Consider the following 72089-nt stretch of genomic DNA (forward strand, 5'->3'; position numbering starts at 1 on the left):
CATGGCACGTTGTACACACAACTAATCAATTTCAGCATGCTCCTACCTCTGTTCATATGGGAGTCGTTTTACATATTATTATATATATAAAATCCTCGCTTTCACGAGGCCGCTTGTCTGCTTCATCTTCATTAGATTTAATTGTTTATACTGATGCTGATTGGAAAGGTAATCCCAATAATCGACACTCAATCACTGGTTTTTGTGTTTTCTTAGGTAAATCATTAATTCTGTAGCAGTGCAAAAAGCAACAAAAGGTCTCTCTCTCATCCACTGAAACTGTATACTGAGTCATGACAACCACGACCATTAAAGTAGTTTGGCTCAGACGTCTACTTGCTGACATGGAAGCTGAAGCAACATAAGCTTCACAAATGTGTTGTGACAACAAGAGTACAATTTATTTCATGAAAGCACCAAACATATTTAGATGGACTCTCACTATGTAAGAGAGAAATATTTACATGGGACCACTGATCTGACATATGTTACATCAAAGTATCAATTAGCAGACTTCTTCACCAAACCTCTCGATGCTCCCAGATTTTACTTCCTCTTAAACAAACTTTCACTCATTATACCCTAAGGTTGAGGGAGAGTATTAAAATGTAACATGTAATACATATATAATATATATATATTAATAAAATGATAATATAATATATAAATATATTTTTTATTTCTTTTATTTTATTCTTTCTTTTAATTTTCTAGTTCATTTTGAACTAGTTGGTCAAGATCTAGTTAGATCTTGACCATTTTTATAGTTGTTGGACCTAATCCAACGGCTACAAATAGAGTCGTTGGACTAGGTCCATCGACTCTTAGAAAGAGCTCTTCCCACCTCACTCTCCTCTTGTATATATATGGGTGACCCCCTCCTTTGTATCTCAATGTTTTTTAAGCATCTCTTGTGAAGAAATAAATATTTATTATTTTAATGTGTTCTTCCATTTTTACCCTTTTATAGGTTGCGCTTGAGATGTCTCCAATAGACACTCTTTTGAAGGTTTCTCGTGCTTTTGTGGAAGACCACCATTTCATTACACTTTTGACTACTAAAGCTTCAAAGGAGATTGGAGTGTTGAAGATAATGTTAGTGCCCCTCAAGATAAAAAAAAAAAGGTTTAAGATTCTCTAGCAGCAAAAGAACAAAGGCACGGCCACTATCATCGGTAGTAAAAGCCGATATGCTCCATTAATATAGTATAATAATAATAATACAAATATATTGAATAGATGAGTGCAAGAGGTGCCTAATGCAAATGAATAATAATGCTAAGTTGAGGCAAAGGAAAGCTAATTTAGAAGCTAAGCTTGAGGAAGAGTGGAACAACTATGGAGGACTTGAGATGAAGAGGAAGGAAGAGAATATTTGCAATCCGTCATTCCAATATCATTCTCACCATTATTAGTGAAATTAGTTTAGGAGTGTTCAAAGATAAAAGGATATGCATATGCACAAACTCCCTTAAAAAAATCATGTTGTGTGTATGATGGCAGGATCTCCCTAGAAAGGAAACATTCAACAATTCTTTCTTTTGAAAAAAAGATTTCTTTTAAGAGCAAGTCATCTTTTGAAACATACCTTTCTAAAATGGAAATCAATATTACATTTTTTCCAAATTCACCTTTTCTCATCCTAAAAATGAAATACTTTTATCTAAATAAAAAAAGATAGGTGTCAATCAAATTTAGTCAACATAAGGTTTGACGAGTAGGGCGTAGCTTCTGAATCAATAGCTGTTTAACCGCAACTTAATCGTGCTGACCGTCCATCAAGTGCATTGATGGACGGTCAGCACGCAAAAAAACAGGAAAAAACATTAAAACACCCCAAAACACACAAAATGGGGTTTTAGCAGAGCTAAAAAGTGCCACTAAAGGATCAAGGGGCATTAGAAATTTCTAATGCCGTGTGTGTCCTTTGGGAATTTAGCAGAGCTAAAGGTCCCAGTTCCGCTGGGACCTTTAGTGGTGCTTTGAAAACACAGCTAATGGCCTTTTTGTGTGTGTTTTCCATTTTTGGGTAAAAAGAAACGTTGAGCGTCCATCGTGTGCACGATGGACACTCAGCAACATCAAGTAGGTGTTCAAGCACCTATTGATTCAGCAGCTACGCTCTATTCAGGTTTGACATATGCAAGACATGATTTACAAATTTTAAGAGAAATTCCCAGAATAAACAAAAAAGAATTACCATTGTGGTAAATTTCTACTCAGCTACACTTAATCTCCTATTATGTAAATGCTTAGGCTCTCAAAAAAAAAACACTAGGCTCACATCTTCTGTGCCGTTCTAAATCCCAAACTATATCATATACAATTATATTGGATTTTCTCCACATTTCGGACACTGGCAATATCTTTCATTTGAATGGAAACTTATTGTTCAGTGCCACATCTTTCAAACCAACCATGTCCACTGGCCTCCAAACGCATAGAGGAGAAATTATGAATCAACATCTTGCTCATTGCAAGAAGAAAAAAAGTGCACTGCGATGGTTTACCCAATAGCAAGATCTAGATGGCTCAATGCACAGTTAAAAGTTTGTGCACCAACACTAGGATACAGATGCATTAAATATACTAACTTCTGATTTCAGAAGTAATTTGCGTTATTAACCAAAAGCCAATGTGTTTGGAAAATCATTACAAGAGACAAAAGCTTGAAACATTTAAGAGACAGTTCCACTCTTTGCCAGCAAAAGTTAATTGTAGAAAGAAATGTCGACAACTTTATCAACTTGAACAAAATCTAGAAGATAATGGCCAAAGTTACATCTCGAACATGATTTAGTACAATTTTAGAATAACTCATCACCAGAAAATGGACAATCTTAAAAGAAATATTATAGGTTATCTTCCTCACGTTTACATGACACAATGAAATATTCTGCATTATATTTCCTAAATTGTGTGTCATGCTAAGGTGAAGTCTATGTGTTAGATTTCTTTGCAAACCAAAAAGAACAAGAGCTACCATCGTCATATTGATTGCATTTATACAACAAACAAAATGCACAACACACAATCACATGAATGGCATGAAAATAGCAGAAAACTACACTTGCAGGCACCCACCAAAATACAAAGATTGATATTGCAAAACTTATGGACAATATGACAAGGCATGAATATATGTGGATAGTTCTACAAGCTCACTCGTGTATCACAGTAGTAAAAGGACTCTACTTCATGACAATAAAAACCCTCCTTTGACAACCCCAACATACCTAATGCAACCTAGCACATTTAATGTAACATTAGCATGTCATTTAACAAATTAAATAAATTATTGATATCCAGTAGCTCTCATAGTTTTCAACATGCCACTTAATATTGTTTCTAGTGCAAATTAAGGCTGTAAAGCATTTCAATAATCTCAACTAAACATGGATCTCAAATAAATAGATGTTAATTATTCATGTAATAAATTCTATACACTATCACCAGCATTAGTCTTAGTTATTTTTCAGCAAGGGTTCTTCTCAGAGGGATTTAGAAATACAGGTTTTTCTCTGCAAAATCTCCGCATTCTAAAAAATAAAAATGTTTAAAGAATAATAAAAGGTATAAGAAATAATAGATTTGAGTAGTAATTTTCTTAAAAAAAATATATAATAATTAGTTAGAAAGGTTTTTAAACCATAAAAGAGAAAGAACAAGAAAAAATATGTGCTTGTGGAAAAACCACTTCACCCACTGAGGCCATTGGCATAAAATCCCAGGTCCCTCTTGCCCACCAGGGAGTACACCTAGCTTCGGCCTGACAGCAAAAGATGCACACCCACGGGTTTTGAACTCATGATGTCCCATCAACTTGGTAACATTCATGAGGCAACTCTACCAGATGAGCACAGCCCTGGTGGGCAAAAAAATGTATGCTTAAAATATATAGAAACAAGAAATTTTTTTTTTAAATGTCATAATATTAATACAATATCTATCTTATGGCAATATTTTCACCATATCATGCTATTTATATGGTTTTATCTGCTATTAGAAAAGAACCTTTAATTCAAGATACTTTCAGAACAATGATTATATTGGTGACTATGATTATATATTTATTTAAATTAGGGTAAGGTTTTTTATATTTTTTAACTATCAATATAAGGAGATTTTCCTTATGGTTTCCCAAAAAAAATGTTTGACCATGAGATTTTCTCATTCTGAGAAATTGCCAAGAATGAGATTTGTGACTATGGTTTCTGTAACATTCTCATGAAATAGTCTCTTTGTATAGCAATGTCAACATATTTATACCCTCTTAAATAAGAAAAAATAAATAAATACCACATCAAATCTGAGTAAATAACCTTAGCCTTTCACTAAACTCCTTTAAAGAAAACCCTGAAAGAATATCAGAAAAAGAAAAAAGCTTAGAGTTGATTAAAGCAACACCAATTTGATTTCTCTCTTAATTAAGTTCTTCATTCTCGAAACTCAACAAATACTGAAAGGTTCATACATTAGCTGTCATCCAAAATCCTTTTTGAATATTGAAGAATAAAAAAGCTGGGTTTTGATCTCTGAAGCTCCCTTTTGAAAGCCATGCACTCTAACAACCTGTACCATGTTGTTTTTATGGCAGGTTACACTTAAAGCCACTATATTACCTACACAAGCTCACCCATGCCGAACCAACATGACCACCACTTGTTAGTATTTGGATCAGCTATTTGTGCCAAGCCAATTTATGATTGGCTTGCCAGCTACATTAACTGAACACATATGAGTTTATGGTGAGCGGAATGAGCTGAGCCATGAACTGCTCAGTCAGTTTCCCAGGACTATTAATATTCTTAACTACTATAAAAGAAAGTTCATAACCCACTTACCATAATATTCAGGTCACTTGCTCCATTTAAAACAGGGGGTAGATCTCCAATTGTGTCTTTTACAGTTACAGACCTGAAAGGTGCACCACCCGCTGTGCTTTTTACAGCAGCATAATGCAAGCCTTCAGAAAGCGTGATTTTCAGTTGAGCACTTGAAAACACATGCATAGGTTCAGGCCATTCTGGTAATGTTTCTCGTGGAGAAGCTGCCCAAATGAATGCACGCTTCCGTGACTGAGCAACACCAAATGTACCAGCCTCCAGAACACCAAATCTTACCTGAGCAAACAAAAGATTTGTCTAAATAAAGTCATAGCCTGATCAAAGAGAGATTATCCATGGTGAATTTTAAATCTTGGGACCAGCACTAAGGTTATTCTTGGCCAAGCAATGCCAAAATAAGAAGACTGATTACTGAACAAATTGGCTGCTCTGCATATTATGTCTTCAAAATATGTCCTGATATAACCAGGAATCTAGTTCTGACATCAGTACTGCATATTAGGGAAACAACTGGACCAACACCCGGCCCATCTAAGTTGAACTACCCTGGTTCATGCAACCCCGGTTCAGACCATCTTGGTCTGTCACAGGAGACCCAACCTACTTATTACAAGTTGTAGCCTTGCTCAATTGACCGGGAACTGCTAACAATTCTCTCATAGTATTCAATGCATATGTTGAGGTTCGGCCTAAACTATAGCTTATCTGACTGGGACACTGACAACAATTCTAACTCAGTATTCAGTGCACATGTTGAGAGTAGGCCAAAACTATAGCTTATCTAACAGCCTAGTAAAATCCTTCCTTGAAAGCCATGTTCAGTTTCTTGCAAGTTTATGATGATACCTGATAGCCCATCTCCAAAAGTGAGGCCAGTGTTAATCTGAATGTCTGCCCCTTGTTGAAGGAAACAAAATTTCTCACATTCTCTAGCAAGAAGAACCTTGGCCGGAAGTAGTCGGCAAACGAAAGAAATGCCAAGATCATCTCGCATTGGACCTTGCTCCAAATGCCCTGATTAAACCGGTTCATTCCAGAGAATCCCTGAGAGACAATGGTGTAAAATTATTTTTCTTGAAAATAAATTCAATAAAAAAAGTAAAAAAAATGGGTGAGAAAAATAGAAACCTGACAAGGGGGACCACCATTAATGAAGTCGACTTGACCAGGAAGGGGAAGGTTTCTCTTCTGGTCCTCACTCAGTTTTGCAGCAAGATCAGCTGCCTCAGAAGTAGATATGCACTCATCTTTATCGCCACATTTTTCCATTATAGCCCTGCGAAAAGAATTACAATCATTGTGAAAACTAAGATTCCCCAGTGCACTCACTAATTTGATTCTCCTCATAGGGGCGATCTAATCCATACATAGCAATTTTGGCACCTCAGGAACACACACACACACACACACACACACACACACACACACACACACACACACACACACACACACACACACACACACAAGGTTGGAAATTTACAGGAAAACTTGAATTATCTGTTTCTCTAGATTGAACAAATTACTGAAAAGGTAGGACAGTCCAAATTTTGGGAAATGGAAAAAAAGTTAGGAAACATGAAATTGAATATTGTTGCTACAGAATGTAGCGCACATTCCTTTTGATAAGACCTACTTAAAGTTCATAGGATTTTAATGATCAGGAGATAATGGAACGACGGGCAGAAGCACCGCTGCCCCAGCCCAATTATTAATCAGATTAATGTTCTAACCAGAAAGGGATTCTTGACATGGAAACTGACAACCAATCTGAATCCATGTCTAACTATATTGTGTGGCAAAATATACACAATACAACCAAATATTATGCAAATCGGAATACACCTTAGCTCATAGCTAGGTTCCAAATGCGTCTTCCAGGCATTGTTTAATAATATGGTACCACTATTTTCTATCCAACAGAGGCCAAAAACTAATGGAGATGGACACAACGAAACTGCAGTTCAGCAGGGGGAAAATCACCTGAGTATCACGTTGCAGTTTTCGTTGAACACGTGTGCCTCTCTATGGTTAAGTTTAAATGCCTCAGCGGCAGCATCGTCATATTCAATTGCCCACTTGGTCGCAGAAACCCCTGATGGAAACAAAAATAATTATCTGTTGCCACATCGAAAGAACACCAAAACAAAATGGTGTATTTCTTTTCTTAGAATATACCTGACTGCTGCAAACCCTCAGACAAACCACCGCAACCAGCAAAAATGTCAAGGGTGGCCAGCCTTTCTGATGTTCGTTTATATCCCTCTACGCCTATGCCTTTACCATTTGTCTGTCTGTCCTCATCTCCCTCAATGCCTTTCCCCTTGTCTTTTGCGTTGGCCTTGGAGGAAAAACTCACAGAGGCAGGCAACTGCAAAAGACCACGCAACAATGACTTCAATTATTGAACAAAACCACCTAGTTTGGACAAAAACAAAGCCCAGGACTTGGATTAATTTTTGTCTCTGGTAGATGGGCACGTGCACCAAGGACTAGGATTCAATTTCAGTAGATTGCACGTGCTCTCTCTCTCTCTCTCTCATGAAGAATACAATTTACGCACCTGCTTGAGAGAACCCTTAGCGGGGTCATAGATGCAGTGGCAAAAAAAAACGTGGTCGAAGATGACAGGGACGTTAGAATCAGGCAGGCTGTGCTGCTTTCTAACTTCACATTTCCCTTCAGCACTCTCTGCAGAGATGGTTCGTACCTCATCGCTGTAATAAACCTTACACACCAATAAAAGTCCAAACTTCAGCTTTTGCTCTAACCGAAGCACTCGAATAACATTTGAAAGACGATTAAATTCTAACTCAAGAGTCAAGAAGCCAAGTTGCTTTAGTGGCTCCTCAGCTTTGAAGCGGCTATGGTACACCAAAATCACAATGACAAGGAGTATACATCGGGTTATCCATCTAATAGCTACAAGATTAAGAAAGTGTCCTGGTTTTTATGATAGTGTGCATATGAAAAGTAATGCAACTCCACCCATCTTCACCCCATGTCAAAATCTAGCACTGAATTTCCAAGTTAGAGTTGCATGGTTCTAAGCAAATTAAAATACAAACACGTCACGCTTTTAAAGGAGATTATTCATCCCAAAAGTGAATGCATGAATATGATTCACCAGAACAATCAAATAAATAGAAGTTTGCTTACTTCTCTGATATCGGCAACGTACGCCTTCTCAGGTCCAAGATCTTCTGGCCTGTAGAATCTTCTAACTTTGATTTTAGTGGACTTTGCTTCGGCTTGTTTGGACCCATTACACGCCTCTATTCCCAAGAATTGGCACACAACAAATGCCCTCAGACCCACGTTCCTTCCGGCTTTAAACCTCTCCTGGTCTACCACACTATCTGCTGAAAACAGCTGTGGATTGACATACAGAAAGTCATTCACAGAATACTTGACGCCCTTGTGAATAAAACCTGACTTCCCAGAAAGGATACTGAATTTTTCAGTATTTTCCTCTCTCGTGTTGCAAGAATAGCAAGACCCGTTTCCTAGTCCCATTGTATCATACGGAACACGGAAGAAAGAACCTCTGTCAGGTGCATATAGGCTCTTGCAGTAGTAGTCTATGGCTAAAGCCGTCTTTTCTCGTTCTTCTGCTCTCAACCGGTCCAGTCTGTCTGCATCAGCATTCTCCTTCCTGTATTGATGCCCCCATGGCCGTTGTCTAAGATCCACCACCACTGTCTCTTTCACATCCTCGAGCTCTATGTTCATGCATTCATTAGTCAAAAACAGCTCTCTTGAATTCGCAGTGTTACCCAGAACAGTCTCGGATCCTTTCTGTAAAACTCTACCATGTGCCATCTTCAAGCCATTGGATTTCTCAAACATGTACTCAATAAACAGTATGGCAGCTGACCCATTATCGGTTTCTGCCATTAAAGCACCACCAACAGTGATAACAGTCCCACGAATGGTTGCCTCACGATATAACGGTTCGCCTGATTGTAATTTTCCAACTGAACCTCTGTTCCACTTAATCTCATCAGATCTGGACTTAATCCGTTGTGAAGATCTTGAATGGGGAGAAGGTTTCTCACACTCTTGATTCGGTGTTGGATCAGCCATCTCCTCTTCATCGTCATCCTCCTCATTATCTTCCTCTTCCTCTGGTTTCTCTTCATCATTCTGCACACATTTCTGTGCATCCTCCTCAGGCACGTAATTCGAATAATATTCACCCCAAATCCGATTGATCAACTTGGTAGTAGTCGCTTGCATCGTCCTCCTCTTAATTCGATCTAGCTTTAAACCAGCAACAGGATTCTCATTGGTTCCTTTATTCAGTGTCACTTTCTTCTTCATCGCCAACTTAGTGTGGCGCATCTGCTCCATCTTTGTCGAGAGGCCATTGATGAATGCACTCTTTCTAATCATCTCATCAGGAAACTCAGCAAACTGCTGCAGAATTATCTGCCCATGCACCACAATGTACCTCTCGACTGCCGCTGGATTATTCGATACAAAAGCAGGATCAGACTTGTTGAATTCAGCGACCCTCTTGACAACATCGGAAAATGAAAAGCGGGAGACCCTGCTTTCATTCTTTAGCATCTTGATAATGGAGATTGCAACCTTGGCAATCTTTACAACTGGCTGGAACCAAGGATTATACTGCTTTGACGGCTTGCCTAGTCGATACCATGCACCATCAGTCCTGATGGATAGGAACAGCATTGAATCACCAAATTCAATCATCCATTCTTTGACGGCACTGAGATAAACAGGAATACCCTTTGCACCCCCTGCATCTGACCCTCCAGCACCACTTCTTTCATAGTCATAGAATCCACTACCATCATCATCCAGCATATACCCCGAACCAAAAACCAGCACATCAGTTTCAGTCCCATGCTGCATAGGCACTACCTCTAACGGAACCAATCTCGAGTCCGAATTATAGAGAATCCAATCATGTAAAGTCCGGCGAGGGAGCATGTCAGGAGTAACCATGTACCCATCATCCTCAAAGAACAAATACTCATCAGTCTCATCAACCGATGCTTTGTAAAATGCAGGCAACGGATAGTCGGCAGCGATCTCGGCTTCATTGATCTTTATGTAGTACCGACCTTTCCCAGAGCCACCACGAGGTTTCAGACTCTTCTGTTTCATCACCTTCCACAATTCCTCTTCATGCAGCAAACGAGCCATCTTTTCACTCTCATCCATGTCCCCATCAACTGAACCACCACCAGAGTTCTCGCTGATCTTTATGCTCCCAGCAGGTCTAAATGATGCAATCCCATGCTGTCTGCACTCGTCTCTCAGAGCGACCAATGCTGGCATCTCCGAGAAATGACCATTTTGGCTAACCATCCCCATCATAGACTCATCCTCGTCAAGACTTACCAATTGATTAAACACAAGTTCACCCTGGGAGACGATGAACTCCCGTGTTGGGTTCCCACTGGAGAAGTTCTTGTTCACAGCCAACGACCGGATGGTCCCAGCAATCAACTCCTCGAACCCAGCTGCAGGGTCTCCCCCAAATGACTTGGAGAGCTTCTTGAACACGTCCACACAGAGTAGGGTCTTGTCGAAGAACAAGTTGAAGTGCCTCTTGTAAGAGGCTGCTGGCTTGATGCATGCATAATCAGCAAGCTCACTGCTGATCCAGACGGTCGGACATCCAGTCTCGTAGCCTGAGATCGACCACATCTCGATCCGTCCGAAACCCTCACACATTACACCCAAAGAGCGATCAGGGGCCCCCTTGCCTCGCGGGAGGACGAGCCCAGAAATGAATAGATCCTGCACCTCAAGCATCTCCAGAGGCTGAGCAGCCCCGTTCTCGTCATGGATGATAAAATCAAAGAGGCCTCTCTGTGGGAGAGTGGAGTCCTCCTCGGGGCCGTCGACCGTCAAGCTGACGGCAGCGATCTCCTCCTCGACCACCCGGTCCGGCTGGGCCACAATCAGGTCGGGCTTATCCCGTAGACGGACGGACTTCTCCTTGAGGTTCGGCAGGGAAGCGATTGCGGCAGCGCGGCACGGGGTCTTTCGGGGGAGGACCGCTTCTGCTCCAGCAACCTCTGACGGCCGTTTAGTGCCGAAAATTTGCAATGGCTTGGCGGCCTTCTTCTTTCCCGCTGTTTTTAGCCCCATCACAGAAAGTTCAGAGTGCGAAAACGCTAAAAAGGAAAATACACGAAGAAACAAAATGGGAAACCAGAGAGAACGAGAGAGCCAAAACAAACGGATTGCAGAGGGGCGCGGTGGTGGTGGACGAGTGATTAAGTTGGTCTTACCCGAGTTTGCGTAGGTCCTACGGCCGCGGACTCCGGATTTAGGGCCCTTCTCCGCCTCCGTATGGTTCAGATCGATCGCCGTGGAGGATCCCATCCTTCCTTCAATCTCCACCGCAGCCTCGACAGATTTGGGAAGAAATCAAAATTAGGGCTCCGTGGGAAACCCTAAAAGCTAGTGAACGGACGAGGGGGATAAAAAGAGGGAATTAGGGTTCTTCCTCTCTCTCTATATATATATATAGAGAGAGAGAGAGAGAGAGAGGGATTTCTGGTGTTCCGACGGAAACCTTAAGAGAGAGAGACGTTGGCTTCTCCCGCCAGCGGCAAAGGAAATTTTTGGATTTGAAATTCCTGCTTCAACCGGGAACCAACAGTCATAATTTTGAATTTGGGTTGACTTCAGAGGACCAGAATTGTCATCTTTTTTTTATATAGGTGGGACCGTGGGGGTATGGATCTCCCTTCCCCTGAGTAGGATAACACTATGGACTTTGGAAGGCTGAAACTGAAAGGTGATCCGCGTTCCTTGCCACTAGGCCAAAGTTAAGAGTAGTCTCTGGTAGGCAGGGAGATCTCAAGAGTTGTAGAATCTGGCTTGCTCATAGGGCTGATGTTGCTTTATCAGGTAAGGTTGGGTGGATGTGTCTTCAACCTTGAGTTTTGGGAAGCAGATCAGGTCATGCTGAACATGATAGTTTTTGCTCATGCCGACATCGCGGCCGTCCGTTTGCATTTTGGATGACTGCCACGTGGTTTTGTTGACTTTTGAGCTTTTTAAAATGCAAATCGGATGGCCACGATGTCGGCATGAACAAAAACGCTCATGTTCAGCATGACCTAATCTGCTTCGCCTTGCTTAGAGGCGGGATACTTGGTTCTCCGTGAGGGTTATTTATCATCAAAAAAGACTAAAAGCCTGCTAATTTATAATCAGTGATATGTTGGGGTAAGGGTTTTTCTTGACCTAGCCAACAGAAAAAAAAAATTCTAAATATATTGCATCTATCATTACACCTCATCCATTCAGTCATCTAATGGTGGTGGCCGAACCAGGGGAAACCCGCATGCAACTTTGCCTCCTGCTTCTTCAAAAACAAAGTTCACTGTTTTAACGTTCTATATATAAAGAGCTCGCATTAATTTCTCATGCACACATCCAAACTTGCAGCACAAAGACATGTCATACAAACTTCCTCTGTGGGATCCATACTGAATCTACCACTACCAAAGCAGTAATATGAAGTAGTAGTGTTTTGACACCTCCAAAGCATATCTAGTGATCGGGTTCGAGTACTTCAGAAAGTAGTGGAGCTACAAAAATTGCAGTGCATGTAATTATTAGCTGTGTTTTTGTGTTTTACACAGAAAATTGATTCAGCTATGTTGGGTACCACCCAACTTTTACTAAACAAAGTGAATGATGGTTGGAGAAGTCATCCTCTCTACTCATGTGTAGTGATGCAAAAGGGTTGGGTTTCAGATCCCAAAATACATGGGGAGTTGGGTCGGTTTGTATATGGACAGACAGTTTGCAAATTCCTCTTCTTGGATCAGACCCATTTGCAGTCCTACTAAGATGATGTTTGGAATGGTTGTAATGGGAAAGACTTTTTATATAACATGGTTCCAACAAAGAATTATTTCTCATAAGGTGCCTGAAACTCTCATTTTGATAGTGGAAGTATATCCAAATTGTCAGTTTTTCATTTTGATGCCCAGTTTCTAGTTTTGCTTGGTTATTTAACTTTCTAAGAGAAAATGAGACTAAGATAAACTTTTAGTCAAGCCCTTGAAAAGATAAGTAAGCTAAAGCTGATTCTCAAAGAAGAAACGATCCTCCAATCCTATTGGCTTTGAATGCAATCCAATACTTTTAGGAACCGCACAGGAAAGATGAAAATTAGAGAAATGTGAGGTTTTCATTCCTTTAGAAAAAAAAACTTTTTTATTGAAGCAAGTCACAAGCCATCCATGAAGAAGACTTATCACTACATCCCTAGTGAGCAACGTAGGAGAGGTGATCCTATCTTTCAGCTAATAGAAGAGGCCAGAGGTTCCATGTCTAATATTAAAGATCTATCCAAACATGATCATACCAGTTTTTTATACCATTGAAGTGGAGACACCCTTTATGTTATCCTCTACAAAAGTTCTAAGAGAGTAGAGTATGTGTAAAAAAAAAGACCAATTATAAGGGCCGCTAGGTTAAAGAAAAAATCTACTGAATTGCCAAAACAACAAGGTAGAAGTCGAGGTTATATGAATCTCCATTTGGACTTCAGATGCTTGTGTAGCATAAAAAAGAAAGCCATGATCCTAGAAAGAATTTGATCACTTCGGTGAATGGAGAAGTCTACCCATTGGAGGGTGTGAGATTCAAAAAATCTATGGTCAATTGGCCTCTATGCAGCTCAGATTAAGGCGGGAGGTGTGAGAATCTTAGGATTGATTGGAGACCCTAATCATACGCCAAAGAATAGATAAAGATAGGATCCTAGCAAACCATAGTCAGGATGAGCCCACCTCCCTTCCTCTAGAGTTATTGTTGCATTGGCTTATGTGAAGCATCATTCGTTTGCATTTGTTCTCATAGTGCTAGCTTTGAGTGACCAAGTCTCATTCGTAAACTATGAAATAGATGACTCATGGAGTATACTACACTTGTTTGCTCAACTTGTGAAGTGCTTATGACTTGATCTTGCATTCTATGCTTCTGATTCAATAATTCCTTCTAATAGGGCATTCATTGAACTAGTAGTCTGTGGATCCCTCCATCAAAAACAAAGGATTTTAAACCTTTTCCTTTTTATTTCTAATGTCAAACCTGCAAACAACCCTTTCTTCTTTTGCACAAGCCCTTTTTCCTTAAAGCTCTAGCCCTGAAATCTCTATTAGCCCTTCTAGCTTTTTTGCAAATGGATTAATATTAATTAGATGTTGTATTCTTGCCTTCTTCAAAGGTTTTTATCCCTTTGGGCTAATCGAGTAGTTTCGATGATAATAGAATGTAAACTTTTTTTTTTTTTTTGTAGTTGTTGACTTTAGTGTGTGAACTCTTGCTTTTATTTATTCGAGAAATTTCTTCTTGTATAGATAAAACAATTTCTGCTGCTTTGGGTTTTGGAAGTCTTATAGAAGTGGTAGTTAACTTATGAAAGCTATGGCCGATACACTTTGACTTTTCAATCAAAGGAAGGTCCAAAATCTACAGCCAACTTCAATGCTTGAGTATTTCATCAATCATATCTCATATATTTGTTTTTTATAATTTTATTTAGTAAGAAATATGTTTTAAACAAAGCCGTTACAACATATAGACATGTTTTTCGAAATGTGATGCATTTAAAACTTTACAATACAAAGTATTATGGGCCGTTGATTTTTAGTGCTTTAAAAAATGCATCTAAACATTAAAAAATTCATAATCCAAAACATGTTGCTCACAAATTGAATGATAAAAATCCAATGTGTAAAATTTCATTGATGAAAAACAGGATCGATAGAGAACGAACACTGTCGATTATCATCTATCTGTAGTAGATTTTGGACATTCCTTTTGTTACAGTGCCCCTTCCTGATCTATCAAACTGCCTCGGTAAAAAATACAATTACCTAGTATAAGTACCTTCTTACTATTGCCATCAGGCGAAGAACAATTGTTTAGGTTCAACAACAAATTTTTCCATTTTGCCGTTATATTTTTGTTGTTAAATGCCTACTTTCTTGTAGTGGGTATTGTATTGTTACAAACATTTATGGGTAAAACACCTTTAGATCTCCATGGCTCTGGCAGTTTTGATCCAATTGAACCTCTTAGATGGATTCAATAGTACATAATTGTGATCATCAACTTTTGAATCGTGTTTTTTGGATGAAAAAATGAACTTTTATGACCCAGGAAAGTATTGCACATTGTAGGTCATTGATTTTTAAATCCTTATGAAAATCTGCCTACGTACCATAATTGGGGTGATCGAAGAGCTTATTTCATGTAGATCACATATGTAAAATTAGAAAAAAAAAAAAAAAAGGAGGCATTTGTAATCAGCAGCGGAAAACCCTTATTTTTGTAAAAGGGCCTTTTAGCAATGGTCGCGACCACCGCTAAAGGGCAAAAAAATACAACGGGTGCATTGAGCGCTGCATTTGACGATACATGTTACTATATGTGTGTGCGTGGTAGTTGTCTGCCGCCACCATACTAGGCTTTAAAAAGTTTTTTTCTAAAATTTGACCATGCAGCTTGATGCAATTTACATGTTTGATTTCTTAAGAATCAAGCATGTAGAACACATTTATATGGTCAGATGAAAAACCCCTTTGAAAGCTCAGTTTGCTAGGCGGTTATCTAAAATACAGGTTAACAACTACCAACACACACACACAAATTATATATATATATATAAGGGTAATGCATGCTTCCCTCATAGGTAAGGAACCCCTTGGTGAAAAAATCTAATATTTTTTATTTTTTGCCCTCCAGATGTAACATATTTAAGTTAAGTAGAAATTGACCTTTAGATCATGTTTTTTTTATGTATATGTCTGATCTATGAGGCTCAAAAGGACATATTTTTATGTCCAAAAATTATGATCAAAAGGTCATAGATGCAAGTTGTATCCTCTGATGCCCCAAGGGGTCTTCCATAGTAGGAGAGTACCCTGGATACTAGAGAGGTGGTAAGGGTTTCATTCCCATGTGCGTCAACCCCTTGCATATAAGAAAGGTCAATTATGCCCCTTGCTTATGCCCAAACAAGGTGATTCCATGAGGAAAAGGGGTGTGTGTGGGTCTACACCACTATATATATATATATATATATATATATATATATATATGGTTTTGTACCATGATATTGTATGGTGGTGCAGACTTTTGTTTACATATGGTAAATCTAACCATATAGATGTGTTTAGCATGATTTATTTACTATATTATAAGGTTTTATCATGCTTAATACACTATAAGATTTTTTTTTTTAGACGGTGAAAATCAATGGCTCACAATTCATGAAAATAAGGGTGGTTTAAAAATGATACAAAACATCATAATTGAATCAACTTTAATAAATAAAAGTAATAAATAGAATATGCTAAACATGACCCAAGGGTTAGATTTTGTTTTTGAGACATACATCAATGTAAATTAAGTGTGTACCACCATAGAAGCACAGACGTACACAAGGTTAAAGTTGTTACAATAGTATCTAAGCACAGATGAATAAAAAAGGTTTCATTTTTTTTTTTTACTTTTTTGTTTCTCTTTGGTCCAGGCAACCCCATGGATGTGATCTACATGTTTTTGGTGGGAACATAATATTTTGTATCATTTTGTGGATAAATAGAAGATAATCATGAAAAGGTAAAAATATCTATAAAAATCATTTTCTAAATTTCCCAAACAAATAAAGTGGGAAGACATCAAACCCTTAGAAACATAGACAGTAACAGATGTGCCACCACAGCCATTACAACAAACTCAAGTAGAGAATATATATAGGGAAGGGGGACCTCCAACCAAATGAAGTTTTAAAATTTACAACCCACGGCTTTCTTTTTCTAATGATCGAGTTTCTCAGCGATCAAACTTTACATATTAGATTTTTATAATTCTTTAAGCGACATGTTTTAAATTATGAAATTTCAATATTCCGATGCATTTTAAAAGTGCTAAAAATCAATAGCCCACAATACTTTGTATTGTAAAGTTTTAAATGCATTGTGAGCCATTGATTTTCACATTTAAAAAAACATGTCTAGGTGCCACAAAGTCTTCTTGTAAAGCATGTTTCTTACAAAACAAATTTTAAAGTACAAATATATAAGGTCCTGTTGATGAAACACTCGAACATTGGAGAAGGGGAGCCGTCCGATCATCATTGGTTGTAGATTTTGAACTTTTCTTTGGTTGGACAGTCTTCATTATATATATATATATATATATGTGTGTGTTCTGGGAAGTGCAATTTGGGATAAATGGTTTCCACATAAAAGTATGAATTTTTTAATGTTGAAATTATGTGTTGTAAGCCATTCAATTTTCTAAATCTAAGGATGTGTTTGATCGCACAGGACATCAAACTATGGATGCATGAAATGCATGTCCACCACATCCATGGGATGGTGATTCACCATTCCACTCCCCTTGGTTACACTGCGAATGGGGACGGTGGGAATACAGAATAAAGAAAATATCGGAGGAGGGGGTCTACCGCTGACTTTCTCTTTCTCTCTCTCTCTCTATCTCACACACCCTTATTTAGCAGTTGGGCAGTTAAAGGCCGGTGATGACACCTTAGTCTCCCTCTTATTTCCTTCTCTTCCTCTTCTTCTTCTCTCTCTCTTTGATTAGGGCTTTGAATAATAAATTTCTTTGATTAAGATGTTGAATCAATTTTTTTTAATTAAGTTTTTTTATATTTAGTTTGATTAAGGTTTTTATCTGATTTGATTAGGGTTTTTTTTATTAGAGATTTGAATCAAATATCTTTAATTAAAGCTTTTGATATTTAGATTGATTAGATATTTTTTTATTTTCTTTGATTAGGGCTTTGAATCAAAACTTTTTAATTAGAGTTTTTTTTATTTGATTAGGGTTGTTTTTCTTTGATTAGAGTTTGAATTAAGGCTTTTTATATTTAATTTTATGGTTTATTTTTTTTATGTAGTTTAGGGTATTTTTGGTTTATTTATGATTTATGATTTTTCATTTTAGGGTTTTATGATTTATTTATAGTTTATATATGGTTTTTGCATTTGTATATAAAAAATATGAATTCTTATTTTTTTTTAAATTACCCAAAATTTTAAAAAAAATGGTACTTGGATCTTATTTTAGATTCATATTCAGGGCTAAAATCCATAATTTTTTGACAAACTTTCATAATTAGATCCACTAAGATACCGACTAAAGTATTTATATATCAAAAAATATCAATTCTTATTTTTTTCTCAAATTACCTAAATTTTAAACATTTTTTGGTATTTTGATCCAATCCGAGGATAAAATCATAATAAACATGTCAAAACACTAATATGGTGGAGTTGGTGGGGGTGTACGATCTAAACCAAAATTATTTGACCCATTATTCATGTGTGTCCAAACTTTTTGAGTAGAGAATTGTATCATGTTACCAGATTCCTTCGGTCCACTTATAGTTTTGCCATTTTCAGAAAGGGCAGTGAACTGATTGGACGCCCAAAGCCATTGATCACAAACTTAAGGGGCCTTTGGATGATGGTAATGCTTCACATGTTGCCAATCGTCCTTAGGTCGAGCAGCATCTTCTTCCTGGTTGTCATTGGAACTTGTTTGGTTCAATGGAACCTGAGTTGTTAGCAAAGATTCAACCTCCATTTGGTCACCTAGGTCTTGAGAAATGCCAGTTTCCTTTTGAGAAGGATTTGGTTCCTTTTCAGGAGGAACACCTTCTTCCCCAACATTTGATAGCATCTTCCTGATTCTGAGATGGGCCCGGTTTGGCTCGCCGATGAAGCTTGACTTGGCGCCATTCATCTCGAGGGGCCAACTCCTTGGAAAATTGAATTTCCTTCTCTCTCAACGAGCAAGTTGCAAGAGAACGATTCGTTAAGCTGCATTATGCACAAAAACAAATCTTTTGTTCCATAAATAATCTCCTGCTAGAAGATATGACAATTCAAAATCACAATTTTAATCGACTACTTGGGAACTAATGAACCCGCAACACAAATTCAGGCAAAGGCTCCTCGCTCTATAGCCCGAGTGTAACCATCAATCTCAAGCAGAGTACCCTGCAAAAACTGTGTTACTCCTTTGAACACATCTTGTGTCCAACATTCAATAGAAAAACCAGGTAATCAAATCCAGAGAGGCACATAATTTGTTGCCTTCAATTTTTCATCACGGGCTCCCATTGATAGGCAACCTGCCCTGAAATCTTTCGTGGTCCTCCATATAGAGCTCAGGCCATATCCTCTGCATTATTCATTTTTTATGAAAAACAATCTTAGGGAAATGAGTTTTGTCAGCGTCGCAAGTTTCCATAAGGAACAAAGAGATTGAAAGGCAAATCGGTGATTGATGTAATAACCACAACGAGATTAACACAGTTCAAGAGTAAGCGTTTGAATAGAGACTAGTATAGATTCAGCTGTGGGAAGAGAAGATCACGTAGCCTTGCTATCCTAAATGAATGGATTTCACTATTTAAAGAGTGACCCGAGGGTGATATCATAAGTTGTCGGAATAACTGGCAATATCATCGGTAAGAATTTAGCCAATTTCTTTGCTTTGTTTCCACTCTTTCCTTTGTCCTTTGACAACGAATCGGTTGTGCTTGAATCAATGGAAAACCACTTGTTGCAAGTGAGCAAATGATTTCTTCCTTACGTCAAAGAAGATGATTTTCGACATATGGATACTTCTATTCTTGGACACCCCACCTCGAATAAACTAGACTCCTTTCATTCCTTAGTAACCTCCTTCATCCATGCCTTATGTTTTTTATTAGTAAGCCCTTTCAAGCCTTTTTTCAATTACTCTTTCCCTGCTCCAATCTTCAAGACTAATGGAAGGAGGGGCAAGTGTGACATTGCTCCTATACCTTCCCATAGAAAGGGCTGCTCTTACTCTTAAGAGTGATCTTTCCCTGTTGCTTCTAGCCATTGCTAAGAAGAAAAATGAACAAAAGCAACAACTTGTAGAAAGAAAGAACAAATCAAACTCCATTGGCTTTTCGAAAGCAGAATGAACTAAACTGGGATTAGATGATGTAGGATCAAAAGAACAACAGCCTGTTGCCGGATGCCATTGCTAATATGACTTGTTCTTTGCAGTCCTTTCCTTGTGGTATGCTTGCTTTAGTCCAACCTCTTGTTTAAGTGCATTCATGGCTCAGTCCAAAACCCGTGTATTAAATAAAAACAAAAAAGATCCATCTGAAAATAGGCTTTCTTGCTAGATTACCTTCTGGTTGGCTTGCTCGCTGCCGTTTCAAGTTGATGTAATTGTAGTAAAAAGGTGAGCATACAATTCAATATAGATCCTAAGGCTATGTTTGTGGGTTCCTCTTTGGAGTGTGGTTGGCTCTTCTAAGTGCTTTTGAGGACTAAGGTTAAGCTTTTAAAAAAGCTCGACCTAAAGGGAATAGGGATGAAAGTTTGGTGGTTGGGAAAGGAGGTAAATAAGATATATAGAAAGAAGGAGACCACTTGACACACCTGCTTATTTTCAACTAATGTCGCACTAGAAGCCCCAAGGGGGTTGGGGCCTTGGTTGCTAGACTGACAGTAAGGTTTGATTTCCATGGAAGTCGCTCCTCTGCGTGTAGCATAGGCCTCGATGGCAGGGATCCTAGCCTCGAGTTTTACACTGTCGGCACGACTTAGGTATGGCATGCTGAGCCAGCACGATCAGGTTTTTGTGTCTGGGTGCAGTTTCTAAGAAGTTATAAATGCTAAAAGAAAGTAGCACTGGAAGAAAAGAAAATTCATTTTGATTCTGAAAGCAGTATAAAACATATATATATATATATATATATATATATATATATATATATATATATATATATATATATATATTTCTAATCTAAGTAGCGTCAGCTCCCTATTTTGTTCTCGCAGTCTTAAGTTTAGCTTCCTTTCCCTTCACTGTGATCACTCGATAGGACAGAATTGATAAGATAGTGCTAGCCCGCAGATAGCTCAGGGAAGAGAACCGAGACAACCGACAGGAGATAGAGAACCATTATAGCCCCACTATAGTCTATAGGTAGTACCTGATACAGAGCTCTTTCTGCTCGCACCATTCAGTTCAGTAAGGAAAGTCTCTCTGGAAAGCAAGGCAAGTAGTTTCGATGATAATAGAATGTAATTTTTTTTGTAGTTGTCGACTTAAGGTGCGAAGATACAGAACTCTTCTTTTATTTATTTGAGAAAATTCATGTCGTCCGGGTAGGCACCCGTGATAGATAATACAACTTTTGCTGCTCGGTGCTTTGAAAGATTTATAGAAAGCCTGGTAGTTAACTTATGAAAGCTAGGGGAGATACACTTTGACTTGTTCAACCAAAAGGTCCAAAATCTACAACCAACTTCAATCCTTGAGCATTTCACCTCATATATTTGTTCTTTATAATTAATTTAGTAAGAAATATGTTTTACACGAAGACGTTACGACATATAGACATGTTTTTTGAAACATGAAAGATCGACGGCACCCAATGCATTTAAACCTGCAATACAAATTATTGTGGGCCTGTTGATTTTTAGTGCTTTAAAAAATGCATCTAAACATAAAAATTTCATAATCCAATACATGTTGCTCACCAAATGAATGATAAAAATCCAATGTGTAAAGTCTGATTGATGAAAAACTCGAGCGTTAGAAAAGAAACATTGTCAATTATCATCTATCCGCTATAGATTTTGGACATTCCTTTGGTTACGGTCTCCCTTCCTGATCTATCAAACTGTCTCGGTGAAGAATACAATTACCCAGTATAAGTTCCTTCTTACTGTTGCCATCCGGCGAAGAACAACTGTTTAGGTTCAACAACAATTTTTTCCATTTTGCAGTTATATTTTTGTTATTAAATGCCTACTTTCTTGTAGTGGGTAATGTATTGTTACAAACATTTATGAGAAAAACGCCTTTAGATCTCCATAGCTCTGGTAGTTTTGATCCAATTAGACCTCTTAGATGGATTCAAGAGTCCAGAATAGTGATGATCAACTTTTGAATCATGTTTTTTTGGATGAAAAAGTATACTTTTATGACTCATGAAAGTATTGTACATTGTAGGTCATTGATTTTTAAATCCTTATAAAAATATTCCTAAATACCATAACGGGATGATCCAAGAGCTTATTTCCACTAAGAAAAACATGTAGATCGCATATGTAAAATTAGTTTCATGAAAAGCAAAAAAAAAAAGAAAGAAGGCATTTGTAATCAGCAGCAGAAAACTGGTTTTTTAATAAAAAGGGCCTTCTGGCAATGGTCGCGACCGCCGCTAAAGCGCAAAATTGGGCAAAAAAAATACAACAGATACATGGAGAGCATCTGACCTGCGTTTGACGATACATGCTATTATATGTGTGTGCATGGTAGCTGCCTACTGCCAGCATACCAGACTTTAAAAGGGTATTTTTCTAAAATTTCATGTTTGATTTTATAGGAATCAAGCACATAGAATACATTTGTACAGTTAGATTTAAGAAAAACATGAAAAAACCCTTTTGAAAGCCCAATTTGTTGGGCCGTTATCTAAAAAGAAGGTTAACAACTACCAACAACACACACACATATACCCCTTAGTAAATAAATCTAATATTTTTTAATTTTTGGCCTTTTGGATGTGATCTATTTAAGTTAAGTTGACATTGACCTTTGGATTATGTTTTTCTGATGTATATGTCAGATATATGAGGCTCAAAAAAACATACTTTTATGTCCAAAAATCATGATCAAAAGGTCATAGATGAAACTTGTATCCACTCATGCCCCAAGGGGTTTGACATAGCAAGAGGGTGACTTGGATACTAGACAGGTGTAAGGGTTTCATTCCCATGTATGTTGCATATAAGAAAGGTCAAGGGTATTATGCCCTTGCTTAGAAGCAAGGCTGAGGGAAAGAGGTGTGGCGTGGGTCTACACCATATATATATATATATATATATATAAAATGTGTGTGGTGGTTTTGTACCATGATATCTTAAGGTGGTGCACACTCATGTTTACATAGATGTAACCATCAAATGGTAAATCTAATCATATAGGATAGGTGTGTTTAGCATGATTTATTTATTATATTATAAGGTTTTATCATGTTTAATACATTATAAGATTTAATTTTATTTTAGACGGTGAAAATCAATGATTCACGATTCATGAAAATAAGGGTGGTTTAAAAATAATATAAAACATCATAATTGAATAAACTTTAACAAATGAAAATAATAAATAGAATATGTTAAACATGACCCAAAGGTTAGATTTTGCTTTTTACTTTTCTTTGGTCCAGGCGACCCTATGGATGTAATCTACAAGTTTTTAGTGGGAACATAATATTTGGTATCATTTTGTGGATAAATAGAAGATAATCATGAAAAGATAAAAATATATATAAATCATTTTATCAAGTTCCCAAACAAATAAAGTGGGAAGACATCAAACTCCTAGAAACATAGACAGTAACAGATGTGCCACCACAGCCATTACAACAAACTAAACTGAAGTAAAGAATATATACCGGGAAGGGGGACCTCCAACCAAATGAAGTTTTAAAATTTACAACAGATGATGATGGACAGCTTTCCTTCGCTAATGATCGAGTTTCTCATTGATCAAACTTTACATATTGGATTTTTATCATTCTTTTAGTAAGCAACATGTTTTAAATTATGAATTTTTGATATTCAGATGCGTTTTTTAAAGTGCTAAATATCAATAGCCCACAATACTTTGTATTGTAAAGTTTTAAATGCTTTTTGAGCCATTGATTTTTTCACATTTCAAAAAACGTGTCTAGGTATCACAAAGTCTTCTTGTAAAGCATGTTTCGTACGAAACAAATTCTAAAGAACAAATATATAAGGTCATATTGATGAAAAACTCAAACATTGGAGAAGGGGAGCCATCTGATCGTCATTGGTTGTAGATTTTGAGCTTTCTTTTGGTTGGACAGTCCCTATTATATATATATATATATATATATATATATATATATATATATATATATATATATATATATATATATATATATATATGTGTGTGTGTGTGTGTGTGCGCCCGCCCGCTACACTCTACAATACTCTCTAACTGAATCTCATAGTTGCGACCTTTGTTTGGCCAATTTGACCTCATGAATATATTCAACATAGTTCATTTATTGGGAAGTGCAATTTGGGATAAATGGTTTCAACATAAAAGTATGTTTTTTTTAATGTTGAAATTGTGTTGTAAGCCATTCAATTTTCTTACTCTTAGGATGTGTTTGATCGCACAGGACATCAAACTATGGATGTAGTGGATGCGTGAAATGCATGCCCACCACATCCATGGAATGGTGATTCACCATTCCACCGCCCTCGGTTACGCTGTGAATGGGGACGGAGGGAACACATATTAAAGAAAATGTCAAAGGAGGGGGTATACCTCTGATTCTCTCTCTCTCTCTCCTATGCAGCAGTTGGGCAGCGAAAGGCTGGTGACGACACCCTAGTCTCCCTCTTGTTTCCTTCTCTTCCTCTTCTTCTCTCTCTCTCTCCCTTTGATTAGGGCTTTGAATAATAAATTTCTTTGATTAAGGTGTTGAATCAATTTTTTTTAATTAGGATTTCTTATATTTAGTTTGATTAAGGTTTTTATCTGATTTGACTAGGGATTTGAATCAAATATCTTTAATTAGAGCTTTTGATATTTAGTTTGATTAGAGATTTTTTTTTATTTTCTTTGATTAAGGCTTTGAATAATTTTTTTTAATTAAGGTTCTTTTGTATTTAATTAGGGCTGTTTTTCTTTGATTAGAGTTCGAATTAAGGATTTTTATATTTAATTTTATGGTTTATTTTTCATGTAGTTAAGGATATTTTGGTTTATTATGATTTATGATCTTTCATTTTAGGATTTTATTATTTATTTATAGTTTATATATGATTTTTGTATTTTTATATAAAAAAATATGAATTCTTATTTTTTTCAAATTACACAAAATTTCAACATTTTTTGGTACTTGGATCTAATTTGAGATCCATATTCAAGGCTAAAATCCATAATTTTTTGACAAACTTTCATAATTAGATCCTATAAGACATCGACTAAAGCATTTATATATCAAAAAAATATCAATTCTTATTTTTTTCTCAAATTACCTAAATTTTAAACATTTTTTTGGTATTTGGATCCAATCCAAGGATAAAATTATAATAAACATGTCAAAACACTAATATGGTGGACTTGATTGGGTCATACAATCCAAAACAAAATTATTTGACTTCTTATTCATGTGTGTCCAAACTTTCTGAGTAGAGAATTGTATCATGTTACCCGAGTCCTTCAGTTCACTTACAATTTTGCCATTTTCAGAAAGGGCAGCGAACTGATTGGACATCAGAAGCCATTGATAACAAACTTAAGAGTCCTTTGGACGATGGTGAAGCTTTACCTGTTGCCAATCATCCTTAAGTTGAGCAGCAACTTCTTCCTGGTTGTCATTGGAACCTGTTTGGTTCAAGGGAACCCGAGTTGTTAGCGGAGATTCAACATCCATTTGGTTTACTGGGTCTTGAGAAAGGAGTTTCCTTTTGAGAAGGATTTTGATCCTTTTGGTGAGGTAGACCCTCTTTCTCAACATCTGATGGTACCGCAAAGCGGTTTGCACGAGCATTCTGTTGATTCTGAGACGGGCCTGATTTGGCCCACCGATGAAGCTTGACTAGGCGCCATTCATCTCAAGGGGCCAACTCCTTAGAAAATTGACTTTCCTTCTCTCTCAATGAGCAAGTTGCAAGAGAATGATTCATTAAGCTGCATTGCGAGCAAAAACAAATCTTTTGTTCATAAATAATTTTTAGGTACTACAATTCAAATTTGCAATTTTAATCGACAATTTTGAAACTATGTTTAATGAACCCGCAACACAAATTCAAGCAAAGGCTCCTCACTCCATAGCCCAAGTGTAACCATCAATCTCAAGCAACATACCCTGCAAAAACTGTGCTATTCCTTCCAACACATCTTGTGTCCAACATTCAATAGACAAACCAGGTAATCAAATCTAGAGAGGCACCCAATTTGTCGCCTTCAATTTCAACTCTATCATGGGCTCCCATTGATGGGCAGGTATTGCCCTGCAATCTTTCATGGTCTACATAGAACTCAGGCCATATCCTCTCTGTTTTGATGAAAAAACAATCTTTAATGTAGGAAGATGAGCTTTGTCAGCGTCGCAAGTTTTCATAAAGAACGAAGAGATTGAAAAGCAAATTGGTATTCTGAAAATTTTTCCTTGAAAATCTAGCCAAAAGCATCCATTTGAATGGTGTCATCTCATCATAACAAGCAGACGAGCAGCAGTAATCTCTAAGCGATACGAATCTCCAAACGGAACCATCGATGCCTTCAAAGATGACCCATGAAAAGGAGAACCCTCCACAATACTAGACCATGAATGAGGTTGGGGATGAAGGTATGGACTATGAGAAACATCGTGATTATCTTCCCCCTCAAGGGGCAGATGGGAGACTCCAACCATAAGGTCATATTTCCTAGGTACATTTTAAATATACACACAAACCTCCTCTTAAATGAAGGAAGTTTCTCTTTCCAAAAGCTAAGATATAATATATGAAAAATAACCATAGTGTCCTTACAAAATGTTTATTTCTCAAAATACTTAATTTAAGAAAGTTTTCTGCATATCCAAAATTTTGATTCATGATTTTTAATACATTTTTACCCTTCCACAAATATAGCATAACCTTCTCAACTCTTGTAAATGTCTCCAAAATGTGCAAACTCTATTAAAAAATTGCAAAGTCAGGTTAAAAAATAACATAAGCTACATTCATAAATACAATACGAGTGTCCCTAAAATATGCAATGCGCACACTAAAAGGCAAAAGTCTTTTAGCTGCTCTTCTAAAGCATCACTAAAAGCTTTGGCAACGCTTTACGAGCATAACTTAAAGTTTCTTTATATTTAACAACACATTTGCAAATGCCAAGTAGAGGCCCTTTGCACACATTCACAAACTCCCTACAACATTCACAATCATGAGTTGCAAAGGTCCTCAAACTGTGCGAACCTCATTTTATTAAAATCGCATAAGAGGCACAAGCAAGAGAACATTCACAAATATAGGAGTACTTACTAAAATAAGGTTCGAACATTTTGAAGATATTCACAACCATGAGTTGGGAAAGTAGTACGGTATTTGCAAATATCCTCTTAAAAAGTAATGACATAAGACATTCGAAAAACAAAAATGTGTGAATATCTCTGAAAGGTCATACTATATTTGTAAATGTCATATTGTTTATGTCATTTCTCTTTTTAAAAAAGAAAACATTCGCAAATATAATATGACCAGCGCAACTCATCATTGTAAATGTCTCCAAAATGTGCAAAGTTCTTTTTAATAAATACTCCCACATTTGAGAATGTCAACACATTTGTGAACGTTCTCGGGCCTGTGCCCAATATAAGCTTTTACGAAAAGAAGGTTCACACATTTTGAAGACCTTAACAAATCATGGTTGCGAATGTCAAGACATGTAAAGCTAAAAACCTCCAGCCCAGTTTACAAAAGTATCGCTAAAGATAAAAAAAATGCTGCACAGACAAAAAAGACATTCGCAAATACACCACCTTTTTTGAGACATTTACACATTTTAAGGATATTCACACTTTTTTTTCCGAAGGTTCGCACATTTTAGAGATTCACAAATAAAGAGTTGTGATGGTTATGCTATATTTGCAAAGGGGTAAAAATCTCCTAAAAAATTCGAGAATCAAAATTTTGGATATGCAAGAAATTGTCAAATTGCTAGCTATTTAGAGAAAAGTGTCATTTTACAAGGGCAGTACGACCATTTTCTCATATAAAATATCCCACAAAGAAGGAACATATCAATACCAACAAAGGGAGAAAATCATTTCCCAGACATAAAAGGGAACATAAATACCAACAAAGGGAGAATATCATTTCACAGACATAAAAGACACTGAGAATTGCAGAAAGTTCTTGTGCCATGAAGAATTTGTTCTGACCTAGATACGCCATCAAGCGTACCAAAGCAATTCGGCCCTGCACATAAAAGACACCCAGAATTGCAGAATATTCTTGTTACATGAAGAATTTGTTCTATGACCTAGATACGTCATCAAGCGTAGCAAACCAATTCGGCCCTGCCTGCATTATCAAATAAAACGGTTACCCGTTGACTGTTGGTAGACCCATGTTCTTCAAACAAAGCAACAAAAGAACAAAGGTGCCGGTAGCACGCAAGAAACGATAATCAATAAGTACAATTAAAAGAGAACTCCCTTTCAGGTGATCTCATCATGCAGCAATTGCATCCTGCTGCTAATACATATAGAAAGACAAACAAGAGGTAAATATAAACCACAGAAGTTGCATAACTAATAATTAGATGAGGAACTTCGCTAACTGAACTTACTTTGCGGAAGCGTTGCAATCCATTTTAACAAGAATGCTTGGTCATTAACATGTGGAAAATTCAAATACAAGAAAGGAAGGTGAATTTGATTCCCACAAAAACACTTCACTTGCCTAACATTTCGCAGTACTACTCTTTTCACAACCAAGTTCTCCATGGGCGTATCACTGTTCCCACCTTGCACATGCAAAAGTTGAAGCACATATCATTTTGGATGCAATATATGTCTATAATACAATAGTAAAATTCACAAAACAAGATGTTAAACATGTCAATCACTAACAGTACCTGCTACACAGGAACAAGGGTAGCAAACTACCATCCCTGATACACACAGGATGGAACTACTATCATCATAGACACCTAAATCCACATCATCAGCTCAGGTCTGCTGAAAACGTTATGGCCCTCGTCTTCCAGGATTGGATAAGCTGCTACAAGACTGTCCTGAGCCCCAATGTACAAGGAGTTGTAGATCTTCCAATACACTTCCCGCACCTTCCTTGCTGGATGGAATAGCCCTTGAAGACAATAATTCAGAACAACCGCTGGGCCCAAGGCTACTCGCATGCCTTCAATCGCCTCCATTACAGCATTTATCACATGAGGTGATGTCTCGAATATGTTGGGCCACACATAGTTCAAGAGATGTACAAGCGCATCTTCGCAACCTAAACCAGCCACACCCAATGCCATATGCTTGACAGCGGAAGCAGCAGTCTGCCTGTGGACCAGATCCCTGTCCATGAGTGCATCCTCCAAAAGTGGAGTCACAGCATATATATAGTCCTTGCCCATCTCCCCTATGTACTCAAAGAGAAAAGACAGAGACTTAAGAACACCATTCTGCACATTAAGCTCTGGGACACGGTACTCATTCATCAATGCAGGCAAAACGGTAAATGGAGAACATGTTTCTGCAACTATAGCTATGGCAACCGTTGTGCAAACACGATTCTGGCGCTCTTGAACTTTTAGATTGTTCAAAAGCGTTGCCAACACATCCTGTGGCCCAATTGCCTTTGCAATGTATCCAAATGTGTTGACAGTCGCCCTCCTGATCCCCTTCTTATGGGCTTTCAACATCTCAAGAAGCTCAAAACAAATCCTCATCCACTCTCTTGCTGGCACAAACTCAGCTCCACGATCAGCAATCCTACCAACAAGGTCAATACAATTTTCCTGCACCTTCTCGTGCCTGTTCTTCAAAATGGGTGTTAATCGAGGGAGCAGATCCTTGATAGGGGGTGTCATCTTTGTCATACCAATCACATTGACAATTGCCTTAAGCGCACCCAGTATCGACCCAAGAACTTCAGGATATTCTTCTCCCAAGTACTCATAAAGCACAACACCCAAGTGACCCATCAGCTGTTCTTCATGGCACTGCTTCATAACAACAGCAATTCGTGAAATAAGATCAGCAGCTTGCTGCCTGACCTTTGCACTCTTGTTGTTCAAGCGCCACTTGATGGTACCACATATCTGTGGCAGATAAGGTTTGACCTTCTGCCCAAGGGCATTCACCACAGCACCAAACCCATTAAGCATGACATTAGCATCATCACTTGTTTGTTCTTGGAAAGCATACAGTATACCATCTATAAGAAGTTCTTCCAAGCGTGCATCCATATCTGAAGCACCAAGGTTAGCAACTACCTTCTCTATGGTTTCCATCACCATTCGCCTGTATGGCTCACTTTCATCTTTCAAGTCTTCAACAATCCTACCTACTATATCGGAAACACCAACTTTGTTGGCTATTTCCACTGTGGTGTCCACCAGCTGCCTGTAGTTTCTCCGATCCAGAGCCATCCTTCTAACCCAGAAATTGCGGAAGAACTCAGGCAATATTTCTGTCCGAATGTAATCCGCTTCCACTCCCTCAGTACTGACACACTGCTTGACAACTTTCAACACTATCTTCTTCATTTCTTCATCTGGTGATTGGAACTCACGAATCAATATCACCATCACTTCCTTCGTGTAATAGCTTGCATACATGGCATCCATAAGCGGAATGATAAATCCAATAGACTTCAAAAACGCGGCTAAAACTTTGCCCCTATGGGAGCGAATACCTTTCCACAGAGGTTTCAATACAGAATCAAAACTCTCAATTCCATATGGTGCAGCTGCCTCAGCAAGAGCTGCAAGTGAAAGAGCAGTAATGGTTCTCACCTTTTGGTTTTCATCATTGAGACCATGTTCTATGATTTCAACCAAAGATCTAAGATGTGGAAGGACAGCACACCCCATCAGAATAGCAATCTGCTGCACAATCTTAATTCCAGTGTGCCGAGCTTGCCAGGACTTTTTACTCTGACAAACAGCTTTCAGAAATGGGAGGAGCGCTGGGATTCCCAGTGCTGATGCAACAACACTAAATGCTCTTGCAGTTGTGTTCCTAACGTACTCATCAATATTATCAATATCAGGCCTCATTGCAGCAATCATGGTGGCCAAACCAGCAGCCTTACTGAGGTTCGAAATAATCTCTCTTCCCTCTACACGTGCATAGTAATCTTCGTCAATCAACAGTGGCTCAATCACCACCAGGATTTTGTGAACAAAGGGACGGACCAGCTCATCCAATTTATAAAGAACCCTATCTATAACTTTAACTAGAAGGTGCCTCTCCTGATCTTCCAAGGTGGGTGACATAAGCAATGGTAGAATCCGATTGAACAGGGGGCCTGCACCAAATTCGCGAGCTTTGTCTGTCAACTGTCTCAGTGCTGTTTTCCTCTGTGGTGGTGTTCCATTCTTAACCTTGAGCAGTAGTTTCATGATCTTTCGCTCTTTCTGCTCCTCTGGTGAGAGCTCTTCCTCATCCTCCTCATTCAAAAGTGCACCAAAGTGTTGATAGTCCTCTGGTTTCATAAAAGGCAGACCTCCAGGAGCTTCTTTAGGAACATCAAACTGCTGCCCACGATTTTCCTCAGGAATAGTATATAAAGGAGTGCCAAGAGGAGTAGGAGTCGCAAGAAGCTTCCTTGCTGGAGTTCTAATGGGCACATAAGATGCTGGAGGTTCTAAAATCTTGTAACCTTCTTGAGGAAACATAGCATCCAATTCTTCATCTGTTAATGGCCGGTTCCTTTCTTCTATGTCCTTCTCCCATCTAAGTAAGTTATACTGCTCAGGAGTTAGAGCACCTCGCAAATTGATAGCTCCAGGAGTAGGGGTTGCAAGATCAACACCACCAACAGGTGTAACACCCGGTGTATATGCAGAAGTGGGTGTTGCAGCACCAGTCATAGGTGTTGCACTGCCCATGGTTGCTGGTGTCTCATCCCAACGAGACCTCTGTCGCTTGGGTGTTGGAGTTGCCATCCCACCAAGCTTAGGGGTGGCATCCCATGTCATACCTGCTGGCGTAGCACCAGGAGTAACCCCACCAAGAGGTGTGGCATCTGCGTCTGCCAAGCGCCCAGGAGTAGGAGTCTCATCCCACCGATTGCGCCTTGCAATAGATGGTGTTGCTGCTTCCAACCTCCCAGGAGTTGGCGTTGCATCCCAACGACTGATTCCTGGGGTAGAATCAGGCAAGTCCCAATCAGATGTTTTGGCTTTCTTGTTGATGTCTGATTCTTGAGACTGATCCCATCTGTTCCTCCTCTTTTGGGCTGGAGCACTCACTGTAGAGGCCTCCGTTTCCTTTTCTGTGTTTCTCCTTTCCTCTTCTTCTTGTTTGTTCTTTGCAATCCTTCTTAAAGTTTCTTCCCTCTCTCTCTTGAGAACCTCCTCCTTCATAACCTCGGCATAGCTCCTCTTATTGGGGTCGGGGGTATTATCAGCAAAAGGGTCATTACGATCAGGCGAGATGACTCTGTTGAGCCTCCTCTGCCTATACTCATCTTCTCGGTCAGTTATCCTCTGTGGTTTCTTAAACCCAAAGCCATCATCATCTTCTCCAGCACCTCGGGGTATCTCCTTCATTATGGACTTGGGTGCAGTGTAAGATGGCAGTTTCTTAGCAATTTCTCTCTCCATAGCATCCTGGTCTTCGTCTTCCTCATTAACAGGGATAGATTGCACATACCCTTCAAACCTATTCCCACCGCCATAGAGATCAGCATCAAAAGTGACCTCAGTAAGAGATGCAAGTTCCTGCTCTTTCTTCCTCCTCTCTTCTTGAAGCCTAGCTATGTCTGCATCTAACGTCTCCATCTTTCCTTACAAAAAACGAAAGAATCCTCAACCTTTGAAACACAAATCTCAATCTGCATAAACCCACAATGGATTAACTACGAAGAGTAAACCCAAGAAGGGTACAGAAAACTACAACTAGTAACCAAACCATAGAATGAGAAAGAAGGACACATCCAAGGTGAACTTCACAAAGATGTTGTGTTAAGAGCTAAGCAAGTCAATGCATATACAAGAAAAATTTATCAGATTTAACACAATCCCATTCATGTAATGTCACTTTCATGGGCCAGTTACGTGAAAGAATAAATCATTGCTAAAATTCAAAATCAGAGATTTACTAACGACCAAATACTCTAAATTTCATACTTAAAATGATAAAAACAATTAAAAGAAATCAAATTTGTTATCCTCATCAAATCTAAAGTATTGTTGGCTGAAAAGAAAACTCCCAGGACTAAGAAAAAATAAAACCGAGAAATGGATTTTCATAAGATGGCACGTTTGGCACAGTGGGATGGGGGCTAGGCCACTAGGTAGGCAGTCTAGGTTCAAATCCCATGGGTGTCACCCCTTGGGCAAGCCTAAGGGTGGCAACTGCATGGGGGCAAGGGTTAAGCCCATGGAGTTTTATGCTGCCAGGACAGCGATGTCTCTGATCCTGGGGGTAGTTTCTCCGTGTAAATATAAAAAAAATAAGATGGCACGATAACCAAATCTGATATATCTCACTAACCACTAAAAGAGTTCTAGAAAATTCCACATATAGCAAGAGAGCTCACTCCACACATGAACCCTAATCTCCACAAATAGCATTGCACATCCATGGTTCCATCCACAAGAATCAGAAACAACCCAATCAAAACAGATGAAGGAGAAAAAGGTTACTGATAAAGTAAATAATATAGCCAAATAAAATCGGGATAAAACGATAGCTAGACCAGTAGAGCTGAACCTATCTCAGGGTCCCCGGGGACATCCCCAGCTTGACTTATCAAAAAAGTAAAAAACAAAAAAGATATAAGCATCCAAAACCTAACCACAGAAATTACAGCAAAATGAAAAAATAAAGAGAGAGAAAGAGAAGCATATAACAGATCAAAAGCTCTTTTCTAGATTCTAAAAACCATATCCACGCGATATCAAAGTTTTACATGAAATCTCTCCTGAGGAATAACCCCATGTTCCAGTTATAAACCCTAATTCCCATAAAACGGACGATGAAATGGATAGCTTCATCCGTAGAAAACACAAACCACTCAAATCAAAGCCGATCAGGAAAAAAACAAAAAGTAAATAATATAGCCAAAAAGCCGCCACAATAATCCGAAACGATAACGTACTAAATGAACTACACATACACAAGAGCGTAAAAAAAAAGAAATATGTTAAGAATTAGACATCGAATCCAAAAACCTATCATTTAAGAACCTAAAACCCTAATTCCCATTCATAAACCTCAGAAAAAAACGCGAATCAAATTCTTGTTTTCACCAAAAACAGGATCTGAGAGGGCCATCTAGACAAGAACCTCCACAGAATCAGACCGAACAACAACAAAAGAATCATCAGACTGTCCAGATCCAAACCCTAATTTCTAGCCGAAAAATTGTCATTAGATAGAAAAAGGAACACCTCATAACGATGAAACAGATAATAAGCTGAGATTTGAGAAGAAACAAGTATGAGAAACTAGAGGAGAAGGGCGAAAAACCAACCTCTGGTAGATCAGGCGCTTCGGGCGATCGCCTGCAGAGACGGCGAGAAGCAAGGGGAAGGAGAGACGAGAAGTGCGTGGTTTATATAAAAGGAGGAACCGCCTTATCCTGGATATGGGTCGGTCGGGATTGTCTCGAGTCTCGACATGGTATCCGTTTTGAGCAAATCGGGTCTGGTTAAAATAGCTTGGATCTGGGAACAATCTGGACCTCTTTCTTACCAGATCCAGTACAATTGGGCAAGTGAAACACCGGTTTAGTCCATTTTCGACATGGATCCGAACTTTTTAATATTTATCTAGTGCTAGCCAGACTATATGTCTTTTTATCCAAACCGGGTTCAGATGTAGACTATCCCATTTGGTAACATGGATCGGACAATGATAGCATTCGGATCAAAACTGAACCACTTACGCAGGGAAATTAATGTGGGACCAAGAAGAATGACTAAACACACTTTTTCTTTCTCGGAAATGACAGAATCGTTGGGTCTGGCTCAAAGTGGCTGGGTAGGGCTTGTTGAGCTAAGGTTCGGGTCGCGCAAATAGAGAGACTGAAGTATGAAGTTAGAAACATACTTCTCAAACTCAACCATTGAATGTAATTTCTTCCTTGTAGGTAGGGCTGTCAACAGGTAGGGTACCCGACCCATTACGGTATACCCTAACCTGCCCAAATAACTAATCCTCGGGTTCGGGTTTTGTCAGGTTTTCATGAAATCCCATACCAGGACTTGCATGATTTTTGAAATTTATTTTTATTAAAAATACATATAAAATACTTGGGTTGGGTTGGGACAAGTACCCGACCAAAATCATGACCCAAACTGTCCCATATATTGCTCGGGTCAGGTTCAAGTCGATCCGAATATTATTCGAGTCAATGTTTTTCACACCCATACCAAGAATTAGAGTTAGGGTCGGGTCGGGTCAGGTATTTGATGCAGTGGGCATAGGTTAGATTTGGGGGTTTAGGTGGGTTCGGTTAGATCTAAGTTTAGTCAAAATCGGGTAAACAGGGTAGGTTAGTTCTAACATATTTTGGGTAAAAAAAATGGTACGCTCAAACGATATAAGAGAAAAAGCCCTAAAATTTGAGGAACTATTTCAGACACCTTAAAAAAGGTAGAAACCAATTTTCAGGTTTAAGAAACACAAAGACATGTCAGTACGATTTGTAGAATGGGATGAAGAGACATGACTAGATAGGGTTAGACTGGGTATACAGAAAGACACACCCGATTTGTAAAATCAATATCTCAATACAAAGATATAATAAAATCAAGATTTTCATAAGGTTCAACCTAGATAACCTAAGGAAGCTTAATTGATTCTTGTAATACAAAATAGGCCATATATATAGGCCAATGCTTGCAATTTAAAGTTTCACATGTCTAACAAAGACTATTTAATTAAATAAAACATGATCTAATAAACCTAGTGCTATCCTTATATTAATCCAAGCTTACTTAGATGAAACATCCCTTGGGTACACTTAATGTTGTAATATCGCATATTTTCATACTTAGTTAAATTTGGGATGTTTGAAAAATTGGCTAAGTCTGAGAGAAAACATGTTTGGGGCTCGATTTTTAGACTTATGTCTTTGAGTCTGGGCTTGACCTAGGTCTCATCGACAAGATCGAGAAGAGTCAAACGAAACATGATAAAGAGTTTTATTTTTTACCTTTAAATTCAACCAAAATTCAAGCACAGTTTGATTTATTTTCGTGAAAAATTTAAAATTTAGTAGTCGTGTAATATATCGTTGGATGCGTCTCGGAATTCTAAGCGTAATGATATTTACTCTCCTTGATTCGGGCTACGGTTGGTTCAAAAATCCTATTTTTTTAAAAATTGAGCAGTTTATCAAAACAGATCCAGAGTTGGATCGGGTTGGATCTAAGGCCTAGGATCCAATTTTTTATAGATTTGGGTTCTATTTAAGTCCTACTCAAATCTGGATTTAATCCAGATCTTGATCCATTTTTTTATTTTGGGTATAGGTTTGGATCTTGGATTCAGATCCGGATCTAAATCTAAGGTTGATGTTTTTTCAGCTTTAAATTCAATATAAAGCCTTAATTTGGGTTTTATTATAGCTAAGAAGCCTTTAGGGTTAATTTGGTATTTTTTGAAAGTTTTTCGATATTTTTAATTAATTAATATTTAATAAATAAATAAATAAATAAATAAATAAATAATATCAATTCCTAATTTATAATTTTGGGCTGAGTGGGACTCTCTAAAAGAGTCTCTATTCTTACATAAGAGGAGTTAAGAGAGTTTTAGAAAGGTTGAAAGTCTTAAGAAAAGAAAAGTCAACAAAAAAGAAGAGTTTCAAAATTTTAGAAGATAGCCATACGGAAAGAGGGTTCCCTTTTTGGGAACTCTCTTAGCGAGGGCTGGAAGGGGGTACATCATCCCCTCTAACACTCATTATTAAGAAGAAAAAAAAAGAGAAGAAAAAAGAGAAAGAGGGAAAAAAGAAGCGAGAGAGAAGGAAAAAGAGAAAGAGAGAGGGAAAAGGGGGAGGAGAGAAAGGAGAGGAAAAAGAAGAAGAAGGAATTCCTTCTTCTCCAACGATCCAGCCACTTCTTTCCACCATTGTTTTCTTTGTCTTTTTATTTTTATCTAAGGTACGGGTCTTCTCTTTTGAATCAAGTGAGAAATCGAATTCTGATTCGATTCTCATGCAATATTTTGTGTAAATCCATGGTTAAAGAGTAAATCCACATGTTCCCTCTCAAATACATGGATGAGGATCCATGAATCCTCTTTCATATGTGTGTTTTTTGTTCTTTACACAGTAAAAAAAAAGAATAAAATTCTGTATATATGTTTTTCATGCCAAAATATAATTCTATTTCACGATATAGATGGTTTTAGAATACTTGTTTTATAGTGGATTCGATCCCTACGTTCTTGCTCAATGTATATGTATGGTATTGGATGCTTGTACGGCTGTTAAACAAAAAAATAAAATAAAACAATATATGCATGCGGTCTTATATGCATTTTTACATATATGTATAGGTATATATATCTGAATATTTAATGTGCTATTGATTCATGGAGCTGGACTGATCTGCCTTGTGTTAACATGGGCAAATCTGGTCCAGATCTTGGGTTTGTAGTTCTTAAAAGAAATAGGGTTCAACACAAATCTGTTTCACTAAAAAAAATTGTCTACACTTATGGTCACGTTCTATTTTCTGTACCTACATACATACCTGAATGAAAGTATGCATACATTGGCACTTGTGAGTAGTGAAGGGTTCATATAGCCCCAAATCTGGATATGCACTGCGTAGGCACTATGAAAACCACATACAGTTGTGCCTATGCTTGTTAATATACACCTGGTTTTGTTCCTCTTCAAAAGGAACATGCATATATAGAAAGCAAAGAGGTTTAAAGTTTTTTTTAATGTATATATATACCTTACTTTTTTTCTGATGGGCTGGCTTGCCAGGCCCTTTCTTCTTGGGTGGGCTCGGTTAGGGTCTAGTCGGTAGACCAACTGAACTCAGTTCGGTTGGTCAGGCCAGGCCAGACCCGTCCCAGCCTGGCTCGGCCTCGTCAGGCCTGATCTGCCAGGCCTAACTGAGTAGTCGTGCCCAACTGAGTAGTGCTCGACTGGGCAGGAGGTCGTTGCAATATATATATATATATATATATATATATATATATATATATATATATATATATATATATATATATATTGGCCAACTCAGGCAGCGGTTTGGACAGCAAACCAGCCGAGCTCAGCTCGGCTGGCCATACTGGTCAGACCCGGCCAACAACACAGACAGACCCAACTTGCTAGGCCTATCGAGCCTACTTGGCCCAACCGAGTGGACTCGGCTAGGCAGGGTCTGTGACAAAAAAAAAAGATGTGGGTATTCAGCTATGCATTGTAATTCTTTTTTTCAGATTTGTCGATTAAATTAAAATTGGCTTGTTGCGTACCAAAGGATGGGGACTGTATTTCTCTATCGAAGTGTAGGGTCCAATTCAAAAATATAAACTCAGACTATGACTTGGCATCTGATTCTTGGATTTTTTGACATCCTATGATTGCAAATCCCAAGCACACCACTTTCTCAAGTTTATTAAAGTAGAAAAAGGTGCCAGGTGTTCTTGCTTGAAGCATGTGATTCTTGGTCACAAGAATCGCCTTGTGACCAACAATCACAGCTTCTACTTTATCAGTTGTGATTGTTCATCCCCTTTTGTTACCAAGGCAAATGTGTTATGGCATGAACTGTTTGTTTTATACCATGTGGTTTCAAAAAATAAAAGGATCCATTATCTCGTAGATGTGTAATGATAAATTTTTACACTTTGGTCCTGTGGATAAGTGTCTTTATTTTGCTGTGTTTCAACTTGATCAATTTTATACAGTTAATCAAGCACTATTCCAGCACTTACCTTGAAAACATGGGTTAGTAAGTCCTATTGTGCTCCTCATGATGTTGTCTCTCAAAACTTATCTTGGTTTTCGGGGGCTGGGTCACGTCTCTATTCAAAAAAAGAAAAGGAATTATAGTGAGTTTTTTTGTGGCTGTTCAGCCCTCACATCACACACAAGCCAGGACTGTGCCTGTGCATGTGCTGTTAGGCCCAGTCAGCAGCAGTCCAGCCTGTGGCTAACCAGACCGACCCAGCTGACTAAGGTCAGTTGGGCCTGTTTGGGTGTGTTCAGGCTTGGGTTCAGTCCAGACAAACCCAACCGACCAGGGTTGACTGGGCATGTTTGGAACCCCAACCGGCTTGGTCGGCTGGGTGTAAACCTCTTCAGAAAAAAAATATATATGTGTGTGTGCAGGTGTTGGATCCTTGCATTACAAAAGAATTTTTAGTATGTGATGTGTGCATTGAGGTTCATTTCAATGAGAAACAACATGTGCATTGAGGTGTGCGTTCTTTTAAAAAAGAAATAGTGCATTAACAGTTATTATGCATTGATGGGTATAGGTTTATCTCAAAATGAAACATGTGTAACTACACATATGTTTGCATTTGATAAGTAGCACATGCATTTACTAGGTTTATGCTGAATTTGATTCGAACATGCAATTATTAAATATATGCAGAATTTTATCGTAACATGCATTGCTATGGTTATGCAAAAATGACTGAGAATATGCATTGACATGTATATGCAAGTTTATTGATATCATGTAATTGATATGAACCTATGCATATTCAAAGGGTACTATGCATTGACAGGTGTATGCACACTTAAGGAAACTATGCTTTGAGGCAGATATGTGTATGCAAATGACATGAGTAATGCAACAATGAATGAAAGCATGCCATTAAACTGAATATGTGCATTGCGTGAAATCGTGCAATTGTCGCTATTACATGAGTTAAATGTAAACATGCCCCTAAATATCTTTGTTTCACACACACAGCTGAAAACTGCACATATGAATGTGCATTTAGAAAGCATGTGAATTATGACATATTGTTATGATTTTTTCTCATGGTGCGTCGATGATCCAAGTGAATCATCGCAGGCCTGAAGTGCCTTGAGCATGGGATGCTCCTTTATTTACTTTTAAATGCATCGTAAAAATCATATTTATTTTTATTGCATTGTATTACACTATTCTATATGCTTTCACGGGCATGAGTCTCATGATTGTTCTCGCAGGGGTAGATGCAAGCTTTTGCCTTTGCCTTTGTATGCTGAATTGCAAAAGTCAATAATTGACTTTTAATAAAAAGATAATGAATAAGAACAGTGTAATATACGTTCTGAGATCTCTAATCGAAAGAATGAGAATCTTAGAGATTCAGTTTTGGGGGACCACAAGGATACAAAAACTTTGTGTGCTTTACTTTGACCTTTGAACCTGATATTCAAGTTCTTTTTTCTGGCCACGGTTTTAGAGAGAGTCCGCCACTTGACCTAGGGGTGGTGTGTTCGACACAATTGTTGTTTTGGTATACCAAGGAAGTGACACTTGTGGGCGTGAAATGTCTCTAGTGTCCCAAACATTAGATGTTGAGGTCTAATGTTTCGAAGGTGATTCGGTCGAGGGCTAAGTTTGGAACCCAGTAATAAAATACAAATTATGTTCTAAGTTACCATGAGAATCTAACTTGACCTCGAGGATTTTACCCATGTAGTGTATCCGCGAGCAACGTTAAATAAAAAGAGGAACTTAAATTGCATGCATCTAATTGGGCATTCATATGGAAAGAAAAACTTTAATGAAAAATAATAAAGTATTCATGCATTGCACATAAATCATGCATAATCTAGCTATGCATTAGAACATGCATATTTTACCTGTTTCTTTTAGTTGTTACATATTGGTGGATGCATGATGTTTAATTTCTAATGCATGTTAAATGTCCTACTTATTTAAATTGTAATTCCTGTTAATGATTAATGTTTTTTCATGCTTAATAAATGCTCTCTGTTGCATGAATGCTTAATTGAATTATGTAATTGTCATAATTGTATTTCTCTAAATTATTGCATAAAATCGTATTTGTATTCTTTATGCCCATTTATTTTATTAAAGAGATTTGTATGCAGAATTCTTTGCATTTCTGACTTCCTCTTTCTATGGTTTCACAACCGCAGTTGATCAGTGAAGCGACTGACTTATGGGAAAGTTATGAGTGTCACACACTTGCTAGACATATCACAAATGGACAACGTGACTCAATTTACTTTTATTTTCTTTTTTGTTTTATTCAGTAGTTATTGCACTCTGAATATTTCATTTATGCAATTGTCTCTAAACTTGTTACTCATTATTTCAATAAAGGTTTGGTTTGATATGGATGATAATTGTAAGCTCTATCGTGGTTGGTTGTTTTATCCATTTGGGAGTGGAACTGTAAAGGCTCTGGGTTTCTGGGGATGTTTTCGCAATGGTTTAAAAAAAAAATTGCATTTTTAAGGGGTAAGAGTTGGGGTCGTTACAAATATAGTCTTCAAATCCAAGAGAGCAATTAAACTTTCCCAAGTTCATTTAGAAAAAAACTTAAGATCTGCATGTCTCTCATGGTTCAATATGGCTACACGCCCCACTGGTGGCTCTTAATGTTGGTGGAGAAGTCAAGGCGATGGGACCCACTTACTAAGGTGGCTTATCTAGAAGGGATGAATCCTGCTTGGCCTATTTGGCACCTTTGATGATATGGTGCCTCAAGGGTGGGTCTCATGTTTGGATGGAACTTAGATCTTAAATGCAGAGTAACAATTATATCATTTTCTAATAATTGTGACATTGGATTTAGATTTGAGATTGCAACACTTGGATCCACATTGAGATCTTAGGACAACGAATGCATATCAAGGTCCTCCGAAATTAGGTTTGCATCATTTCCTCTCCTTTGAAAATTGCGTAATCCACTAAACAAGAGTTCAAAATATAGAATACATAAGTCATCACACATTCATGTTTCACGTGTGTGCTCATGTGATCTAATACAGTTAGGTCGTGTGGTATCTCATATGGTGTGATATTGTTATATGAAGAGACCTCTTATGCCCTTTTGTGTCAATTTTCAATTCTAGAATAGGCTGAGTTGGAAACAGACTCTCAGTTGATTACAAATTAGGTTATGGTCTCCAAACCATAAATAGTGGTTTTCTCTATTTAGACTCCTCTATTGGGTCGGTTTCCGACATCGCCTCTTATGTGACAGAAAAAAACCAAAAACTGTTATTTAAAACAGTAAATCACACAGAAGAGAATTGCGTACCTGAGGCAGCAATTAGCGGACTGCTGTGGTTACCGGAGATGGAGGTCGCCGGAGGTTCTCAGCTCAGCCGGGCTGCAGCTACCACAAGTGCAAGCTTCCTCAGCCATCTGGTGCGTAAACCTGTATTCCCGTATTAGAGTCGCTCATGATACCCTGTATTTATAAAGCATAGGGAAGGAACGATTTGCGTAACCATTCCCCCTTATGTTATACCTTGTTTATCGGATGGATCATCCCTGATGTGGGGATGTATCCACATCGTGGATAACCACCACGTCAATCGTGGTGGTTAATACAGTATTCTCCCACTTGATCCGACGATAAACCTTTTTAACCAGAAAACCTTATGGGAATAACTTGATGAATAGATTGGCCTTTATAATCTAGTCTATAGATCCTGAGTTGAATCTCTAATCCTTATGAGATTAATAACAACCATAATGAGAATCAAGAATTGAAAGTGATCACTTTATTTATGTGCATATGTCAAAAAAAAGAGTTTAACAATCCCATCCTCATTACATGTTCGAAATATAATCTCGGTGCTAACCCTTTAGTAAGAGGACCAACGATCATCTCTTTGGTACCAATATTAACAATATGCACTAAATGATTCTTCATCCTTTCTTTAACAACAAAATGCTTCAATTTCATATGCTTACATGACGTAGTGCTTTTGTCTTTATTCGAAAATGACATCACAACTTCATTATCACAATAGACCTTCAGTGGCTTCCCAATAGAATCGACCACCTTTAACTGTGATATGAAGTTCTTTAACCATATAGCATGCGAAGTAGTCTCGTACAATGCTATGAATTCAGCCTCCATGGTGTGGGCAATAATGGTCGTCTGCTTTCCACTCCTCTAAGAGATCGCGCCCCCAACAAGTAAGAAGATGTACCTAGTAGTAGACTTTCTACTATCAAGGCATCCTCTTAAATCCGCATCTGAGTAGCCAATGACCTCGAGGTGATCAACTTTATGATACGTCAACATAAAGTCTTTTGTCTCTTGCAAGTACCGTAAGACTTTCTTGGCAGCCTTTCAATGGGGTAAACCTGGGTTAGACTGAAATCTGCCAAGTACCCCTACTGCAAAAGAAATATTTGGTCAAAAACATGTTTGCGTGTACTGCAAGCTGCCTACAACTGATGCATATGGATAATCACTCATCTGTGCTTTATCAATATCATTTTGTGGACAATCCTTTAGGCTCAACTTATCACCTTTTGATATGGGTGTAGAACTAAAAGAACAATTCTCCATCCCATATCGCTTTAACATCTTATCTATATAGGATCGCTGTGAGAGGCCTAGAAAACCTTTTGATGTGTCTCGACGAATCTCAATGCTAAGAACATAAGCAGCCTCACCCATATCTTTCATATCAAAATGTGATGCAAGAAGCTGTTTTGTCTCTGAAAGCAACTTTATATCGTTGGTTGCAAGTAAGATGTCATCCACGTACAACATTAATATAATGAACTTACTCTCACTTTCCTTAAAGTATATACATTGATCAATAATATTTTCAGTAAACCCGAAAGTCACAATGACTTGGAAAAATTTAATATACCACTGTCGAGAGGCCTGTTTAAGTCCATATATTGATTTGTTAAGCTTGCAAACTAGATGATCATTTTTAGAGAAACCAAGAGGTTGTTCCATGTATACCTCTTCATTCAGATCCTCGTTGAGGAACACTGTTTTCACATCCATTTGATGTAGCTCTAAGTCATAATGAGCTACGAGAGCCAAAATTATCCTTATTAACTCCTTAGTTGAGACATGAGAAAATGTCTCATTATAGTCAATGCCTTTTATCTGGGTGAATCCTTTAGCAACCAATCTTGTTTTATGTCTCTCTATCTTACCTTTGGAGTCCTTCTTGGTCTTAAAGACCTATTTACACCCTACGGGTTTTACTCCTTTAGGTAACGTGACAAGATTCCACACTTGATTTTTAGCCAGAGAGTCTAACTCTTCTTTCATGGCTTCTATCCAGTGCGAAGATTGTTTGCTTTCAATAGCTTCCATAAAAGTCAACGGGTCATCATCAATATCTATGAAATCATTTGGCTCCTGAAGATACACCACATAATCAGGATGTATAGCAGATCTCCTAATTCTTGTGGATCTCCAAACAGGTCATTCTTCAAGCTCAGATTAAACCTAATCATCATGTTCATGCTCTTCTGCATTGTCTACAATAGGTTCACTTTGGATTTGTGCATTAACAACTGAATGATCAACCACATCATCATTAGGAATAATAATGTTGTATCTTTCGATGTTTTCCTCAACAGGTGATGAAACTGGATCCTGTACTCCCTCAAAACTAAGGCTTTGAAGTGCACTCAATCCTACTGAATCATCTTTTAGGAATTTTGCCTTATCCGTTTCAACAGCCTGTGGTGAGTGAGATGAGCAATAAAACATGTACTCTTTTGATCTTTCTGGATAACCAATGAAATATCCACTGGTTGTTCTTGAATCAAAGGCTTTAATGTGGGGGTTATACAACTTAGCCTCTGCATGACATCCCCATATGTGCATATAAGACATTGATGGTTTCCTACCTGTCCATAATTCATAAGGAGTTTTAGGCACAGGTTTCGTATGAACTTTATTCAAAATATGCACAACAGTCCTTAAGGCTTCACCCCATAACTTTATGTGAAGTGTTGAATAATTCAACATAGCTTTGACCATTTTCTTAAGCGTACGATTTCTCCTTTCAGCTACATCATTCTGATAGGCACTACCAGGCATGATATATTGAGGCACAATGCCTTCCTCTTTGAGAAATTGCGCTAATGGTCCTTCTCTTTGCCTCATCTCAATAAATCTACCATAATATTCGTCACCTCTATCAGACATGACTATCTTAATAACCTTATCAGTTTGTTTCTCTACTTCTTTCTTAAATTCCTTAAACATCTGAAAAACATCAGATTTTTCAAAGATCAAGTAGAGATACATATACCGAGAATAGTCATCAATAAAGGTGACAAAATATTTTTCGCTTGCGTAACAAGAAAAAAATGGTCCACATACATCCGTATGGACTATCTCCAATATCTCAATGTTGCATTTGGTACCCTCTTTATATGTGTTTGTATTCTTAGCCTTTATGCAATCAACACATGGGTCATTGTTGGTAAAATCTAGAGATTTTAAGATTCCTTCATTTACAAGTCTCTTTATTCTCTTTTTAGAGATATGACCCAACCTTCGATGCCAAAGCATGTAAGATTTATCATCAGCTACTTTCAGGAATATGTAATAAATTACATTCATGAGAAACAAATAACAAATTACCTCTTTTTTCCAACCACTTTTTGTACTTTATGCAATTTGCCTTCTTGTGTCTTTTTTTCTTACAAAAGAAGCACCTTATGAGAGTAGCGTCAGATTACTTGTCTTGGGATGACTTGTCCCGAGTTGGATTCTTCTTAGCATTTCTCTTAAATGCATTCTTTTTTTGTCCTACCTTCGATGTATGAGAAGTCATATATGCACTCTGCACCTTCTCTCCTTTCAACCTCTCTTCTTCTTCAACACAATCTACCCCTCTCAAACTCGCTTAGCCCTTAAGGCGAGTACTCCAAGTACTACTGCAATAATTCATCCTCAACTTCCAGATGCAGGCAGTGGATGAACTTTGTTGCTCCTCTTTAAACCCGGTGCAGATCTTGGCTTCGAGTATGGTTCACTTTCATTTTTTTCAGTTTTGCTTGACTTCTAAGAGCCATGAAGGAAACACAATCTCCAATTGATGTATATCAATCAAACACTGATTCAGAGAAGCTGGCGGTGGAAGGATGCAATTTGTTGATGATCTAAATATAGAGAATGGTCGGTAAAAAACAACTCCAAACAGATCCACTTGTAATTTATGATCCAAAGTAGAAAGATTCAACTATAATGGCTTTTGCATCCAATTTAAGGGAAGGTGGATCGACGTCCAAAACCAGTGGAAACTGGTTCAGTACCTAAGAACTAGTGAGAACCAGCTTGGCTAGCCCCGAACTGGTGTCATGCTAGTGAAAACTAGATCGATTTTCATTCAGATTGGGTTCAGTAGCTGCAACAATGTTGAATTGGTTCAAAAACCCAGTTTGACTTGCTTGGACTTCAGAGGGCCTCCCTCTCAAATTGGGAATGATGGTGGAGGCACCCCCACCGGCATCACGTTGTTTACGTCATCATCGCCTCTAGTAGGCATAGGTGATGATGGGTTGGATCCAATCGATGGACGAATGACTGCATCAGAAGGGGCATGCCCAGCTCAGAGGAAGGGGCGTTGTGTGGAAAACATTTGGTCTTTGACATCACAACAACAACAATGATGCCAAAGGTAGTGCAGAAGAGTGTGGCATGGAGCTTAGGCTGGCACACCTCCTGTTTAGCGTCAGGTCCAATATTGATTTGGTTGAGAAGTTTCAAGGTCGTAGAGGTCCTCTCGATGGACTCGACGAAGTTGGGCAGGATACGAGGCAATTCAATGACAGACTCGATGCAGAGACCATGGGCAAGGATGAGGACGAGCACCATGGACATGGCGAGAGTGGAAATGATGGCGAACCAGTGATGGCCAACATTGATCTTTCAGTGCCAGTGACACCAGATCTTCGTCAAGGCGAATATCCAACCACTGCAACATATGTTGTTGAAGGCTTTGTGGTAGGCATGGTTGGTGGTGTCATCGGGGATGCGGTCTATCAGGCTGTTGCAACATCCCATCCACTTCTTCTGTGATTCTCTATTGAGAGGGAGAGAGATCTTTCATAGGGTCAATCCTGTCGAAGTTGGACGTTGACTCTTGGTAGTTGTGTGAGTTGAAGAAGTAGACAGGAGGAGCGACAACGACTCTAAGTTTGTAGAGACCAACTCCTTATTGTTGTGGAACTAAAGGTCATTCCAGAACCAGGCGATGGCCATCCTCCAACCATAGATGCCACCAACGGAGTTATCGAAGTTGCCAGGCAGGTGGCTGACCAAGTTCACGATGGTAGACGTCAGGGGTCTGGTTGGCTCCCTTCGAGATCAATCGAGATAAAGAACAAGGAGGACAGAAAGAGGGAGGTGTCCATGGTGGCTCGTGTGGACCATGAGTGACCAGTGCAAGAGGTTGTCGTCGACCCTTGTAGGTCGACGGGACCCCTCTAGTCCCAACCCAGCTGGCAACCAGTTATTGGCCGAGTCAGTTGGCAGTGGAAACACCCTAAAAGTGAGGGTCACATAGTCTGGTAGCCAACCTACGATCAATAGCTAGGTTGCCATAAGGGTGTTTGGCCGTAGACAGAGGGTCGTTGGTGATTCGACACCTGAAACTTGAGTTTTCTTTCCTTTTCTTCAATCATCTTTGCAAGTTCTCGTTCTATTTTGGTGAATTCTTTATCTACAGTGTTATTAAGATGATTCGTGCAACTCTTAAGATTATTAAAGGACTTGTCAATCTTTTTCATCACTTGAACGAATTTTCACTTCCTGACTTTTTGATCAATATCATGATTGAAACCTAAATGAATTTAAGAAGGGTGTGGGCCCTTACAGTTGTGAAAGAGATCTTGATCTACCTCTTAGAACGCAAATCCTTGATCTCGTGAAAAGTCTCGCTCTGATACTATTATTAGATCGTGGCCTTAGGAAGGGGCATATTCTATAATAGGGATCAGGGTCTGGTAATACATACCTTCTTGAGAGGTCGATTTTAATAACTGAGCTTCAAGTTATTTAAATTAAGAGAGAGTAAGAAGGGGTGGAAGGGGTGACTGACTTGGCACAATTCTCAAGAGGGGACATCTTGAATTATTCCTAGGTTGATCGTCTGAAGAGCAGATGGGAGACAATTAGTCTCGCCAAATTGCATGAGATAAAAGGGCGAGACTCAATCCCTTAGGCAAGAAGATAACTAAAGAGTGAATAATAGAGTTTTCTCAATAAACTTCACTAATTATAATAAAGATCAAAAGTGCATATTTATAGCACCTAACCAAGAAGTCTAAAGAAACCAAAATTCCTAAACCAAGAATCCTAATTCAAGAAAGTTAAGAGTTCTAATTTAAGAAAGTGAAGAAAACCTAGAAATCTTAAGAAAGTAACACTTCTAATTAAAGAACTTTAAGAAACCAAGGATTTAGAAACTGAATAAGGTTGGATATCCCTCATGGTTGGCCGACTGTGGCTCTTGGGGTCGAGTAGGATATAAGGCAATTTATAATAGATAATTTCTGATGGAGTTGTTCGAATAACTAAAGCCAAAATGAGGTTTTCTCTTTTTTTGTAACATTGGGGCATGCTGACCTGAATATCAGAATGAGGTAGAAATTGTAACACCCCGAGATTTTTATCCACTTGAAAAATATATAAAAATTAAAACTTTTTATTTTATTGAATAATTATCAGTGAAAACACTCTTTGCTTTGGTTTCAAAACCTCAGGCGAGTTACGTTTCACAAAAAAATGATTATACTAAATTCAAATGCTGATAACATGACTTATTTAAGGTATTCAATTTCAAAAGGACAGAGTATTACAAAAGTCAAAGCAATAGTAACATGTATCTGAATTCAGTGTTCGGAAAAGAAAATGATTGGCCCATTGACATCATCACAATATTTTGCATCCGCTCTACAACTAAACATGTAATTACTTGTATGCCCATGAAATGGGTCAGACTCGTGAAAGCTTGATAAGACTACATCAGAACATGTGGTGAGTGTAAATAACTAATACAAGTAGCACATTAATGATAATATAATTCACTCATGCGCATTTGACATATTATCAATGCAGTTCATCAAGGAATTGATATATTTCAATATTAGATTTCACAATTCATCAAGGCATGATACATTTCAATATGAGATGTCACAATTCATCAAGGCATAAAAAATTTCAATATGAGATGTCACAGTTCATCAAGGCATGATATAATTCTAGTATAGTTTCTTAAGGCATGATATAATTCAAGGAATAGTTTAACAAGAACAATACGACATGTTTTTGAGTTATCAACTATAAAGAAACATGCAACTTTATTCAAAATATAACTGTGTAGTATTAAGGCATATTTTTATTTCAAAACTGTATGAGTAAAAAGGTTTTTGTTTCTCTTGATTATAACTCTCATGTGTATGAAAGAGAATAATCACCTTAAAGAGTAATAACATTCTGGAGGTATATTATAACAACCCCAACTCATACCCCTTGAAAATGCAGATTTTTTTTCTTCAAACAATTGCGAAAAACTTTTCAGAGACACGGGGTCTTCACAGTTCCAATTTCAATTGGATACCCAAGCACCACAAATGGACTTACATTTATCATTAACAAGAACCAAAGCAAACCTCTTTATTTATAAATCAAAATCCAACTCTAGAGACAATGTTCTATTCAACGAAAAATAAAATAGCAACTAACTGAAACAAAAGAACTGAAAGAAACAACAAACTAAAAGAAAAAAAAAAGAAATAGTCACTATGTTCGCTAGTGAACCTGTCAAGAACCAAGTGTGACTCTCGTGCCCTCTCAGTAGCTGCCAACTTTACTGATCATCTGTCTCTGTGAAAAACCAATAAAGTAGGGTGTCAGAATCAAAATCCTGAGCACGGCTACTTCTTAGTGAAATACGTGAGACAAAGGGTTAAGATAAGATATCATGCAATAATTTGAGAAAATGCAAGTATGACAATTTATAGCATTTAAGGAATTTTCCATGCAACAATTATAAGTGCTAAGTATGAAGAAAAACATTAAAGCAGTAGCATATAGCAAGAACTGAGCAAACAAGACTTTCAACATGCATTAGAGAGCAAATAACATACACTCACCATCATGTAATGATTAAGAGAATGAGTAAAATATGCATGTTCTAATGCATAGCAGAAAAATGCATGATTTATGTGCAAATGCATGAACCCTTTATTATCTTTCATTTACATTTTCCTTTTCATATATATGCCTTAATAAATGCATACCATTTAAGTTTTTCTTTTTAATTATAGTTGCCCGCGGATACACCAAATGAGTAAAATTTCTGAGGTCAAGTTAGGTTCTCATGGTAGCTTAACACACAATTTGTATTTTATTATTGGGTTTCAAACTTAGCCCTCGACCGATATCAGAAAACAACACCATCCATCAGAACATTAGACCTCCACATCTAATATCGGAGACACGAAAGACACCCCACGCTCACAAGTATCACTTTCGTGGTATCAAAACAACAGTTGTGTCAAAACACACCACCTCCAGGTCAAGTGACAGACTCTCCCTAAAACTGTGGTCAGGAAAAGACACCTCAATATCGGGTTTAGGAGACAAAAATAAAGCCCACAGAGTTTTTGTATCCTCACAGTCTCCCCAAGACCAGAACTCTAGGATCCCCATTCTCTAGATGGGAGATCCCATAACGTACATTATACTGTTCTTAATTATTATCTTTTTATAAAAGTCAATTCTTGAAGTTTTGCAACACCATATGCAAAAATAAAGGTAAAAGCTCGCATCCACCCCTGTGAGAACCCTTACGGGACTGCAACCCATGAGAACAACAAGAATAGTGTAGTAGTGTGCAGTACCAACATGTGTGGTTTAAGTGGTGCAATTAAATATATATGAAAGCAACCAAGTCTATGACTCTCCAGGCCGGTGATGGTCCATTTAGGCAATCGATGCATCACATATCAGAAACCAAAGTTGTGTTATTCATGACACCAGACTAAAGTACCAATGCACGTGCACCCATGCAAAATAAAACAAATCATAAGCATGTCGTTGCTCAAATCATATGTATCATTGTCATGTGTATTCCTTACATCACATACTTGTACTCGTGCCAATGCATACCTCCTTCGAGTGTGTGAGTGTGCATATAAATTACACATTCTCATTAAGTGTACATGCTTACGTTAATTACAAAATATCGGTGACCTGGCAGTTACACGACAACATATGATCACATTCATGATTGCGTAACCAAGACAATGCATACTAAGATAAAATTTTGCTCCTCCTGTCAAAAGTGTAAGTTTCTACATATGCTAGAATAGTTGGTCGGGCTTGTCAATCCGGACCGGGCAACCTACCGGCTGACTGATCAAATCAGTCCAGCCGACTGGGCCTGCCAACCCGTCCAACCGACTAACATATCCACCGATTATGCTGAAGCTACATGGGCTTGCATGAAAGAAAAACATAGTTTGCATAATACCATGAGTCAGTACCAAGAAGAAAAATCATATTTGAAAGCACAAGGACCGACTGATTATGAACAAATCATTATCCAGAGTCCACGATTTCAGGTAGCCTTCATATGGGGCTTGTGCATAAATTATATGATAAACCGGTTTAACAGAACCAGTTATATATATGTTGCAGGGACATAACTGATAAATCTCAGGCATGAGCAAATATATCAATCTATCAAGCATAAAATTAGCATTGTAAGTAGGACTGACCATTTCGAACATAGTTAATCTAATGCACGTGTACCAACATGCATTCAAGCTGCTTATATCCCTATTACAGCATCGGTACAACCTACACACACCCAGTTTTATAACAACGTTTTATCCCTATTCTGCACTAAAACAACCCAAAGAAAGTGGGTACCTAACAAGTTTTTTTTTTCAGTCAAAATTTTTGTTAAGGGCTATTCAGATTTCCCTTCTTTTTTTTTTATCACCTGTACCACAGGCCAGCACCGAGCCGACTGGGTTGGCTGGGCCTGCTATGGCCCTGTCATAGGCTCGCCTAGCACCCAACTGACTGGGTGATGGGCCTGGTGCACCCTGCCAGCATGCTGGCACCAGCCAGCAAACAGCCACCAACGTGAATAAAAAGAAATTTTTTTTTTGAAATAAAGGGATCATACCTAGTCGATCACTGGGCTGGGCCAACATCGAGGGTTCACGGCCTGACAGGCTAGCCGAACCAGGTTCGTCTAGTCTGTCAGTCGACACCCATATACCATCAATCGTGCCATGGATTTCTTTTTGAAAAAAATGAAAAACACAGAAAAATATCTATATAACATAGTGGATTCGTAGATCCACTAATTCGCCATGGATTTTCATCAAAACGTGCATGGAAATCCAACCTCTACCAGATTTCTCAAACATTTCACATAAGAAAATACACGTACCTTGAGAGAAAATACAAAAAAGGGTTGTGGAAGGGAGCTTGGCTGAGCACAAAGCCTCCAACCTTCTTCTTCTATCTCCTTCTCTCTTCCTTTCTCTCTTTTCTTTCTCTCTTTTTTTTTTTCTCTTTTCCTTCTTGTATTTTTTTTTTCTTTAAATAATGTGAGGGAGAAGGGTTTTCGCCCCCTATTTCCTGAATACTCTCTACAGAGAGTTCCCAAATATGGGACTCTCTCTCTCTCTTTATGGGAGTTTCCAATTTTTTTGAAACTCCCCTTTTGTTGACTTTTTGACTTTTTTATTCATTTGGAAACCTCTAGCCTCCCATTTGGTTAAGCAAGAGGCTTAACCCTAATTTGGTCTAACCTCTATCCTGAATCTAATAAAAAATTAATAAAAATTAATAAATTAATAAAAATTAATAAATTAATAAATTAATAAATTTATTTATTTTTAAAATTATAAATTCTTAAATATTTAAAAGCTTCCAAAATTGGTCATATTGACCAAGGAGACTTTTTATATGAAAAAAACCTCAAATTAAAGCCCCCTAACTGAATTGAAAGTTGTTTAACATGTTGGGCATGGAATTGGATCCAAATCCAATCTAAATTTGGATAAGTTCATTGAACGTTCATTCATCATTATGTGTGTTGTAAGAGATTTTGAAAGGTCTGTATTCCAAAGGTAAGGACGTTAGAACTAAATACACTAGAAAAGAATCAGAGATGGTGAGCTTCATATCATTTAGTTGAGACGCTACGTTCCTCATCTCCAAAATGTGTTGGCGAATGTTTTCCCCTCTAGAATATTTCATAGATATGAGCTTAGACATCAGGGTACTTGCTCTGGCCTTGTTTGAACTCACAAACTGTGTCTCAATGGCATTCATGAATTCCCTCACTGTTCTGCATTGTGGGATAGCACTATGAATATTCTGAGCTATTTTAGATTGCAAAAGCAACAAGCTAAGCTTATTCGAGTACTCTCACTTCTCAAAAGCAATCTTTTGATTAACAGTGCTCTGATCAGTGAGGGCAGCGGGTTTATCTATCCTTAGGACCATATCTAAATCCATATATCCTAATGTAAAAAGAACAATTTCTTTTCTATCACTAAAGTTAGGTCCATCAAGAAAAGATATAGAGCTAGAGCCATCTAAAAGCACATAACTAGAAACTGCATGACAAAAGACACGTCAGTGAGGGCAACGGGTTTATCTATCCTTAGGGCCATATCTAAATCCATATACCCTAATGTAAAAAGAGCAATTTCTTTCCTATCACTAAAGTTAGGTCAATTAAGAAAAATATTGAGCTAGAGCCATCTAAAAGCACATAACTAGAAACTGCATGACAAAAGACACGTATCAAGAAGCATTCGTACGCGACTAAAACTTTAGTGGAAAAAGCAAAAGAATAAAGGCCCTTGATATACTTATTTCCAGGGGAGTGAAGGAGGTCATCAGAGTTCTACTTTGGTAAGAGCTCCGACACGCGAAACCACTTCGCCTACCGACCATATTCGGTAAAACTAAGGTTCTTGTGAAGTTAGACCATCGACACAAGGTACATTTGGATACACATGTGTGATGTATCTCGACACATTTACCTTATTCTACCCTACTTAAATTTTAAACACGATAAAACTACCTTTGGGTCGTTTATCGTTTCATGAATATAAGTACAACAGTAATATTGGCTAAAACCATATGATAGTATAAAATTTTGTTAACATACGTGTATTCAGTCACTTTGGTGACATGAATTCACTAAGTCATCTAGCTATCCTTAATGCCAATACTATACACAATCATTCACGCATGCATAATTATAAATAAATGCATGAGCAATAACCCAAGCCAAGCTTAAATGGGCAAAACCTTGGGTCCTCAAGCAGGAACTAGTTTGAAAGCACTCTGAACCGGTCTAAAATAGCCCCAAACCGGTCATCAAAGGGTCTGAACCGGTTCTAAACCTTATGAACCGGTGTCAAGTATGAACAAAAGTTCATAAAACCCTATAATCGTATGCCAAAATCCTTGTATTTTCTTATATTTAAGAAACCAGGGTCTTAGCATCTCAGAACCAGTGATAAACTGGAAGGAACCGATCAAAAACGACTTCAAACCAGTCTCTAAAGGGGGGCCGAATCAGTCTTTGATTCGGTTCAGGCCAAATAGTGCATGGACCCTACTGGATCCGGGTCAGACCCGACTGTAAACTGGATCTGGGTTGGACTCGGTACAAACCGAATCTGGGTCAGACCCGATATAAACCGGATCCGGGTCAGACTCGACAATAACCCGATCCGGGTCAGGCCCGGTTGGAACCGAATCTGGGTTAGACCCGATATTAACTGGATCCAAGTCGGACCCGACTATAAACTAGATCCGGATTGGACCCAGCTGTAAACTGGATCTGGGTCAGACTCGGTATAAACCAGATTCGTGTCAGACCCAATATAAACCGGATCCGGGTCAGACTCGACAATAACCAGATCCAGGTTAGGCCCAGTTAGAACCGAATCTGGGTCGGACCCGGTATTAACTAGATCTAGGTCAGACCCGGTATAAACTGGAGCCGGGTCAGACCCGGTACAAACTAGATCTGGGTCGGACCCGAGTTGTATCTGGATAACCCGGTATAACTTGATCTGTGCCAGATCCGTGTCCGACATAGTACTAGACTCGATCCGGTTCCACTCGATTAAAATTAGAACTTTAAAACTTAAAACCTGATTTTTCTGAAAAAAGAGGGGTTTTCCCATCTTCCTACCGGCGACCAACATCACGTGCCGACGAGCCTGCACATCTGCCGGTGATCCTCACGAGTCCCAGACCTGCGCAGCATTTCACCTGACGATAAAGAAAACGGGAAAAACCCTTGTGTTGCGTCGCCGGCTGGATGCTGGCATCGTCGGTCAGATGCAGGCCTGAAAATTGGCGACACTGCATAGCAGTATCCGGCGACGGCGAAAGATCCAACAACCTAATGGCCTCAGGTAAAAACCTGAAACTCTCTTGATTTTTTTTTTGGTTGTCTATCGCCCAACAACGACAGTCGCCGGCTGTCGTCAACACAATGTCGCCCCACGGCGACCTGCTGTCGACGACCATCAATGTCACCCCACGGCGATGACTCTCTGCCGAAAAAAGGTATGTCGCCCCATGGCGACAATCGTCGAAAAACACTGTCGCCCAATGGCGACAGTTGCCGAAAAACCTAAAAACACCATCAAACCCACGCAGCAGAGGCGTGGTGTGGGCCATAACCCATTGTTGGCTCAGTTTTCAACATCGCCTCTTCTGTGACAGGGAAAAACTGAAAACTGTTAATTAAAATAGTAAATCACACAAGAGAGAACTACGTACCTGAGGCAACCATTGGCGTACTGCTGTGGTTACCGGAGATGGAGGTCGCCGGAGGTTCTCTGCTGAGCTGGGCTGCAGCTACTATAAGCGCAAGCTTCCTCAGGCAGCCGGTGAGTAGACCTGTATTCCCGTATTAGGGTCGCTCATGATACCCTGTATTTATAAAACATAGGGCGAGAATGGTTTGTGTAACCGTTCCCCCTTATCCTATACCTTGTTTATCGGATGGATCATCCCTGATGTGGGGATGTATCCACATCGTGCATAACCACCACGTCAATCGTGGTGGTTAATCCAACATCCCCATCTACAATAAAAGAAACCAGTCCCTCTCGGTAGGTTTAGAAAAAGTTAAAGAGCCATATATACAGGTTCTGAAAGATCATACCCGTCAAAGATCTACCAGAGCGCCAATGAATTCAGGTACACTTCCGTATCAAGTTTTGGTCTATGTTTTACTTTCAACGATTTAGCATGGACAAGATTGACAGTCCATGGAGTTCGATATCAGCTTTTTCTTCTTCTAGTACTCCAAGCCAAGTTTCAATAGTGAATGATTTAAACCAAGTCCAAGTTTTTTTTTCATATTTAACCTATGGAAACCGGCAATCAGGTCGGAGACATAGTCGCCAACTGGGCACTGAAAATGCATGAGCAGAGTACCCCTACCCCCAAGTCCTATGCTTACTTTGGTTTGCACAAGGGAATATAACTCATGGGAATCGAACCCCAACTCTCAACTGACATCCAAAGTCCTTTCCAACTACGTTAAACCCATTTGGGATGCAACCCCAAGATCTAATTTAAGAGCCAACTCTAACAAATATCCACAATAAGTTCACATATAAAGACCTCTCCTGCATAAAAATGCATCCATACAATCATTTTCCTGGCGTACATCCATCCATAATCATGTCAAGATGTCTAGCGACGTGATGCAAAAACTACAGACATCTTATATATGCAAATTTCAAGTGCAGTAAGAGCCTACTTGTTTCATTCCCACGAAGAGGAAAGGTCTTGATTTCTAAATACTCATGCCAGCTCAACTTTCCAATGAAAGGTGGTGGGAAAATTTGAGGCCTAAATGGCACTTTTGATCATGATGTTTGGATGTTTGTATCACCTATGGTAGGAAAAGAAATGTCAGCTGAGCAATTTTATATGTACCACATGAAACAAACAGGCAAGAGAAAATGAAGACTTCTAAAAAATAACTGCTGCATGGCAGCAAAAAGCCTTTGGAGCATATATATATATTTTTAAAGGCAAGTTAGGGTAAGGCAGACCCCACCAAATATATCTTTTAAGCCTCATGTGGCAGAGGGATTCGAACCTGGGCTTCAGCTTGGTAGGGTTCACTCTGGAAAAAGATAAGAGCAGAGCTGCATGATAGAGGATTGGGAGGTCACTTTGTCTGGCATAAGATGGGTGAAAGAGAAAGATGGACGAAGCTCATAAGATGAATTTTATAAGTGCAGGGTATGCCAACTATAAAAGGAGCAGACACCGAATACCAGACTTTCTTTACCTGTTCCAAGTCCCACTCAACACGGCCAAGTGACTTAAGCCATTGCATACCAAGAACCACATCAATACCTTGAATCAGTATCATGAACAAGTCAACCTCAAAGACGGTTGATTCCAAGGGCTACACTTTTTTCAACAAAAAGAAAGAGAAAAAAAGCAAAAAAGTGAAATAAAAAGCGCTTTTTCTTCTTCGAATTCATGTTTTTGCCTTTTTTTTAGCTCATAAAAAAGAAAGAGAAAAAAGAAGCAAAAAAGAGAAAGAAAAAGCCAGCAAGAGTGATATTTAATTAAAAGCCTAAAAGCCAGCTACAAAGATATTTGTTAGGGTTGGTTGCTTGACTCATGCTATTACTTTTGTTACCCCCTCCCCTCTTGGTTTTTGGATGGTTGAGCGGGGTAATATGATAAATTGCATGGGTCAATCCCCTAAAACATAAGCAAACCCCCTTACCACATGTGATACCACCTCGGTGGTTTGGAACATTTTTTCCCCCAATGCAATCACAATGTTGTCAGAATTCATTTGTGAGCTGAACTGATTTTCAACAAAAAAGATGAAAGAATTGGATTGAAATGATATTTAAAAACAGATTTAATAAAAAAAACACACAAAAAACTTGTATGAAAAAACAAAGTTTGGATGATTTGCGTCTGAATTGGCCAATTCTATAAGGGGTTTGAATCGACCCTTCATTGCAGAGTCGTACCTGTGTTTTATGGGGCCTGAGGCGGAGGGAAAAAATGGGCCCCCTATTAATAGTAGGAGTTTGGGGGCAGCGCCTCCCAATTTTTTGTAAAGAATCAAAATAACAATAAAATTTGCATTCACATTAAACAAATATAATATTCCAAATATTTATATTATATTAAATAAAAATATATAAAATATTTATATAAACTACCTAAACAATACTCTTCTAGCAGTTTTAGATGCAAAAATATTTATCAAATTAGTATAATTAAGTTGTTCAATTATTTCTTTCTCAATTGACAACATAGCCAATCCATCCAATCTGTCCTGAGACATGGTTGATCTAAGATAATTCTTGATTAACTTCAATTTTGAGAAACTTCTTTCTGCTGCGGCAATGGTAACTGGTATTGTTAGCAAAATCTTATAAGCAATATAAGCATTTGGGAATAAACCATCCAGTTTCACCAAATAATGTAGTATATCAATTGTTGTTCTTTCAGTAGTTAAATAACACTTTAGGGTCATCAATTCTATAGATAAATCATAACCATCAATATCTGAACGTCCATCATGACTTAAAAATTTCTTAACCTTCTCACAATACTTCCCTAAGCTATTTAAGGGATCGACTGTCTTCAACTTCTCTAAGTTTAACAAAAATCCAAAAGTCTCTTCATATTTTTTAAATTGTTCAAACCGGAGTTGAAGGGAAGATCGAGCTTGATCAATTATAAACAGAAAATATTCTACTCTAAAAGATTCTTCACTTGATAACGTTACATCGTCACTGCCACTTTCATCAAACTGTTTCTTTCTTCGGGTTATGCGTTTTTTTCGAAATTTAGGTTCAAACCCCATGTCATTTGCTAGTTTCTTAGCTTCATCCATGGCACTGGAAAGTCCACATTCGCTATACTCATCAAGAAATACAATAAGTCCTTGTAAGAGGTTGACTGCAATGCCAATATCCATACTTTCAGACTGAAGAAACTTACTGACATTATTAATTGCATATAACAATTTGTACCAAATCACCATTCCAAGTAAACTCAAAATTCTCCAAATCAAAAATTGCTAAGGTCTCAGCCTCACTCTTTGTTTTGGAATCTTCACTTTTTTCAACCAATTCAAGTAAAGCATCTCTTATTTGTGTAGTTTGATCTTTTATAGCTTTTACACTCTCAACATGACTTTCCCACCGTGTTTGTGATAATGGCTTCAGAGTCAGACCGAGTACCATATCTTTAAAAAATTTCCATCTCTTCGGAGAAGAAGAAAACAATGTGTAGATGCGTTGCACTACTTCAAAGAATGATTTAGCTTTAGGACAACATTCTACCATATCCACAATCGTCAAATTAAGACTATGACAACCACATGGAGTGTAGAAAGCTCTAGGATTCATTTTAAGTATTCTTTTTTGTACACCTTTGTGTCTTCCACTCATGTTAGCGTCGTTGTCATACCCTTGCCCTCTTATATTATCAATATCAAGCCCAAGTATAGTTAGCACATTTTTCAATTCAGTTGACAATCCAAGTCCTGATGTATCATCCACCTTCAAAAATTCAATATGATATTCTTCTATTTTTGGTGTGTCTATCGAATCATCAACACATCGTAGTACTAAAGACATTTGTTCTTCATGACTCGCGTCAGGAGTACAATCAAGAATTACTGAAAAATATTTTGCATGTTTAACTTTCACAATGATTGCACTTCTCACTTCGTTGGCTAATATCAAAATTAACTCATTTTGAATTTTGGGTCCAAGGTATGTATACTGAATTTCTTGTGCTTGAGCACGTCGAACGTGCTCCTCCATTACTGGATCAAATTCAGCAACCATTTCTATCATTTGCAAAAATAAGCCATTGTTCTCACCATAGAGGTTCTCATTATCTCCTCGAAATGCTAAAGTGTTTTTGGCAAGTCTTTTTACAATGGAGATTATTCTTGTCAAAACTTGCCTCCAATGCTGCCTCTCTTTGTTGATTTGAACTTGCATACTCCGATCAATTGTTTGGTTTGTTTTGAGTCGCTTTTCTAAATCAATCCAAGAAAACATGCATTTCATATGATCTCTACTAGCTTCATGATTTCTAAGACTTCTATGCATATTATGTCAATCGTTGTATCCATGATTGCCCAATTGCCCCATTCTGCTCATCATTTGTGGTGTTTTGAACAACATGCAGCAAAAGCAAAATATTTTATCTAAAGAGATAGAATATATTAGCCATCTTCTATCAGATGTCTGCCCATTTGTCAGTACACGTGTATAATGTGATGAATCAAAATGCTTATTGTTTCTATCTTTAGGAAACAAGATGTCATCCACTCTCTTTGGACCCATTTATACTAAAAAAATCTTGGAGTTTCATATCGATGTTATTCCAATCTGCACAATCCTCTAAATTCATAGTTGAATCTTCAGTTTCTTTAATCTCTTCAGTTTGAGTTCCATCTTCAGTTTCTTGAAACAAGATGTCATTCACTTCTTCATTTTCATTCAAGTCCATAATTTCATTCACTTCCTCATTTTCATTCAAATGCATAGTTTCATAGACTTCCTCATTTTCATTCAGATCCATGAATTCATGGGCTTCCTCATTTTCATTCAGATCCACGGTTTCATGGGCTTCCTCATTTGGTTCCACGGCTCTATTAAAATATTTGTTGATAGCTTCGGTTTGACTTTGAATTAATATTGCTTCCCTTTCTCTTCTTTTTCTCTTTTGAGCACCAAATTTATGCTTAGAAGGCATTATTTGTTGCTTATAATTAACAAATCACAAATCATAAATACCTATAATTAACAAATCACAAATTAGAAATCAGAATTTAACAAAAATACCTATAATTAATTAAAGTACCTGAGACACCCTTAAAATCTGATGATTTTGACTGTCGCTGAATATATACACAATCGAGGCATTTACTGCATATCATAAACAAGTGAAATTTTTTATTACCATTAAGATGTTGAAGCATTTCACATATATGTAGCAATAATACAAGTACAAGCTGCTGATAAAGACTCTTCAAAGCATTTTCAAGAAAGATTCTTTTAAATACTTATAAAATGGTGCAGAAGAACAACATGTTCGACCTGAAAACATAGAAAAGTATGTAAAAGGTACATAAAATCGTCCAAGCAGGAAACACTATGTGGGGAAAAAATAACAGGTCTGTTCATTATTAAATAACCATTTAACTAAGCACTAAACATTCAAATGCAACAGAGACAAAAAAAGAAAAAAACTTCGTGACACAATCAAACTAAATGCAGAAAATATTTCAGACATCTATAACATGTTGTTATCCCTAGTATAAAACAGAAAGGACACAATCATCAGGAAGTGTAGGAAAATAAAGCTCACTAAAAACCAAATAAATATCATATGGTCAATAAAAGAGGACTTTATGTGGCCGACTTGCATTTTGCAGACAAATTTCTTTTTCCTCAGCATTCCTGAGGATGCAACATATGCAAACATTGAAAAGTTCTACACAATGATAAACAGGAAAAACAAATTTATACAGGAAAAAAAGGAAATTTTCAAATAACATGAACTGAAGGATCTAGTCGTTGTAACAAAATAATCCAACTTCCACAGACATCCGCCAGAAAATGTAATCTTTTTCAAATATCTAATTGAAATTTAGAAATACTGGACCAAAAAGATGCATATGCATAAATTATATATTCACAAAATTGTGGCACATCTGAATGTTGTTATAAAATATAACAATGTTTCCCCCATCATGTGCATGATCATCAAAGGGCACCTCTAACAGTTACATCAGTAGTTGTAACAGTCACAAAATGAATGTTTTACAACATTTATCATGATAATTGGGTGCACCCAAACACCCGTTACGTTCAAAAATATCATCCATATCAGGAGACGTTATCTCAATCTTTCAATGTAAAATGCCAATAAAGTCTAGTGCATGATTAACAATGTCTAGGCAGATGGACTAGAAGATGAAGTCTGGATAAACTAATTAAAGAAAAAAGCAGATATAGTGGTGATATGAACTGAACTAACCTTATAACTTATAAGACCAACCAGAGGAAGTCTGGCCAATGACGAGAGGGCACAGATTGAAGAAGACGAGGGAATGATGAGTGGGCACAGATGGAATGACAAGAGGGCACAGATCCACTGTATGAGACTCTCCACCAGGCACCAGACCAGATGGAATGACGAGAGAGCACAGATTGAAGAAGATGAGGGGGCACAGATTGAAGAAGACGAGGGGGCGCATGTTTTTTTAATGTTTAATCGGATCCGGGTCGGGTAAAAGATCCGGGTTTGATCTTTTACCCGAACCTTTTCTAAACAAATGGGGAGCTCGGGCCTTAAAAATGGGCCCCTAAAAAATTTTTGGGCCCAGGGCCCTGAGGCCCAAGCCTCATTGGCCTCTTTACAGGTCCGGCTCTGCTTCATTGGATAAAAAAAATGACTAATTCCATTCAAATTGGCCAATTCAGGCTGATTTGATTCAATTCTGTAAACACTGTCTTATACATTCATCCATTATTTTTTTCCCTTTTGGTGACGAGGAACCCTCACCGAGAACCGAACCACTTAATAGACCCTCTCACCAAAGAGGTATGCCCCAATGAGACCCTTGATCCAAATTATTTAGGGCAGCATCAGGTCTTACCAAAGCTGACCAACTCTGTAGGTAGGTAGGACTTCCATATAGTTGAATATTCTACAAAGGGTCCTATATCTAACTTTAGAGTGGGTTAGGCATTCCTAGTCTCTTAATATAAACATACAAGCATATTGGAAACTTATGGTTCTTGGACTTTTTTTTTTTTTAAATGTGGAAGTCTTCATGGCACAGGAGTGTTCACAAAGCATCTCATAATTTGCTTTTATTTAAGTTTTTTGTTCAATTATACATGTATAACAAACAAAGTTCAAATATCAGTTACCAAGTATGTTGAATAATAACTGGTGGGGATCTGCCTAACCCCATCTAGTCTTCGAAAAAAAAACAAAGTTCAAATATCAGTTGGATCATGGCCGATCCATATCTCATTCTCTCTTTTGGTAAATCAAGTGGAAGTTCAATTCTGATGCTGCCTAAAAGTCGATCCAACTTTTGAATTTCACAGTCCTTTTTTTTTTCTTGTTTTGATGCGGAGGGACCCTCACCAAGAACCGGACTGCTTGATGGGCCTGACCCTTGTGATGTAAATCTCGAGTCGGGTTATCGACACCCAAGCCCTTACAGAGCTCACCAGTTAAAGACATCTATACACCTAGTGGGAGTCAAACCTGGGATGAAGGGTCATCACCTTCACCCCAAGCCAGCTGTCACTCAGGCGACTCGCGTGGGTGTTCATATTGTCCTAATTACTGATCCCTCTTTTTTTTTTTAGGAGCTAGTTTTAATTTTTTTTTTCCTTTTTTTTTTGTTTGGGGTGCTAGACCGAGGAAAACCCTCGGGTCGCCGACTGCATATTGATTGTCCTCAGCTTGGTAAAGCCCTTGAGATACCCTTTGCCCACAAGAGAGTACACCTAGCTTTGACCTTGTGGCAAAAGACACTGCCTATGGTTCCAAACTCACCCCTACCAGATGGGCAGAGCCCTTGTGGGCACAACAAATCTTGTTAAGATTGGCACTCTGTTTTTCAGCAAAGGAGAAAGCCAAAAAAAAAATGGTAGGTTGAATATGGACACCCTTTGGATCCAATTGACATCTACTGACTTGGACTGATCATTGATTCAACTGTAACAATTTCGGCAAGGTCCAACTCAAATATGAAACAAAAAATGACCGTATTGTCCTTGCAAATGATGTATTTTCTGAAATACCTAGCAATTTGACAATTTTTTTTTGCATATCTAAAATTTTGGTTCTCATTTTTTAAGACATTTTTACCCTACTACAAATATAGCACAATCATCTTAACTTTTTACTTGAAAATGTCCCCAAAATGTGTGAACCTCCAAAAAAAAAAATAGGCACAGGTAGGAGAACATTCTTAGATACAGTACAACATTTGCAACTTGTTGTTGCGAAGGCCGTACTGTATTTGAGAATGTTGTGTCCATGCCTTTTTTTCAGGCATAAGAACATTCATAAACACAGTACAACTTCGCAACTCATGATTGTGATTGTCTCCAAAATGTACAAACCTCATTTTACTAAATACTCCCACAATTGTGAATGTCCGCACACATTTGCGAATTTACTCCTACCTATACCCCTTATGTGACTTTAGTAAAAGGAGGTCTGCGCTTTTTGAGGACCTTCACAACTCATGGTTGTAAATGTGTATTTTGTGAATGTCAAGACATGTCAGGCAAAGGAGGTTCGCACTAAAAGTGCTGCTAAAAATAAAAAACCCTTTAGTGGTGCTTGTAAAGCGTCGCTAAAGCCTTTTAGCACGCTCTACACATTTTGGGGACATTCGCAACCATAAGTTGTGAAGGTTGTATTGTATTTGCCAACGTCCTCCTGTGCCCTTCACATATTTTGGGACATTCACAAGTAAAGAGTTGCAAAGGTCATGCTATATTTGCGGAGAGATAAAAAATGTCCTAAAAAATCAAGAATCAAAATTTTGGATATGCAGCAATTTTTTATCAAATTGTTAATTATTTTGAAAAACATACCATTATTGTGCAAGAACAATACAATCATTTTCCAAATATGAAAATGGACCTCACGTTTTGAATCTATAATCCAACACTATAATTGGTTATCCACCTATTCACTTTGCCCTCCGCGGCCCACATCTAGATGTAGACAAATTTAATATTTTGAAGAAAAAGGAACCAATACAAAGACTTGGAAAAGAGAAGGAAACCCAGATCCAATAGTGCAAAAGGAGAAAAACTAAGCATTGACCAAAGGCATTTTAACCACTTTGGCTGCTTCCTCATCTCTTCCTGCTGCCTAATTTTAATTAGTGGCCGGACTTCACTCGCAAGCAAACACTCAATTAGGTGGCCACTCAAACAGGTGGGACCCATGTGGGTTTAGGTTGTGATCTCAGTCCAACCAGCTAGTTTTTTCTGGCTTCACAGTTCACACTTGGTAAATTCCAAGGCATTGAATTTCATGCATAATCCCAGATCTCGTTCTTGGAATTTTTTTGCAATAATTTTTTACTATAAATTTTCTCTGGAATATCTTAAGAAAACAACGGTACATACCATAGTGACAAACCTTTTTTTCGGCAAAATCTCATTTTTTCAAAAACTTGTGAGAAATTGAAATTTTTTCATAAATCTCGCATTTTTGGAAAAATCTTGGAAATAAAAAAATAGATTAAAAAATATATAAAATAAATTTTATAAGAAAATATTGATAAAAAATATTTAAAAATAAAAATACATGGGTTTTTCATGATAAATAGCCGTTTAAAAAGTAAATATCGTGTTTAAATTGCAGTATTTATGTTTTTTCATAAATCTCATGATATTTTGAAAATCTTGCCAGAAATGGCCGTTTTAAACTTTCAGGCAATTTCTCGAAATATTATCGCGAGATTTTCATAAATTTCATGGTATATTTATAACTATGGTACATACTACATAGTACATAAGAAAAATATAAATTGTACAGTGAACATATAATCAATGCAAAAAATGCTTCTGACGTGGAATTATGATATTCTCAAAACAGGAAAAATCTTGAAAATATAGCAAAAAATAGTGATATTTTTCAATTTTTTTAATATTTAGTATATATTCATATTTCAAAATTATCGTGATATTACCATGCAAATGAATATATCACGAATTTCTTTGTTATTTGAAAATTGTTTATTTTGGTTGAAACCTTGGAAAAAAGGAAATTTTGGAAAATCTCACAATTCTATTGTAATTTTGTAAGTGTTGAACATGAGGAGGTATTGGGAATTGATCAATAACTGTCATTAGAGGCCTAGTTTTACACGTAAAATAGCCAGATTAAACTCAAATTTACATTTACTTTGGATTTGGAGATATTATTTGGCAAAATATCGAGTCGTGTCGTGTCCTTGTGACATAACTTGAGATCCATTTTGTAATGATCAACTAGGAATGGGTCGAATATGAGTTCGGGTTAAACTATCCTTGTTAGTATTCATACAACTCCGTGATCAATCCCAGTCTTGCAGAGTATAGACTAAACCTTTCTGGTCCTAGATATCAGAAACTGGGACATATCGAGCAGACCCGGTAAGATGACCGTGTGTCAGGTCGAGTGGAAGTTTAATACGGATAATCCCTCTGTCATCTGACCCTGGATCCAAGTAATGTCCCTCAGTATTATAAGATGTTGGTTTTGCCAGATCAGGTGAAGCTTGCTCCACTTAGTCTGAAACCCTGTTTCGGACCTACCTGGTCCAGATCATTTATGAGAGCCGCAAACAGATCCGATTTGGTCAGATCTCTGAACCAGACAGACACCTTTTGTCGGATATCTTGAAGTAAGATCTGAGTGAGTATTTGGGTCCAATTTGATCAGTCTTATTGGATACATATTGAGTTTCAGATCATTTTTTCTTTTTGGTTGAATTGATGTATAGGTCTAGATCAAAATCCACATTTCTATTAGATTCAGTATTACCATGTAAAATTTGATTCAGGTTGAAACCATGATCCATCACATGTTCGATTCCTATCAGATAAATGTTACAGATAGGGATGTAAAAGGTTCGGATTCGGATTGGACGTGGTCAATACCAGATTCGACTAATCCGATGTTGCCTAACAGAACCAGATTCGGACTCGATGGTAAGAAGCTCATACCAGATCTGCTTTTTCTACATGTAATCAGATTCAGATATCCATCAAATGGGGATATCTGTCAGATTTGATTAGCAAAAAACTAAAACCTATCGGCATCCGATTATAATCAGGTATGGTTTTGGCAAGGGATGGCAGTGGACCGGGGGAAAGCGGGGCCCCGCCCCGCCTCGCCCTGTTTGGACCGGGGATGAAGGGTATGAAACGGGGATGGAGGCGGGGACGAAGGTTAAAATCCATCCCCGTCCGGGGGTGGAGGCGGGGATGGAAGTGCACTTTTCCCCGCCCCGCCTCATCCCCGCCCCGACCAATTTTCCCTGCAATATCCCCACCCCGCCTCATCCCCGTTTGAACCAGGGATGGAGGACATGAAACGGGGATGAAGGCGGGGATGGAGGATAAAATCCATTCCCCGCCGGGGATGGAGGCGGGGGTGGAGGATAAAATCTTGAGGCGGGGCGGGGGTGGAGACCTTGTCCCCCGCCCCGCCCCACTGCCATCCCTAGTTTTGGCTTACCAAATTTGACTGAATGAAGTCAGATTCGGTTGGATATGGGATAAAATCTGACCCATTGACATCCTTATAATTCACAGATCTCATCATTAAGCCTTTCTTGGCAAGGATAATATTGAATTAAATGTGTTTTTTTTAAGAAAAAACTCTTAAAAAAGTAGTTTTTATCATGTCAATAATTACTGAGATATTTCAAAAGTAGGAACTATTTTGAAAGAGAGGTTTTTCAAGGTTATGTTGGCTTTTGAAAGGGTGTTAATAGGTCGGGTATGACCCAATTCCGACCCATACCAGCTTCAGTAGGATCAAGTCTTGGTATTTCTAACAAAGGAAAGAGTCTGATTAACTATCCAGGTCTGAGTTCCATTTTGCATATGGTATATGGCTTATGAAATTTCATGCCAAACCTGGCTCCAACCCAAATTCTGTAAATATCTGAAAATTTCAACATAAAAAACATAAAAATTAATATTTTTACCTGCTAGGCACCGGGTCTGGTTTATGCAACCCTTATCGGACATGGGTATGTTTTTTCCTATAGAAGACCCGGTCAGACCTGGGCCAGACATTGTATAAGCTCCTCTTAGTCGAATCTGGGTCTGGACCAACCCAGATCTGACCCGTTAACATTCATCTGTACCGTCATACCGACAGTATGATGAATAATTATTGATGTCATGGACTCGCACACGCCGTTTTAATTTGCCTTTCACGTCCTTCGCACGTGCAAAGACATGCGATTCGCATGAGCGACAAAACGTGTGGGCCCACGAGGTGGAAGGTCTCACGTGCCTGGCCTCCCCACCGACACTGCCCATGTTTACCACGTTTACTAAATTGCCCCTAATCAGCTTGGACTATGACGAAAATGCCCCATTCCTCACCGTCAGCAAGGAGGAAACCCACGTGGACCCTCGGGGTTAAGCAAACCGGGACCACGACCCACCCCGAAGCACGTAACTGGATAAGTGGACGAGGTACGAATTTAACCCAATAAACTTGAACGATGGGATTTTGATCCAATTCTTTTATTGTATTGAGTCCAAACCCGGCCCATCTAAAGCAAATTATAGGTATCCAATGGGGACTCTGTTTTGGGACTATTTGTTGAAGGGAGTTGGAGAAATAAAAATTTGAAAGCCTTTCAATTATGAAATAGGCAAATATCACATCTAAACTGTGGCATTCATTCATTTTTATTTAGACCGGATTCCACGAGATCCAATTGAATCCAATCTTTGGATATTTTTTAGTTTTGTGTCATGGCTTGTATTTAGATATTAAATCTATATGGGATCATATTCATTTAAAACTTTTACCATAGTTAGGGTTTATCAAATTAGGTAGACTTTATGAGTCATGGTTATAATTTCTCATATTTAAAAAGATGTGTGGGGTAAGAGTTATGAAAGTTTAGATTTGAGATTAATTTTAGTTTATTTTTAGTTTTCTCTTACTCTCTTGTTATTTTTTATTTTCTTATATTGTCTTATCAACTTTGCTTTTGAGTGCAAAAATAAAAGAATATTTACTAACAAATGGCAACTATCCCTCCAATTGGCATGGTGGAACAAGAATTATACCTGCAGACCCTGAAATATAAGACCATGGTCTTGTTATAAAAGAAAACAGTAAATACTTTTTTAACTCCTTCAGTTCAGCTCTACTAAGCAACGACTGCAAAGAACTTGGGCCAATTCAAGTGCAAATCCTCAACACCCACCCCAATTATGAGCTCCCAAACACAGCTTAAAATAGAATGGATGAAATAAAAGAAAAAGATGCAATTTTTTCTTTTTAAATGAATAGGAGAAGCTTGTGTGACCAATATGCTTAGCTAAACATTCATGTGCATCTTGCCGTCCTATCCACTAAAGGTTTTATATCACATGAAATATTATCAATTCCATCATCTCCAATAAATCTACCACATTAAAAAAGGAAGAAAAAAGAAAAAAACAAAAGTTGTTGCACTACTTCTTAATATATGACTGCGTACCCGAACAAGATGAACATCGATCTCAACATGCTTAATGCGGTTATGAAAAATTTGATGTGAAGCCATGTACATAACACTTAAGTTATCGCACCAAAGTGTAGGGGGAGGAGTGTGGTGGACACCAAGTTCATTGAGCAGGAATTGTACACTGATTAGTTTAGCAGCAGCATGAGCAGCAACTTAGTGTTAGATCGAGCAATGGTAGATTGTTTCTTTGAGCTCTAAGATAAGATGGTTGGCTCAAAATAGACTATGTACCCATTGGTAGATTTTTGATCATCTATGCACCTAACCCAATCAGCATCAGAATAAGCTGTGAGAGTTTAGACTTGATGAGGGCTTGATAAGTAAACCAAAATGGATAGTATAGTTAACGTATCTGCAGTTTTACGGCTGTTTGGTGCTCCATAGTGGGTTTGTGCATGTATTGTCATACCTTATTAATTGGATATGCAAGATCTGGTTGAGACAAGGTGCGGTATTGAAGTGCTCCAAACAATGCTAAGGTATTGAGTTGGGTCCTGAAACAGTTTGGACACAGCACATTACTTTTTCTTATTGTGAATGGAGTTGGCAACACCATCACCATTAGGGATGGCAGTGGACCGGGGGACAACGGGGCCCGCCCCGCCTCGTCTCGCCCAGTTTAGACTGAGGATGAAGGGCATGAAATGGAGATGGAGGCAGGGATGAAGGTTAAAATCTATCGTCGTGCGGGGATGAACTTAAGCTTTCTCCTGCCCCACCCTGCCCCATCCTTAATCCTTCAAGGAATGATTATAGACCGAGGGGAAACGGGACTCTGCCCCGCCTCGCTCCCATTTGGACCGACGATGGAAGACTTGAAACGGGGATGGAGGAGGGGGTGGAGGTTCGGAGGGGCAGGGGTGGCCCGGTCCGGTGCCATCCCTAATTAATCATCATATTTCAACACCATATATAAGGATGTTTTTGGCAACTCCACCTTTTGTTTCTTTTCCAAAGTTATGTCAACATACACGGGAATACGAGCCCCATGTGCTTGTATACGTGGTGCTCATTCAAAGCCCCGAACACAGACGTGGGATTCAGTGAATCATCGGGGGCGAACATACACCACCCTCTCGTAAACTGGGGTTAGGCGGACCCCTGCCAGAACAACAGCAGCCCCATGTGACAGAGGGATTCTTTTCTTCTTTTTTTTTTTTTTTTTTACGATGAGATTCTTTTCTTTTTTTTTTCTTTTTTTTTACGACGAGGAGCCCTTGCCAAGAACCGAGTCACTTAATGGGTCAAACTATGTTTTTCTCAATATCACATTTTGGTAGCATATGAAGTCTGTGTTTCCGTTCCAGTACAAGGCTCCAAACAGAGTATGAAAGGTTGCATAAGTGCTTTGTATGAAAAGAGTATGGCCGCCTACAGGTCAAAAGAGAAACAATTTAGGTCTAACAAAAGAAAAGAGAAAAAAAGAAGTTGCTTCTTGTGGCTACTGCTCCAGGATCTCATTTAAATTCACTACATCCATTAATGTTATGTGCTCTATAAATTCAATAAACACCAAGCTGAATGCCAATCAATTCTAAAACAAATAAGTCACATTTTAATTGCCAAATCAATGCAAACACCAAGAATTTCAGAGTTCCATTAAGGTGGTATTTAGATGCATTTAATTATCCAAAAGAGTGAGATAATATGAGAAATTGGGTCAAAACCAATGTTTTCAGTATCGTATCTGTATCGACCCTGAATCTTTTGGCCACCGATTCAGCTGCATCGGCCAATATGCACCGATACCGGTAACATTGGTCAAAACTCAAAAGTGCTGCCTAAGAAGCAAAAGCCCTCAAACACATTAAAAAATGAGAGAATATATCCTATCATCCTACCTATGATGGGATCCATCCTACATTCAATCTTAGCTGTCCAACCAATGGTTATGATTAGTTCATATTCTCGCCAAAATGTAAACTCATCTCAGCTGTCTAGATGCATCAAATGAATAGTTAAGATTTACCAACAGGGGCTCTTCTCATTCGGCAGGAACAGTTAGGGAATGTCACCTTGTATTGGGACGTTTCAAGTTCAAACCCAAATGGTATGGCTGTATAACTGGTAGGGGTCTGCCTAACCCCAACTTTCTCCCTTACAAAAAAAAAAAAAATTAAGATCGACACAGGATCCTTGGTACTAGGATTTTTTTTTGTAAAAAAAAATAATAAATATTCATGCATGTGCATAAATCCATTAAAATTAGAAAAAATATAATAAAATATAATATAAAATCACAATGGAAATAAAAGTAACATAGGCTTCACAGTATATGCAGCGTAACTGCATGGTGGGCATGTAGTGACCTGCCTGATAACCATCCATCTTGGCATTTCTCGAGATGGGTGCATTGTCCATATTGAGAAATGTAGAGATGGATGGTCAACAATAGTTGAGGTGCATGCAGTGCAGCTGCGTAAAAGATATACTCATTAAGATATTTCACATAATAAATAAAGAATTTAGACTATTAGTGAGTGCAAGCATAATAAAAAAATAAAATCTTTTATAGACGTCATGATTTGCAACTTGGTTGCTTATAATCTTACTCCCTTGGTCTAGTTTAAAGTACCTGCAAACTGTTTGGGTTTGGGTCAGACATTCAATCAAATCTTGCATTCCATTAGTAGTAAGATTCAGGTTCAGTAGAAGTTTTTCTTCAATTGAATCTAGACCTAAACCTGATTATGAATCAAGGCTGCAAAATCCGACGAGAATCATGTTTGGTTCGATCACATGAGATTCACTTCCTCGTTCACTTTAGAACTTGAATTTCATTTTCTTTTTTCGCAAAAGCAACCAAACCGTAAAAGTACCTTCATGAGAAAGTGAATCTCATTCGCCTTTGCAAATGAGAGTAGTTTTGGAAAGAAAGTGAATCTCATTTGTGTGAGAACTTGAATATCATAAGACTTCATGAGATTTAAAGCTAATGTCATTTTGACGGTACCCCACAAACAATCAAACCTACCCTAAATGTGTAGGTGAATGATGCATATATCATAACCGGATCTGGATTGCATAGAAGCACTGTTCATCCGATCCAAGTCTAACCCTAAATTAAGGATATAAACATGTGGGATTTGGATTGGATTTAGCCATTACTGTGTCCAACCTAATCAGATCAGACATAATTGGATTA

At 38.1% G+C, this 72089-nt stretch overlaps 1 protein-coding gene and 1 pseudogene across 5 annotated transcripts in view; both read right to left on the minus strand.

The window, feature by feature from the left end:
* The window catches only part of LOC149817220 (DNA (cytosine-5)-methyltransferase 1B-like), a 25253-nt gene extending 14046 nt beyond the window's left edge, over window positions 1–11207 (minus strand). Inside the window, exons 1-8 of the mRNA XM_089987048.1 lie at window positions 11114–11207; window positions 8004–10954; window positions 7408–7572; window positions 7023–7215; window positions 6828–6939; window positions 5976–6123; window positions 5694–5891; window positions 4845–5123 (exon numbers count right to left, since the gene is read on the minus strand). Of these exons, the coding sequence (XP_089843174.1) occupies window positions 4845–5123; window positions 5694–5891; window positions 5976–6123; window positions 6828–6939; window positions 7023–7215; window positions 7408–7572; window positions 8004–10954; window positions 11114–11207 (4140 nt within the window). The remainder of the gene's footprint in view (window positions 1–4844; window positions 5124–5693; window positions 5892–5975; window positions 6124–6827; window positions 6940–7022; window positions 7216–7407; window positions 7573–8003; window positions 10955–11113) is intronic.
* Window positions 11208–28215: 17008 nt separating this feature from the next.
* On the minus strand, window positions 28216–34204 carry LOC149817221 (uncharacterized; annotated as a pseudogene). 4 transcript variants are annotated; one of them, XR_016427745.1, is made up of 3 exons: window positions 34148–34204; window positions 28566–32503; window positions 28216–28444 (listed from the first exon to the last, which is right to left on the minus strand). The product of XR_016427745.1 is annotated as an uncharacterized LOC149817221, transcript variant X4 (transcript). The 4 variants fall into 4 exon arrangements; XR_016427744.1 differs by having other exon boundaries at window positions 28216–28454; XR_016427742.1 differs by having other exon boundaries at window positions 28216–32503.
* Window positions 34205–72089: the final 37885 nt, after the last annotated feature.

This window comes from Nuphar pumila, chromosome 14 (genome assembly GCF_984573655.1).
Source record: "Nuphar pumila chromosome 14, dmNupPumi1.hap1.1, whole genome shotgun sequence".
Lineage (NCBI taxonomy): Eukaryota > Viridiplantae > Streptophyta > Magnoliopsida > Nymphaeales > Nymphaeaceae > Nuphar > Nuphar pumila.